This window comes from Olea europaea, chromosome 13 (assembly GCF_002742605.1).
Source record: "Olea europaea var. sylvestris chromosome 13, O_europaea_v1, whole genome shotgun sequence".
In the NCBI taxonomy this organism is placed as follows: Eukaryota; Viridiplantae; Streptophyta; class Magnoliopsida; order Lamiales; family Oleaceae; genus Olea; species Olea europaea.
Genome location: NC_036249.1, coordinates 23,057,672 through 23,112,887, shown reverse-complemented (window position 1 = coordinate 23,112,887; position 55,216 = coordinate 23,057,672). Strand labels below are relative to the sequence as shown.

Here is a 55,216-nt window from a genome sequence, read left to right as displayed (position 1 = left end):
CCCTTTTTTTCCCCTTTTCCCCCCCTTTTCCCCCTCCCCTCCCCCAGCTACCCAAGCATGCAGCAGATCCATGCAAATTCATCTATATTACACATATAGGCATGGGCGGATCCAAAGACGGGCTGGGCCGTGCTACAACTCGTCCCTTCAGCCCAAATGTCCATTAAAAAAAAATTAAGTAAATTTTTTTTTATGTGCAATTTTTTTTTATACGTATTAGCCCGTGTTGAATTTTTTCCTGGATCCGCCACTAATATAGGCTGTGTCTTCGAAAAAGTATCACTCATTTGTGGAGTTAAATGACTCAACATTCCCACTTTCAATAATAACTCTTGGTCCAATACTTCTCCTCAAGAATCACGAGTTAGATGTGATATTAGCTTCCAAAAAAGATTAATCTCTGAAGTACATGCACTTAAGATCCTGAGCTACCTAGGACTTGCCATTGTGCAGTATTCGCAATGCTTGTTTTGCCACTAAAGCATGATTAAACAAACTCAAGTCCTGAAAGCCTAGTCCACCTCTCTCATTTGGGCTTACAAATAGCCCCCATTTTTTCCATCCATCTCGAGAACCCCCTCCCCCCCAACAGAAGTGTTGGATGATAGATCTAGAATAATGGACTTTCACCATGTTAGAAATAGGAGAGATATCTGGCAAAATATGAAGTAGAACTCACAACACAAGAACACAAGAAATTGGCAAGGATGAGAATACAATAATTTTTTTGTTTACAGCGTTGCCTAGTTTCAGTAACTTTTTGCACCATGGCGCTCTAGTGGCACTAAATAGCGGCTAGCTAGAGACAATGTGCCTCAAATTACATCTTGATCTGTATTTTGTGTTGGAAAAAATTCCAACTTGGGGGGCCACATATGTACATTTATTAGAATGTGTAGTGCTATTTTAAAGTAAATTTAGTCGATAAAGTTATCCATTGGATTTAATTTTGGATTAATGGGTATTAAATTTTATGGGATTAAAGTGTAGAGACCAGAATGTGTTATTTTGAATTGATGAGGGGCCGATTTGAAATAACTTAAAGTTAATAACTGTCAATTGCAGTTATTTTAATAAATGGTTATGGTCCTCAATTTGAACGTGATTTTTTTTGGTATCTCAGCATCCCCATCAACAGAGACTTTTCAAAAAAATAAAAGAAGGAAAATCACGTATCAATTGGAAGATCAAAACCCAATTAAAGCAGTTAGATTCATGGATTAAGGTATGTTTCCGCACTTTTCATTGTCTCTTTGATTTCAACATGGAATTTATAATTTTATGAAAGGATTTTATGAATATGGTTCCTTTCAATTCGTGCAACAAGTGGTATCAGAGCCATCCATTGTTGAAATCTTTGAGAAATTACAATAATTTGGTATTTTTTGGGTTATTGTTATGGACCTTCCATGATATTTATGTAAAATTTATATTACTGCAAATTTTTTTTTTCTTTTGGAGATCTTCAAATTTAACTATTTTGATTAATTATTGTTGAATTTGAGAATTGTTTGACATATTATTTATGGTTATAGATCTAGATCCAGTAAAAGGGTTTTTCAATTTAAAGTTTTGAAATTTCATTTTTTGGTTTTGGTTTTAAAAAAAAAAAATTGCAACTAGATCTGGCCGGCGGCGGTGTCGCCACCTGCTCTGGCTGCTGCGTTTCGCAGCAGCGTGCAGGGCTGCTGCCAACGGCATCGGCCGCCAGCGCCGTGAATGGTGAGAGAGAGAGAGATGCCTACAGCCGGGAGGATTTTTGGAAGCGGGGGCCTGAGGTGCAATTTTTATAATCTCAGGTCCTTGCTTGCAATTTCTAATTAGGTTTTTTAAATTAAAAATTTAAATTTGAGTCCCTAACCTTTGTTATCCATCCAAGTTGGACCTTAAGGTTATGGGTTTAATAATTCAGCCCCTAGATTTTGGAAAATTATTTAATCTGGGCCATTAAACTTTTGAATTTTGCAATTAAAGCCCCCAAAGTTCATAATTAATTAAAATTGGCCCTTAAAGTTTTAAAAAAAATTCAAATTTTGATCCCTAAAGTTTTAAATTATTAACCCTTAGGTCCCTCAACTTTCTAAAGGCATCTAATTATGCAAAATTAGTGATTCTCTCTCTCAAATTTTGGTACTAAAGACTCCCTTAAGAGGAATAATTAAGATTTAATTATGTGGAACAATAAAATTCAAATATTTTGATAATTTATTCATAATAAATTAAGGTTATCTAGCATTTTGAATAAACTAATAGAAACAATAAGTCGCCAAAGTGACCTTTTTTGTGTAAATTGGTTTATTTGGATGTTTAGATGTTATGTGTGTGTTTCTCCATGCGGGTATTAGCCGGTCCAAAGGAAGGTTAATATTTGGCCGAATTATATATATACTTGTGGTGGTGAATGTGTGACAATTATAAGGTTTCCATATAAATAATAAATCAATCCAAAGATAGATTTATTATTTGACAGGAGTTATTGTCAATGTTCGATCACTACATCGAGAGTACCAATTGCAATTAGTATTACTGTCCAAAGACTTGATATTAATGTTGCACTAGGTATCTTGAGATGGGGCTTACCCATTATTTGAATTTATTGTTCATTAAATATGGATATGAGCATAATTAATTGTTTCTTTCTGTTCTCTCTACAGTTAGTTCATCTGCTACTACAATATCTGCTAATGTCAATTCAATTCCCATACTTAATGGAACAAACTTCAAGTATTGGAAAGAGAACATATTGATTGTTCTTGGCTGTATGGATCTTGACCTTGCACTTCGGGTTGAGGAACTCACTCCTCTTACGGAAGAAAGTTCTCCTGATGAAAGGAGGAACTTTGAGAGGTGGGATCGCTCAAATTTCATGAGTCTAATGATCATTAAGTGCGGCATTTCGGAAGCCTTTATAGGTGCAGTATCTGAAGGGATAACTAATGCCAAGGAGTTCTTTGCCGAAATCGAGAAGCGTTTTGTGAAAAACGATAAGGCTGAAACAAGCACGCTTTTGCAAAGCTTGATTTCAATGAAGCACAAGGGCAAGGGAAACATAAGGGAATACATCATGGAGATGTCTTATATTGCTTCAAAACTTAAAGGTCTAAAGCTCGAGCTATTTGATGACTTGCTCATTCATTTGGTATTGATCTCGCTTCCTGTACAGTTCAGTCAATTTAAGGTCAGTTATAACTGCCAGAAGGAGAAATGGTCTTTAAATGAGCGCATTTCATATTGTGTGCAAGAGGAAGAAAGGTTGAAGCAAGAAAGAACTGAAAGTGCTCACTTGGCAAGCACTTCTAAGGATAAGGGCAAGAAAAAGAAGAAGGAATATGAAGCTGATCCTAAGGGTCTAGCACAAAAGAAACTAAAGGAAGACAAAGATACTTGTTTCTTTTGCAATCAGTCTGGACATATGAAGAAGGACTGTGCCAAATATCATGCATGGCGTGCAAAGAAAGGTACGATTCTTACTTTGGTCTATTCTGAGAATAATTTAGCTTCAGTACCTAGAAACACTTGGTGGATAGATTCTGGTGCTACTACTCACATTAGTGCTTCTATGTAGGGCCGCCTGAGCTATCGAAAGCCAAGTGATGGTGAAAGATACATTTATGTTGGTGATGACAAATCGGTGGAAGTTGATGTAATAGGCACTTCTAGGTTATTATTAGGAACTGGTAATTATTTGGATTTGGAAGACACTTTCGTTGTACCGTCTTTTATACAGAATTTAATTTCTGTTTCTTCTTTGGACAAATCTGGATATTGTTGTTCATTTGGAAACAATCAGTTTAGTCTTTCTTTAAATTCCAATATTATTGGTACTAGTTCATTATCTGCATATGATAACTTGTATTTGCTTGATATTATTGCATCATATAATGAGACCTTGTATGTGAATTCACGTGGTACTAAACGTAAATTAAACAAAGAAAATTCTGCAACATTATGGCACAAGCGCTTAGGTCACATCTCAAAAGCTAGAGTTGAACGACTTGTGTCAGATGGTATTTTGGATTCCCCTGACTTCACGGATTTTGATGTCCATATCGAGTGTATCAAGGGAAAACAGACCAAAACAAGGAGATTAGGTGCTAAAAAAAACTTCAGACGTCTTAGAATTGATACACACAGATATTTGTGGACCATTCTCTATAGCTTCTTGGAATGGCCAACAATATTTTATATCATTCATAGACGATTACTCACGTTATAGGTACTTATATCTCATACATGAAAAGTCTGAGTCACTGGACGTGTTCAAAGTTTTTAAAACTGAGGTTGAGAATCAACTCAACAAAAGGATAAAAAGCGTCAGGTCTGACCCTGGTGGTGAGTACTACGGCAGATATGACGGTTCAGGTGAACAACATCCGGGACCATTTGCTAAATACCTAGAGGAATGTGGAATCGTCCCACAATACACCATGCCAGGATCGCTTAGCATGAATGGTGTAGCTGAAAGACAAAACAGAACTCTTTAGCACATGGTAAGGAGTATGATTAGTCATTCCACCTTACCAAAATCACTCTAGGGAGAAGCATTAAAGACTGTAGCTTATATTTTGAACAGAGTGCCAACTAAGACTACCACTAAAACACCTTATGAACTTTGGACAGGCAGAAAGCCTAGTCTAAAGCATTTTCACATTTGGGGATGTCCAGCTGAGGCTAGACCTTATAGGCCACATGAAAATAAATTGGACTCCAAAACAGTTAGCAACTATTTTATTGGTTATTCTGAGCGATCCAGGGGCTATAAATTTTATGATCCCACACTTAAGTCAATTTTTGAAACGGGAACTGCAACATTTTTTGAGGATGTTGAGTTTGGGGGAGAAATAAGGTTAGAGACATTGCCTTTGAGGAAGAAGTTGAGGAAGGATCGATTTCGATTCCTACTATTGCTTTTGACAATGTACAAGTTTCTATACTTGTTGTTGATCAAGAAGCATATCCAGAACCTCAACAAGACAATGTTGAAGTACCTCCCATCCAAAATGAGGTAATTATTCCAGAAATACAAACTCAACAACCTCAAGAACCAATACCATTAAGGAGATCCACGAGAGAGAGGAAAAGTACTATTTCGAATGATTTCATAGTATTTCTCCAAGAATATGAGGAAAATAATGGAATGGTGGGAGATGATCCAATCAATTTCCATCAGGCCATGCAGGGTTCTAACTCTCAAAAGTGGATTGATGCCATGAATGAGGAGTATAAGTCTATGCAAGACAATAAAGTTTGGGATCTTGTCCCGTTACCTGAAGGCGTGAAGCCCATTGGTTATAAATGGATTTTTAAAACCAAGAGGGATTCAAATGGTAATGTGGAAAAATATAATGCTCGTCTTGTGGCTAAAGGCTTTACCCAAAACGAAGGTATTGATTTCAAAGAGACTTTCTCTCCAGTTTCAACGAAAGACTCTTTCAGGACAATTATGACACTTGTTGCACACTTTGACCTTGAGTTACATCAGATGGATGTCAAGACGGCGTTTCTCAATGACGACATTGATGAGACAATCTATATGGTGCAACCAGAAAACTTTGTGTCAGGAGACTTGAAGAACATGGTTTGCAAATTAAAGAAATCCATCTATGGGCTCAAGCAAGCTTCCCGTCAATGGTATCACAAATTTCATCAGGTCATTATCTCATTTGGTTTTGAGGTAAATGTCGTTGATGATTGTGTGTATCACAAGTTTAGTGGGAGTAAGCATATTTTCCTGGTTTTGTATGTTGATGACATACTGCTTACCACTAACGATATAGGCATGTTGCACGAAACCAAGAGATTTTTATCAAAGAATTTTGAGATGAAAGATTTTGGTGACGTCTCTTTTGTATTAGGGGTTCAGATACATCGGGATCATTTTCGAGGTATTCTTGGATTGTCACAAAAAAGCTATATCGATAAAGTACTTAAGAGGTTTGGCATGCAAGACTGTAAACCAGGTGACATCCCTGTCGCTAAGGGAGACAAATTTAGTCTCAAACAGTGCCCGCAAAATGACCTTGAAGCTAAGGAAATGCAGAAGATTTCCTATGCATCAGCTATTGGGAGTCTAATGTATGCTCAAGTATGTACACGCCCAGACATAGCATTCATTATTGGAATGCTAGACAGATATTTAAGCAACCCTGGGATGGATCATTGGAAGACAGTTAAAAGGGTTATGAGGTATCTAAAGAGAACAAAGGATTATATGCTCACATATAGCAGATCGGATCAGTTAGAGATCATAGGGTACTCCGATTCTGATTTTGATGGATGCCAAGATAGTAGAAGATCCATATCAGGTTATATTTATCTGTTAGCTAGAGGAGCTATTTCCTGGAAGAGTGCCAAACAGACACTCATAGCTTCTTCTACCATAGCAGCAGAGTTTGTAGCATGCTATGAGGCATCTAATCATGGAATATGGCTACGAAATTTTGTCACTGGGCTGCGCATTCTGAATGGCATAGAAAGACCACTAAAGTTGTATTCTGACAACAACTCAGCAGTTCTATATTCTAACAACAACAGGAGCTCATCTAAGTCAAAACATATTGACATTAAATTCCTAGTTGTGAAGGAAAGAGTACAGAGTGGACAGATTTCTATAGAGCACATTGGAACAAACTCCATGATTGCGGATCCGCTTACTAAGGGATTACCACCCAAGGTCTTTCATGAGCACACTGCTCATAAGGGTGTTGTACTTCTTGAAGATATCATGTTTTAGTGGGAGTTTGTATTCTTATTGCTTTATATATGTTTAGTTCTTTGGACACATTTGTGTATTTGGATATTTTCTGTACAGAAATAAAGTATTCAGTTCATTCCACTCTGTTATTATGTTCAGTATTGATCTCACTTAAGAAATAAGGTTGGACCAGTTGGAAATAGACATGTTCGGATCACATAACATGTAATTTTCATGCTACACTCCCATAATTGATCTATGTCATTTGGTTGTATGGGTGTACATGACCATTGATAGATTTAGTCACGCTAAATGTGATGAAAATCGCTTTGATCCTATATCGATGTAACTAATGGACGAGATTGTTTGGAAATACCCTTAATAACGATAGCACAATTTTGAGCTCATAAGTCTGTTCACATTTATAATGTAACATGTTTGGTCCAGTGGGAGATTGTTGGAAAAAAATCCAACTTGGGGGGCCACACATGTACATTTATTAGAATGTGTAGTGCTATTTTAAAGTAAATTTAGTCAATAAAGTGATCCATTGGATTTAATTTTGGACTAATGAGTATTAAATTTTATGGGATTAAAGTGTAGAGACCAGAAGGTGTTATTTTGAATTGATGAGGGGCCGATTTGAAATAACTTAAAGTTAATAATTGCCAATTGCAGTTATTTTAATAAATGGTTATGGTCCCCAATTTGAACGTGATTTTTTTTTGTTATCTCTGCATCTCCATCAACAAAGACTTTTCAAGAAAACAAAGGAAGGAAAATTACGTATCAATTGGAAGATCAAAACCCAATTAAAGCAGTCAGATTCATGGATCAATGTATGTTTCCGCACTTTTCATTGTTTCTTTGATTTCAACATGAAATTTATGATTTTATGAAAGGATTTTATGAATATGGTTCCTTTCAATCCGTGCAACATTTTGACCTCTTTAAGATCCTTTCAACCAATCCACCAATCTCTAACAAAATTTAGGTCAAAGTTCAACACACAAAAATTTCTTGACCTCTGGCAGAAAACAAACTTCCATTAGAGCACCTTTTTCCATAACCTTTTCTAGAGAATTGACATGTTTTCAATTATTCTTGCCTACAGTTAAAGGTAATCCAATATAGCGATTCATGAGGCCCAGAGTCCCTGAGTTGTAGTAGGTCTTGGGTCATAGTTCTATAATCTATCATGATATTCAAACCGAAGACAATTAACGATTTCTCGAAATAAATGGATTAACCATAAGCCACCTCATAGGTATTTAATATTTTCATAATTGTATTACAATCCAAGGCATATGCATGAACAAAAATGATGGCATCATAAACAAATAGGAGGTGGCTAACACGGGTGACTAGGCCCTCAAACATTGTTCCATAATTCTCCTCTTCCGCAGCTAGTTATAGAAGAGATAAGAGAAGGCTTCCACAAAAAAATGGATAGGTACGGAGACAGTGGACAGCCCTGCCGAAGACCCCGTTGCCAGATAAATCGTCTTATAGGACAACCTTTATTATTGAAAGTGAATGATGCAGATGAAATGCAATTCAGAATATGCATGTTACACAATTCATCTTAAAAATGCACAATACACCAAATTAAGCCTAAATATTAGTGAATAAATACCGGATTAACAAATACGTGATGGACATATACTCAATTTGCAACTTGTCGGATTAACATATACAATATATGCAACTTGCAACATATCGTATGTGCAAATTACTGTATATGTAGCAGCTTACCGTATATGTAACTTAGACACCAGATTTGTAACTTAGATATCGGAATTGCACATATCGGCTTAGCATATACCGTAGATATTATCCAAAATATACAGCATATTAAATTACAATAAATTGAACAAATTAATCTAGTTAACCAAAATAGAGCAGATTAAATTCCAATAAACAGAAAGAGTGAATTAATTAGCCAAAAGCAAGAAAAATTATAGCCGAGGCCATTGTAAACACAGTTTCCTTAAAACAAATTTGCCCCCTCATCGTAAGTACTTGACGTTTGATTAGGACGTGTGTCTTCCAGGACATAACGGAGTAACAGTAGAATTTGAGCACCTCAAATACTACTTTGCCGAATAGCACTTGTGTCTGAACAATATCACAAAAATACTTCCAGACAGACAGGGACTATGTGACTATGCAGTATGCAAACCAAAATTCATGTAGAAACCGTGTCCTGTAAATTATGTAGAAATTGTATGTTGTATTGTTTTTCTCTTATGTAGAATTGTTAGAAATCGGTATGCTTATATAGACTTAACCCCATGAATGTCATTAACTCGTATTGCAATGACAATAAATATAGGAGTTTCAACAGTTTTGAAATTTAAATGGTCAGTTGGAAGAAAAAAATTAGCAAAACGTACGCTCTTTTAAGGGGCCAATTTTCATGTCCGAAACTTATTTCGATTCGATTTGCCCCTTGTGCCTCCATGTAAAGAGAGCCTCTATGCTTTTGCGCTTATAATGTGGAGAGATACATGTTGTCCACAACTATTTTAATTTTTTTATTTCATTTCTTTCCTCATGATGATGTAAATTATCGAGATCTTTTTATTTTGAATATTTCAAGCACTTGTCCTATGTGGCGACGAGGGGTGAAAAAGTAAAAGAGAGGAATGAGATTTCTCTTGCTTTCGGCATAACGAACCCCTAATGGGAGGCTCAAACATCATTTAAGCCCCGTTTGATTGTACGAAATTTTCCATGGAACTTGGAATTCAAATTCCAACTTCCATTTTTGGCCTGTTTTATTGACAAAATTTTCCAGGGAAAGCGTGATTTTCCACCTTTTATTTTCCCAGGGTGCATTTAGTTTTTAGTTTTCCACCTTTTTTTTTTGTTTTTTTTTAATTGTTGACAATGGAAACAAATTTTAGGAACAATTGTAAAAGAGAATATCCCTGAATTAACAATTTTCATGTAAAACAAAGTCAAACAAATACCAAAATATAGATAATTTTTTTCTCTTTTTTTTTTCCTTTTTTTTTTATTGGTAATGGAAACAAATTCTAAAAACAATGGTAAAAGTGGATATCCCTTGAATTGACAATTTTCATATAAAACAAAGCCAAACGAATACCAAAAACACTTTTACTTCAACATTTTTCATGTTGAAATTTATATTAATCAAACACAATAATTTACAATTCTCAAAAAAATAATTTTTAGGTAATTCAATTTCCCTAAATTCATTTTCTTTCCATTCAAATTTCATCTTCGCAATCAAACATACCCTTAGAATTTAAAAATAATTTCTATCCAAAGTTGTCAAAATCGAACTGGGTAGTAGAAATAAGTTCTATCCGATGTTGTCAGTCCAACCGACAACCCAGTTAATTAATCAGTTCAATTATGACTTAAAACCTATACTACTAATCAGGAAAAACTGGCTAAAAAAATCCAACCATTGCATCGATTTCTCCAGTTTGATCGGTTAATTTTTTAATTAAAAATAAAACACTTACGCCCAATGTTAAAAATTTGAAAACCCATAACTTGTTATTTCTACTATTCACTGGCCAATTTAAAAGCTTCTTTCTTTCACATTTTTCTGTCCTGATTTCGATGTCTGATTATTTAACATTACAAATAGAACACCTGCAAGCCTTTTAACAACCTTTTGGGAATCTTTAGGCTCCATTTGAGCCACATTATTATATAAATGAAAAAGAAAAATATGATCGTTACGAGCCCCACACAAGAGATAAATTTTCAAATATGATGACTTGATATGATGGATAACAGTCATATTTTTTATTTTAATGAGTAAATAATGGGAAACAAACGGAGCTTAAGAAATGAAGTGTTATTTTCAATTGAAACGGTAAATAAGAAAATTTGTTCATCAAAATAAATTATTTCTTTTCTTTAATTGCACGGTTAATATAAAAATTTGACTTTTCAGAAAAATAAAATCTAAATAGATGCTAAAATGCTATATAAATTATATGCTGAAAATTTAACTATGCCGTCCGTCTCATTTTTGTTGAGATTAGAAGTTGATAAATGTAATCAAGTTTAAAAGTCCTTTATCTACATTTATTAATTAATATTAAAAATTTTAACTCATTTTTTCTTAAATTTTTGGGGTACTTTATTTATTTATATATTATAATCGATCCGACACTAGTTCAATTCGATCCAACCTTTTGACTCTTTGCATTTTTCGAATCGACGTCTGGATCAATTTTCAAAACATCGATCATATCTTTATACTCTAAAAGTATGTGCCCTCTAAATGGAGACCATCTTTCTGATTTGCTCATTTTCAACGATTTTCATCCTTAGAATCGTATCTCACCAACCTTCACACATGTCATTATAATATGATAATGGCTTGTCCTTCCGAGACATCAATGCAAGATGGAACATCTATATGAGACTTATTAATCTCTTATATGTCAGTAAATGCATCTTGTAATTGAATGATATTTTGAACTACTACTTCATATTGTCAATTGCGGGGATATAGATTACAAATATGATGCATTTCGTTTATTATCTCCAGCCACTTAGTTTCTTTCTCTAATGCTAAAAGATTTGGGATGTGAACTCATTAGCATTATCAAAATGAAATTATCTTAATTCTAAAATCTGGAAATTGTCATCGTAATTGAATTGTTTAATACGTCTAGATATGTTTTGGATTCAATGCCAACTTTAATGGTCTAATGACCAATTTGCTCTAAGAACAAGCTTCACATTAAAATTCAATGAACGGAAGAATCTTTTTGTTCTTCGATTAATTTAATTCAAATTCTCAATAATTTTCATATAGGCTCTGTTTGTTTCTCATTCTTTGGCCAAAAAAATGAAAAATATGACTGTTATCCAACACATCAAGTCACTATATTTGACTTCATTTCTATTGTGTGAGTTTCGTAACGACTATTTTTTCATTCTCATTCTTATCAGAATAGGAATGAAGGGGGCATAATTATTGATCCCAATGATATAATGGGTCACATCAAATGATAATATGTTCCAGGATATTGAAATTTTGGTTCTATTCATCTTTTTACAATTTACTAATAATTATATAGTATATAGGTTAAAAGAAGGAGTAACATAATAGTGACTCTTCTAGAACTTTCAATAAAGATTTTGATAACTCAATATTATATTTGTGTTAGTTTTCATCATTCGTATTTTTTCTCATTCAGAGAGATGATAAATGCAATTAGATACTTTAACATACGACAAGTACTCATGATAATTGAGACAATGGAATTATTCTATATTGGTACTTTCTAAGCTACAAATTTCATTAAACTTTGTGACATTAATTAGTAATTGAACTAGATATTTATAATATAAATGAACAATGAGCAGTTTAATATCTTCATGCTATGCAAAAATATTTATATACCATGATGAGAAATTAGTATGGCAAAATGACATGTGAATACATAATGTTTCTATGGAATTAGATGTGGTCCCACAAAAGGAATAGTTAAAAAGTGGGTAATAAATTGCGGATTGATAAAAAAATTAGTTTAATAACATAAATTATAATTTAAACTTTGCAAAAACATGTTAAGTATGTTCATATGCATGGTTTCATAAAGGAAGCCATTAAGTAATCCAGTCTTGAAGAGAATAAGGAAAATGAATGAATTTTCTACCATCTATAAAAACTTAATTATGTTAATAATCAAAGAGGACATTAAATAAAAATATCAATGCAAAATGTGATATTTACACATAATTTGTAAACTATAATGTGTAAATCTGTAAACTATAATTGGTAATGGTTCATGAATGATCCCAATAAAAGATATCGCATCCGTCTATAGTTGGTAAGAATACGTAGGGTTGTAAAATGCCAACTTCTCTATTTGATAGTTTTATTAAATATTAGTCTTCGTCTCGTGCGTTGCATGAGTATTGTATTTATTATATTATTATTAGTGTGAAATCTATAGAATTTAGAAAAAGTTTTTGAAGATTTTGAAAATGAGAAATATTTGTGTCACAAACTAAATGATTTAACAAATTCGAGGAAGAAAAAAAAGAATTGCAGATAAAAATAGAAAAAAAATTACATGGCAAAAATAAAAAGAAACAAAAAAAAAGTTATTATAAAGTTTTTAAATTAAATTGAAATAATTAAAATAAAAAATAAATACTATTTAAAATTGAAAAAAATTAAGCTTTATCGTAAAACAAAAAGAATTAAAAAGAAATTTTTTAAATCGAAAAAAATTAAAATAGAAATAAGAAGTACACATTAAACTTTAGGGAATAGAGAAAAGAAGAAATGTTCATTATTTTGTTTTTATTATATTTTTTTAAAATTTTTTAAAATTTCTTTTTTCTTCATATTAAATTTTCTTCATATTTATAAATAATTCTTTGTTCAATTTAAAATTCTTTTTAATTCTTTTTGTTTTACGATAAAACGAAATTTTTTCAATTTTAATTAAATATTATTTATTTTTAAATTTTAATTATTTCAAGTTAATTTAAAAATTTTATAATAACATTTTTCTTTGTTTCTTTTTACTGTCTCCCTATTCTCAAAAAGAAAAATGAAAGGAAAAAAAAATATTGATGAGTCTTAAATCTTCGTGTACGGAGACATGTGCCTCCGGAGACTTCCTGTTACAAGTCTCCGCGCAAAGAGACTTGTCTTCGTGTACGCACGGAGCAGGTCTCCATGCCATGCAGGGAGGCTTGTTGTGTGTCAGAAAGAACTGGAGACCTGAGGCATGTTCTCGCAATACTTACTGTTTAAAGTAAAGAAGAAGAAGAATAAGAGACTTGTAATATATTACGAAAGAAGAGAGGAGAAGAAAGAAAATTGTTGCATAATATAGAATCAACACCTTTGATTTTGATGAAAATATTACCTTCAAAATTTCTTAACAAAATTGCTCATACTATCAATGCCCAAGCTCAAACGGTATGTTGTGGTGACTTAGATGACCATGACTATGAGACTCCTAAGAATCAAAGGAAAGAAGAAATTTTGTGTTTCATATATACTCTTTATGTTTGGTCATTCCGTGAGCAATAATTAGTCTCTCTGTCTGTCGCAAACTGAAAGTCTTGGTTAGACTCGGCACAATAATTAAGTTATGAGTGGAAAAGTGGAGTGTTCTGTGTAGTTCTCCATTTACTTTCTTGATGATTAGCATAAACCAAGACATGTGACTGTGTTATTGCCAGTTCGACTTAGAATGTACAAGAAACACAGATATAAATATTATATCAAGGGTATATTAGATAATTAGTGAAATGAAATGTCCACTTATTGGTAATTGAAACCAAATGTTTATTGTTGCCAAAGAAATGAAGACATTATATGCGAAATGCAGGAAAAAAATAATAGGAACAACTTAGAAAAGTACTCTTGGTCCAATGACTAAGCAAATCTTTTGACAGTTCATGGATTCCAATATGATTTAAAGAATCTTAATTTCATGGAACTCATAGAACTGTAATTCTCTTTGTCTTGGGTTCACATATTATTCCTTTCCAGCCATACGGATCGGGATGCTCTGGTCTCCACTGTAGCAAAATACCGTCTGAACTAACGATAACTGTCCTAAAGTTAATTAGAGCTTGGCCTGCAAATCACAAAGCAAAGCAATTTTCAAATCTAAAAATTCCTACTTCAAAGATAATGCTAACATGATAAACCAGCCTACAAGAATTGAGCATTCTCATTACTTTGCTATTTCGTGTAGGCTGTGCAACTACATTATAACAATGATATTTCAAGATGTTGTGTGACCTTCCATTGTGCCAAATGTTAAAAAGAATTGAACAAAAATTGTATGAATGCTAAGATTTGACGAGGCTGTAGTGACTGGACGCTTAATCTACTTCAAGGGAAGACAAGTTTAACAAATAAACACAATAGAATGTCGCTCATATATCATAACGATTACATAACTGAAATATATTATTTGGTCAAAGTTAAAAAGAATCAGTGTGAAAATATTTAGGTCTACTTTGTCAATCACATGGTTACTTGTGCCAATTGAAAATGGGAGTTGAGTTAAAAACTTATATCGTGATATTTGATATAGTGCAAATGAAAATAGGAGTTGAATATAAGATATTGAACATCGTGCCAAATGAATACTAGACTTGAACAAAAATAAACCAAAATACCGTTAAGATTGAGAGCCTTGATTTCTTTTGAGAGAATATAAGAAATAAAATTCGATGACACAAACATTTCTTATTTTCAAAAACTTCAAATATTTTTTCTAAATTTTACACATCCCATACTAATAATAACATCCGTTTTTATGAAATTTTAGTCAAATTTAATTGGAAACGTGCCAATCCAATTGATAAAGAAAAAAAACTGAATAATTTAATAAATTAAACAACAACAAAAAACGACAGGCAAAAATAAAAAGAAACAAAAAAATTATTATAAATTTTTTTTTTTTTTTTTTAAAAAAAAAAAAATTTTTTTAAAAAAAAAAAAAAAAAAAAAAAAAAAAAAAAAAAGTGAGAACTCTCCATCCCACATTTGAATGTGTGTGGATGGAGAGTTTTGGACGCACACATGGATGGACCGTGCACGGAGAGGTTTATTTTTTCCTCTCCGTGCACGGATATTTTTTTCTTTTTTCCCTTTTTTATTTATTTTATGTACATTATAAATAAATTTTTTTCAATGTAAAATTCTTTTTAATTCTTTTCTCATGATAAATAATTTTTTTTATTTAAAATTCTTTTTAATTCTTTTCATTTTATGATAAAATGCAATTTTTTCAATTTTAATTAAATAATATTTATTTTTAATTTTAATCATTTCAATTTAATTTAAAAACTTTATAATCACTTTTTTGTGTTTCTTTTCATTTTTGCCTCTAATTTTGTTGTTGTTTAATTTGTTAAATTATTCAATTTGTTTCCTTAATCAGTTGGATTAAATGAGGTGAAGTGGTGTGTGAAAATGGAGAAATATTACAGTGGAGGTAATGGTTGCAGTAAAGTGGTGTGTGAAAATAGAGAAATGATTGAAGACAAAACAACGTTGTTTTTGCTCCCACAATTAAAAAAAAAAAATACTACAATGAGAGAAAGTGGAACGATTCACTATTGATTTCTACAGTAACTTCACATTCTCATTCTTATATAATATGAATAATATAATTTGCAAAGTATTATCACAAGTAAAGCAATGACGTAATTGTAACTATTAGAAATTTAGGCTATGTTTGATTCTCATTTTTCTCTTTTCTTTTCAACCACACATTTTTCATTAAAATAATATTACACGTACTTTTCTTTATTTTTCAATCACACATTTTTCATTAATCCACTATTCTAAAATTAACTTTTTCATAAAAATGGGGCTCAAATACCCTCTTAATATGTAAAAGTCTTCACAAAGAATAAAATAGTTGAATGTATATAAATATAAAATGTGGTTCTCCATAAACGCAAGAATTAATTTATAATATTGACAAGTACAAAACTGTGATTAATTCATAAATAGCGATGAAGTATTTTTTAGACTACTTGTGCATAATGAGTTATGCTTCGTACAGAATAATAAAAAAATATTTTTATAAGATACCGATTTAAATAAAATAATGGTATGAGTGATTAAGGGAAAATTGCAGCAACGGTCTCTAACCTTCACAACTTTTGTAGATTTTACCTTAACCTTTAATTTGTGCGAATGTCCCTAACATTTCAAAAATATGCATCTAGAGTACAAATGAATGAAATCCATCCACCTTTTTATTAGTTGACAAGAAAACTGATTTTGACCATATTATTAATTATTTGTATAAGGGTAAAATGGTAATTATATATTTTTCCGTACAAAAAAACTTAAAAAATTAAATAAAAAATAAAGAATAAACAAAAAAGAATTGAAACCATCTTCCCAACTCCACATCCCACTTGCCTCCAACCCTTGAAAATCAAACCAACAAAAAACTCACCCATCGTTGATTGACAACCATTGCTGCCACCACATGACGCCACATCACAATCCAAAACCCATCTCAAGAAATCCCCAAACAACTTCTCAAAACGCTTGAGGTCCCACCAAGTTAGACATTTCTTCAATTCATTTTCAGATTGTTTCTTGCACTTGATTTACTCCTCGACTTCGTTGGAGCAGCCAGAAGTTGGTTTGTGGGGTCGATATGGGGTTTTGGAGAAAGCTGAAATGTAAGTTGACAAATTTTGAAAGGTGGGTTCAGACTTCGAGGTAGAAATCTTGTTTGCAAAAACCACCAGTATGATCCGTCAGAGGTAATGCCGGACTGCAACAAAAGATCCATCCCAATGATAGGTGGTTTGAGGGTAGTTGTCAAATTTGAAACAAAATCTTGGGAGATTTTAATACCCATCTAAGTGTAAAATTTTGGGTACAATAGGGATGTAGATGGATTGGTTGAAATGGGCTTGGATCAGAGTTGAAAATTTATGACAAATCAATAAATTGAAACGTTTTTAAATCTTTTAAATGTTATTGTACTTGGCCAAATGAGCACTCTTTTTGGTGTCGTCGTATGTATCGACAGTGGGTGGTGTCGACGACGATGTCGACAATGGGTAACGACGGTGCTGATTTATTTCCAGAGCTGGCGTGGGTATGGGGATAGGAAATGAGTTGGTGGAGGAGACAGAGAGAAAGAGTCCTTTTTTCTATTTACTTTATTATTTATTTTATATTAAAACTGTAAATATACTGTGGGAAATTTACATAAATGTCAATAAAATTGAAAATGCATAAAAAAATTTCATTTGCACCAATTTCTTCCAAAAATGTCACTTTTTTTATGCAAAATGTCCACTTAACCTTTTATGATACCTTTTTAGGAGTAATAAATGCTCGATTTAAATGCAATTAATGGTGTGATGTGATAATTTATTTTATATATTTTACACGTTTAAGATATGATTATTATATTGTATAATATGAATTATTTTTTAAAAAAATGGGTGCAAAAAAAAAAAACACACAAAACATGTATGAACACAAACCCTACATTCTTCTTCTTCTTCATCTTCATTCCATCATCAACAAGAGAAAACTATTGATTGATCTCAAATGTGAGCTACTTGATATTGTTTATATTTTCATCTCATAGTTTACTATTTTAGACATTTAATAAAACATGGTTATATTTAATTGAACTTTTTAAATCTCTTATTCATTAATGTGTTTTATTTTCGATATATTTTTCAAAGGGAAAAATTTCAATATTTAGAAAACTCCAATTTGATGGTGTTAAATGTTGATATATGGAATGTGCAAAATTCTCACATTTGCAATCTTAACATTTTAGGTATGAGTCATCATTTGATATTCATCGTGTTGCATGAGGGAAAGTTTGTTCAACCTCCAATGTAATACAAGTTTCTTAAACAACCGCTCAATGTCGTTATTGACGTTGTATGTCCAATGTTCTCCCTACTGCGTTGTACATTATCAAATTATATTATAGTTTTGTTCTCATTATCGTTGGCGGCCATTATTGCTTCTTATGTTGTCATTATCGAACTCTACTACCGTTGAAAATAATTCAACCACACTATTCAAAAACTACTATCACTATCCATTAAAAAATCTAATTTTCATCCACACAAAACACATTGTTTGTAAGTTGTAAATAGTTGACTCAATTGACGCATAAATGATAAACACTACTAATGTTAAATCGTATTACTATGGAGAAAAGGAGGAGGACAATTACAAAATTAGATTGAATTATTTAGTACAATATTAGAGGTGGAGTGCTTTTTTGTACTTTTTTAAAAAAAATCAATAATTTAACATTTTCGTTATCTTTATTCCTTTTTATCATGTTTATAACTTATTGATTTCATTGGAGTATACATATCTTGCATAAATGTATTTTCAACTCACGGTGTTCCCCGGCACATTCTCAACTTATATCGTCATTATTATTACCACATCATTCGCAGACAGGTAATATATGTTCAATTTCACAAGTAAAATACGGATCTATAGACAATATATTACATGACAGCCCGATAGTTCATCTTTCGTTCCCAACAGATTGTTTCTGTCATCCTCAACACTTGGTCATGACAAATTGTATGAATAATTTTCGACAGTTCATTACATTTGAGTAAAGTACACTAAAAATTTCAGCATAACAAATATTCGAATACACATCATTATGTACATACATTATCACGTGAATCTCTGACAGAAATTAGAGACCATAAATATAGCCTACACATAAGTATAATAGTTGCAAAATCAACAAATTTAGCTATGTTATCATTGAATTTCACCTAGGAGCACATGACATCTAAGCAATGGTTACAGCAAACTAAAATATTTGTACGCATCACTAATTGAAACTGTAAAATATTTTAAAACTATTGTGAAACAAATACATTCAAAAGAACTATCACGTCATTAACTACTTAAAACAATTGTTATGTTATCTTTGAGAATATGTAACTATTTCCCTAGTTAACTCCTACAATGTATCTGATATGTTGTTTAATTTAACGTTGGTTGACTTTCTATCTACTCCCCCTTGTGAATGGAGTCCTATAGTTCACAAATATAACTTAATTATGATCAAAGAGTTTGGATTATGACTTAATTCTATGTAATTATGTTTTGTAGGACTATATTGATGAATGTGGTGAAATTCAAGAAAAAAAGAAACGAAAAAGAACCAAAGGAAGAAAATTCAAAGTATGAGGACTAAGTTGCAACATTTCAATAGTTGATTCGGACCACAAAATGAAGATTAAAGATGTTACGGGTTCAATTGGATGCAATTAAAAGTTAAAGGGTTGAAAATGCAAGAGAAAGGGCTTAAAAGAATCAAAAATCGACTTCAGGGGCTAAAATGCAATATATGGAAGAAATTTTGTGTGGGTGACATGCCATTTATAAATACCGACCGATCGCCCAACATGACTTTTTAATTATCGAGAACAAATTCTTGGCCTGAGCCACTGCTCGAGTTCGCCCAGGCCAATCGCGGCGAAAAAATCTGATTTCCTTTTCTGATTGAAATTCTTATGGAAATAAATCTTGGGGAATATTTTAAAGTCCTAGGGACGTCCAAAAACATACACCACGCATTTTAACACATTCATAAGGGTTTTTAGAGAGGAGAACAAGACAAGAACGAGAAGATTGACATCAAGACGCAAGGATTCAATTCAAGATTTAAAGCGGTAATATCTTTTCTTTATTATTTAGTTTGTTTTCTTCTTCCCACCATGTTAGGCTAAATATTTTTATGTGCTAGGAGATCGACGAACCTTGTAATGTGATTTTTAATTCCTTGTTTCATATTTTTTATATTACAACACGTTTGATTATTTTGAATGATTTATATACATTTAATTTCTTTTGCAATTAAAGGCTCGTAATTGTGTGAGTTTGTGTGACTTATTTCTTGCATTCGAGAGAAGGGAAATATGTTCGACGAGGTATAAATCATCGTAAAGTCCGATAGAGGATAGAGATATACCGCTATGTTCTGCGTGAATCTTTAAGTGCTAATAAAACTACATGCATTCTTATATATTTGCACCCGTCATAGAGATAGGCTGGTGGTATATGATAGTAGGTTTAGCATTACTCAAGAGAGAATGTTGGATAGACTTAGGAGCATTGATTCTTCAAAATTTCATCGTGTTGTCAATTTGTGAAATTAGGATTAAATTGAACATTACTTGGGAATTCACGATTCTAGTACACTATACAATCATTGAATACATTAAATCAAGTTTTCAACATTTAATAGTATTTTAGTTCATTAAAGCATCTATTTGAATTTTGTTCATTACACGCATAAATAATTGCGTAATTAGCTTAGGTTAGGGAGTAATTAGGATATAAAATCACTTGTTAAAATATAGGTTCGGTTAAGGCCTGGATAAATAAAATTGAACTAAATCAATCTCTGCGGGACGATATTCGGACTCAATTTATCCACTTCATTACTTGTTAACGAACCGTACACTTACGGTGGTTTAAATGGAAAGAATAATTTCGTGAACACTAGTCAATGCAGCAGGCACTCGAACACGTGTCGATCGTTGCATATTTATGTTAACATTATCGTCACCTTGAACGGGTATGATTGATGCCAATGGTACATCAGTGTATACTTCTATGCAAAAGTGGTTTAAGTTGTATTAGGTACTAAAATTTAGGCCCTGTTTGAGCCTCATTCTTACCTCATTAAAATGAAAAATATGATTGTTATCCACCACATCAAACCATCATTTTTGAATTTTCATGTCTTGTGTGGAGCCCATAACGGCTCTATTTTTCATTCTCATTCTACAATAATGTGGCTCAAACGGGGTTCTTAATAATGGAAGAAAATAACAGATTTTACCAAAATTTGAAGTATAACATCGAAATGATACATTTATCTTTAACTAAACATATTTAACGTAAAACATAAGAATTTGACATTGTATAACTACCCAACTCCGGAACTTACCGTTTGCCACAAGCATAGGGAACTTCGTGACTGTCCAGTCATGTACCTTTCTGTTCGACACCTTCATACGAAATAATCAAGTTTTAAATGCCAAGGTTAAGAAATCAAAACATTCTAATATTTGTTTTTTAAAGCTGAAAAGTAGCAACACAAACCAATTACCTCTTTTACTCATCTAGACAATGGCTCTTTCGGTAGTTTGGACTGCCAACTTTCAGGTCAGTATTTTCATATGAAACAACCATGTTTGAAATCATGAAGATAAAAACTTCAAACAGTGGGACAAATGCATTTTTAAATTAAAGTGATAATACGTATCAATCTCCTCATTTATCTAACTAGTCGATGGACCCTCCTATAGTCCAGGCAAGCACCTTTTGGGTTGGTGACTTCTCTATCTAGAATGACAGTTTATCTCTACAGATGGACTCATAACTATTATGTCTAACATTCATGAAGTAATAATGGTGCTCAAATGAAATGTTATACATTTCAACCCCTAAAATCAAGGGTAGAAGACAAACTTAACAAAATTTGGCTTCTACAATCAACTGTCGAGAATTTCAGAACCTAACTGTTGACAGATGATTTCGCTACTGTCAGAATGGACATTATATTTCACATTCATATTGGTTTTCTAAGACATGAAGGGCCAAGTTATGACAAACATGATATGTGTTATACTTATAGCTTTCAATAGCATTACTTTTCATATACTCAGCCATAGATTTTATATATAAATGCAAAAACATTTTCAAGAATGAAAATAGAATGATCCAACATTTCAAACAACATTCAAATAACTCGAAATAATCATATAAAAACACATTTAACCGAACTTATTTGTGCATGTTGATCAGAATATACCAAATTCAATCTTAGCTCATTTCACAAACTCAAAAATTAAACTCAAACTCAATTTGCCTAATAATGACCAATAACCATTATTTACATAAAAGAAAAATGAAAAACATAATTGTAAGAAATAAATTCATAGATAAATTATATAAACCAAAATGTTAACATTTTCATAGCACTAGAAAAATAGACAATAAAAAAGAGAGATATGTTGTACCAATTCAGGACCAAAATTGTGAAGAATTAAAAAACAAATACCCCTAAATTTGAAAAAAATCAGAAGAGAAGATAGCAACAAATGCAAAAAGAAAGAAAAAATAAAACCTCAAGAAATTAATGGTGATCTTTGTCAATGGTGGACTGATTAACAGTCATCTAACTTTAAGCCTGGACAAAAATGGAGGACTTTAGCATCGCTGACAACCTTGAGCAAGAGGAAATTGAGCTGTTTAGATTTAGGGAACGAGAGAAAATGACAGGATTTTTACCTTTTAGGGAATGAGAGAGACTGAAAGGATATATATAGTGAAGTGAGAGCATTTGATGTGATATTTTAAAATTTTTTGTACTATTTTTTCATCTAGTCAAATCATTTTTTAATGAAAAACATGTAGGATATTTGAATTATCTAGATGAACAAAAATGTCCAAAATTTTCCAAAATTAACAATTTTGCAAACACTTAAAAAATGTGACTTTTTTTTGTAAATGCAAAGCCAAAAATTGACTATTTTGGTAATTTTCACATATACTATTTTACATTTTAAAAAATTGGTCAAAATCATTTTTCTGTCAACTAATGGAGAAGTAGATGAATTACATTCATTGGACTCTATATGTATATTTTTGAAAGGTTAGGAACCTCCGTTAATACAAATTAAAGGTTAATGTAAAGTCTGCAAAAATTTAAAAGGTTAAGGATCGTTGCTGCAATTTTTCCCAATCTAAATTCAGCCTTTGTTTGAGTTACATTATTTTTATAAGAATGTATTTTTGAATATGTATCGATAGGAAATATGTGGTTAAAAAATAAAATAAAAATTTAAATTTGTGTGTAATATTATTTTATTAAAAAATATACTATTAAAATGATATCAAATCATTGTTTAAAAGTATATATATGTATATATTTTTTTGGAAAGGAAGTGACTCAAACGGGGCTTTAAATAATTCCTTTGTGGGGTCAGCTCGTATGTCGGCAAAACACGCTTTTCGGACCCTTTATAATAGGTAACTTTTTTAAAGCAAAAATGGCTTTATAATTCCCCTACAGTTAGTTCGCCTGCAGTTCCTCAATTAATTAATATATATATATATATATATATATATGCTTTCATACGATTTTTATCCACTTCAAAAATCTATGTCAGCTGACTCAGCTCTGATGTCGGCATCATATCTTTCGGACCCTTGAATGATTTCCTACAGCTGTTTTTCGTACAGTTCCACAACTAGTCAAGTATATTCATGACGATTTTTCGCCCTTTCAACTTACGGTACAGTAGATTAATCAAGCATGCAATGGTATGCATTTCAGTGTAAACCAGTTCCCAATACCCAATTGGATTTTTGGCTGTCCATTTCTTGATTACGACGAATTAGTAATTACAATTATTAGGAAAATTTAAGAACAGATTACAGGATTCTAATTAATCCTACAATTAATCACTCTTCCCAACCCCACTCACCCCGGAATCCAACGAACTCAAAAACCCACACACCACACACAAAATCTAAATCAGTATTGAAAAACACGCCAGTGAATTACGAGTTGAAGTTGGATCTGTTTACTACTTGAATAACAATGGGATTCGTAGTGGGTTTAGTCATTGGAGTGATTTTCGGGCTGGGTTTAGTTGTTGTTTTTGTTCGATCGGAAAATGCTCGATCCAAGCAACGCTCCGACCTTGTAAGTTGTAAATTATTTACTAGTCGTGTATGGAACATGAAATCCTTTATAGAACTGAGATTTTTTTATTTTATTATAAAAAATTTTTTGGTGGAAATTCAAAGGCTACTACAATTGCGTCGTTTGCTAGAATGACAGTGGAAGATTCTAGAAAATTACTATCACCGGAGTATTACCCTTCATGGGTTGTGTTCTCCCAGCGCCAGAAGGTTAGATTTTTATTTTTATTTTTATTTTTTTGTTCCCACTTTGTAAACTGTACATAGAACCTGCATGTAAATGTGTGAAGCAATGTAGTCAATCATTTATCTATTTTTTTATGCATTTTCAGTTGACTTGGCTTAATCTTCACCTCGAAAAGATATGGCCATATGTCAGTGAGGTATAATTTTCAGTTTATGTTTTGTATAAAAGAGTTTTTTAGTATTTTTTGATCTGTTGTGGTAAATTTTCTTAATTGAGTTTGAAGGCAGCGTCTGAGCTCATAAAGGCGAATGTAGAACCAATCTTGGAGCAATATAGACCAATGATATTGGCTTCTTTGACATTCTCCAAGTTAACGCTTGGAACTGTAGCGCCTCAATTCACAGGTTGGATTTTCGAGCATTTAATTTGATATAAAATTTTCGGTCAAGACCATTAGTTAAGCTGCCAGATTCATTCTCCTCTTTCCTTTCTTTGTAGAAACAGGGAAAAAAAAATCTTTTTTTTTTTTTTTTTTTTTTTGACATTTTATCTAACATTCTTTCAAGGTAATGTGCACATTTACCCTAGATGACATCATCATCTTATGGTTGTGGGCATTCACACAAGGAAAGATGGAGCTTGAAAGAAAGAAAGTAGAAAATTGATCGGCTGATTAAAAATTTGGTGGACAGTTCAGCCATCATTTTAGTGCCTAAAATTAGGCACACTCTCAGTTGGCATAACTAAAGTCAATAGGGTGTATGGAACCCATATATTGATGGAAGAAAATTCCAGGCTTTGAAAGGGGAGTTAATTGCCAAATATTTACACTTTACAGGGTACTAGGCATTGAGATATAGAGACAGTCCACAAGTTAGAATTTCGTACTCGTATAAAAGCTGACCATGTGGAATTCAAGGTGTTGTATGATGGATGTGTCAAGATGGATTTATCACCTCAACAATTAAAAAGTGATAATGAGATTAACCATATCAAGCTATTTTCTGGTAAAGCAAAAGGATTTCTAGTGCTTGCATTATGTCGTATCCTGAAGGACAGCAGACAGTTGATGAAATACGGGATGCTAACTTATGTTTGCCATATGAGCTAATCTAAGAATTTATCTTACTAATTGGAAGGTATTTGGATTTGGACACAGTGATTCTTCTATCTTTTATTTCTTTTTTTATTGGCCTCAGCAGTATCTTCCCTAAGGAGCTGTGTCAATAGGAATGTGTATGAGATTGCTTCTTTTATGACTATTGAAATGAAAAGATTAATGCCATTACTAATTTGTAGAGTTGTTCAGGAGTTTCCATTATTGAAGATGGTACCGAAGGTATCACCATGGAGTTAGAGATGCAGTGGGATGGAAACCCAAGTATAATTCTCGATATTAAAACTTATCTTGGTGTTGCTCTCCCTGTCCAGGTAACTTGTAGTGTCTTTATTCCCTTTTTCTTTTTTCTTTTCTTGAACTCGTGCGTTCCATCTTGTGACTAATCATTTCCTTGGTTGCTTGATCTTCCCTTAGATGAATGTATACATAATTACACGCATATTAATGCATGCAATATGTTTAGTGCATATGTGGATTCACTTAAAGTTTAAGTTTTGTCAAACTTTCATTTAACTACGAACATTTTATAAGACCCACAACTACTCACAACTACCACTTACTTATTATTCACACTTTTGGTAGGACTCACGAAAAATCCACCACTCCTTTTTCATCTACTTATTAGTTAAGTCAATTCAAACATGCACTTAAATTTAACTGTATGCCACTATTAGGCTGAATTTTATATTAGTGTCAGCAAGGAATAAATAACTTAAGCATGTAACATATTTTTGATTTTTATTAATTCGTGCCAACTTCTGAGTTCTGACTTAAAGAACCTTCCAAATCTTAGGGTCGATGTAGTGTTGTACTATGCATGAGATGCACTGCTGCACTGATAATAGTCATCCACCTATTATTCTCCATCAAGCCAATCTCCTAGTTCTCTTCTTCTCTTGTATACTCTAACTTATCCGAGTTAATTAGCATTTGTGTAAATTTTCTACTCGTACAATAGCGTTTATGTCTTGTGTATATAGACATATGTACCCATTTATTATTTGTGTAAACCCCAGTGGTCTCTTCTTCTCTTTCATATACTAACTCGGTATCAGAACGTCTTGCCTGACTACCATGGATTCTGGTGTCAAGAGTGATTCTTCTTCCGGTGGAGCTGATGCTGGTAGCAAGCTGTCTACGATATGGTCTGTGTTGCTCCGATTGCTCCTCCGACCATTCTTCCTACGCTTCTACTTGTTCCGATTAATCTAGGTGTATGAACTATAATATTTGGAGATCGCAAGTGTTCCAACATTTATGATTTGGAAGGATTTGTGACCCGATCTGTCCTCAGAAGTTCATTATGTCCAGATCTAGTGACAACGGTGAAAGTGTGATGCTACTCAACACCAATTATATGTTCTGGCTGAGGACAGATCAACCTCTTATGAGTTTGTTGCTTGGATATGTCTCTGAATCTATGTTCGGACATGTCAGCTGTGCCACCACCAGTCAGGTTTGGCAAAGGTTTGGGTGACTGTTCGTTTCTCAATCGAAGATTCATTTACTCCATCTTTGTGCTGCTCTTCTATCCACAAAGAAAGAAGATTCATCGATTGGGGATTACTTCCTCAAGATGAAGGAGATCTTCCATACTCTGCAATTTACTGGTAATCCTATAACAGATAAGGATCTATTGATGTATATCTTCAATGGCTTTGGTTCTGAGTCTGATGCTGTAGTTGTGAATCTCACATCGCATACTGAGTTGGTAACCTTGCAACAGCTCAATATATGCTGCAGCCATGAGATTAGGATGGAAAAACTGTGCTATCTCTAATGTTGACAAAAATGCTATTTATTTCCAATAACCTATTAGGTGAGATAGGCTAGGCTAGAAATATGATGAGAGTGATGAAGAGAAAAATTGTATATTCTTCTTATTGATTTACAACCCACGACCTCTACTTATAGTACAAGAACGGAAAGAATAAAAGGAAAATAATAAATCTACAATCTAGAGGATTGATTACAATATTTCAACTATGGAAATAAAAATAAATCATTTTTAAAAATAAACCAACTCCAATTATTTCTAATCTTGGTCCGATCATCTTGAGATTTCAACACTCCCCCTCAAGTTGAATCATAAATGTTGATCAAATCCAACTTGAAGATGAAATCATCGAATCTTTGTTTGGGTAGTCCTTTGGTGAAGATATTTGCAGTTTGTGCTTGTGTGGGAACATAGGTTATACAGATAGTTCTATCCTTGACCTTTTCTTTAATAAAGTGTCAGTCCACCTCCACATGTTTAGTTCTATCATGCTGAATTGGGTTAAGGAAATGTTAATCGCTGCTTTATTATCACAATAAAGTTTGATTGACAACTTCATTGTGACGTGTAATTCTTCCAAAAGTTTCTTCAACCACAGTCCTTCACACATTCTTTGTGCATCAGCTCTGAACTCAGCTTCAGCACTACTTCTGACAACTACATTCTGTTTCTTGCTTTTCCAAGTTACTAGATTTCTCCATACAAAGGTACAGTAACCTGTAGTAGACCTCCTGTCATCTATCGATCCTGCCCAATTTGCATCTATGAAAATCTCAACTTCTTTCCTTTCACCCTGTTTGAATAGTAGTCCTCTTCTCGGGGAGCCTTTGAGGTATCTGAGTATCTTATAGACAGCTTCTAGATGATTTTCTTTTGGAGCATGCATATGTTGGCTTACTAGACTGACTGCAAATGCGATGCTAGGTCTGGTGTTTGACAAGTAAATTAATTTTCCAACCAATCTTTGATATCTATCAATTTCTATCGGATTATCTCCATCTTTAATTTTATTTCCCACATCAAGCGGTGTGTCACTTGATTTACATCCTAGCATGCCAGTCTCGGTTAGAAGATCAATAGCATATTTTCGTTGTGATGTACTGATGCCTTGTCTTGATCTGGCAACTTCTATTCCTAGGAAATATCGCATTGGTCCCTAATCTTTTACTTCAAATTTAGTGGCAAGACTCTTCTTTAACCTTTCCATCTCTATTATATTGTCTCTTGTCAAAATAATATCATCCACAAATACAATGAAATTCGTTTTAGTGCCATCTTCAAATAGTCGAAGGAACATAGTGTGATTTGATTGTCCTTGATGATATCTTTGATTTTTTAAAAACTTTCGCAAATTTGTTAAATCTTACTCTCGGTGACAGTTTGAGCCCATATAAAGACTTTTTTAGTTTGCATGCCCATTTTTCTTCATTAACCTTACAAAAGCCCGGTGGTAATGTCATGAATACTTCTTCCTCTAATTTCCCATTCAAGAATGCATTTTTAACATCCAGTTATTGCAGGGGCCAATCTAAATTTGCTGCTAGTGATAGAAGTACTCGAACTGTATTCAACTTTGTCACTGGTGCAAATGTTTCTGTATAGTCAATTCCATAGGTTTGTGTATAGCCTTTTGCAACCAATCGAGCTTTATACCGTTCTATTATTCCATCACCTTTGTATTTCACATTGAAAACCCATTTGCAGCCAACGGGTTTCTTCCCTTTTGGTAAGTCTATCACTACCTAAGTTTCGAAATCCAGTAGATAAAGTATTATAGAACATGAATTTCGAAATAGAATGTAGAGTACATGACCTTGTTTGTTTTCTGAGGGCAATGGGCTGAGGATCTGGAGCTACCATCGGTTCTAACTCTTTTGGTGCTTTAGAGGTGAGATTCTTCCTGTATTTGACTTTGGCTTTCTTGAATAAACTAGTATCTCCTTATCTTGTTGTTTTTCTACATCTCCCCTTGATTCAAGTGTCCTGTCAATGACATACTAGAATCGGATGGTATAATAAGTAGGATAGGTTCAGAGGGGGCAAGACTGAGATTGAGATCAAAGAACCGATCTTCATGTACGGTCTCCCCCTGAAGAGAGGTGTTCTCAAAGTATATGGAGTGTTTTCAAAAAAAGTGACGTCAAGGCTTACAAAGATTTTTTTCGTGGAAGGGTCATAGCATTTGTTGCCCTTTTGCATAGGAGAGTACCCAATCAAAACACATTTAATGGCTCGAAGTTCAAGTTTGCTTTTGTGTTGAAGTAAACATGAAGGAATGCAGTGCACCCAAATACTCTTAAGGTTAAATCGGAAGTGAGACGAGAAGCTGGGAAGTAATTCTGAAATTTTTGGAGAGGTGTTTCGAAATTTATAGCACGACCAGGCATCCGGTTGATTAGATAGGTAGATATGAGAATGACATCTCCCCAGAATAGTTTAGGCATATTTGTTCTAAACATTAAGTCTCGAGCAACTTCTAGGAGATGTCTATTTTTACGTTCGGCAATCCCATTTTGTTGGGGAGTATTGACATAAGAACTTTAATGAATTAACCCATGTTGTCGGAGAAAGTCGCCCAGGATGTGATTGAAGTATTCATTGCTATTGTCGGCACATAAAATTTGAATTTGTGTTTGAAATTGGCTTTGAATCATGGAATGGAAGTTTATAAACACTGTACAGACATTGGATTTTTCTTTTAGTAAGTAGACCCAACAGATTCGATTGTGATCGTCAATAAATGTGGTAAACCACTTTGTGTGGGTACGGTTTGGAACTCGTGAAGGCCCCCATACATCGTTATGAATCATGGTGAAAGGTCTAGATGGTTTGTATATAGATGTTGGGAAAGATGTGCGCTGATGTTTCGCAAGTTCACATGCTTCACATTGAAAATTAGCGGACTTTTTATTCAAAAAAAATAGAAGGGAGTACACGTTTCATATATTGAATGTGAGGATGTCCAATTCTAAAATACCATAACATAATTTCACATCTCTAAGGACAGACGCAGAATCACAAATTTTAACTTGACACTGTTTACTCTCATCAGCTTGTTCAAAGTAGCAGAGTCCTTCACTTTCCTTAGCACTGTCCATCATCTTCCCCGATGATAGGTCCTGAAAGATACAATGAGATGGAAAAAATTTAGCAGAGCAATTGGAAGTTTTTGTTAACAGGCCTATAGATAGCAAATTACACGATAAATTTGGGACATGAAGAACTGATTCTGAAGTTATAAAATCAAAAAATTTAGTACTCCCTTTTCCTGCTACCATCGATAGGGAACCATTAACAATTTTAACTTTGAGATTACCCGCACATGTGGAATATGAAGAAAATAGGTGGTAGGAATCAGTCATGTGATCAGAAGCTCCGGAGTCAATGATCCAAGTTGCATTAGACTGTGTGATGGATTTTAAGGTTCTCAAGAAGTTACCTCTATGAGCCAGTGAGCTTAACGAATTATTTGTGGAGGTTTGACTTGGTGGGTGAAAACTGGATAACAATTTGTAGAGCTACTCCATTTGTTCAGGATTGAAAGTGCTAATCGACTCCTTGGATTTTTCTGCTTGATATCCACGAATTTTGTTTAGTTTTGATTTCCAATTCACCGATTTTCTGTGCAAATCCCAGTACATGTCTTCTTTATGTTCCAGTTTACGGCAATGTTCACACCAGGGCCGTCCTTTTTGTTCTCTTGGGCATTTGCTACTCCTTTTGAATAGAGGCCCATGATTTCAGGCCCGCCTCCTGAATTTTTACCCAATTCATTAAAATTTTGAGGCCCACTCTTTTTGAATCCAAGCCCGTTATTTAATAGCCCAAGATGGGAAGACCTAATCCATTTTGACGCTGAGGCTGAGCTCTCCGTCCCGATTCCAGTTGAGTCCGATCACTGGCAGCTTCCAACATGATTTTTTGCCGGTTTTCTTTGCGTCGGGCCTCTGCAAAAACTTCCCTCATTGACGGCAAAGGCTTCGGACCGAGAATTCGTTCCCTAACGTCATCAAGATCTCGATTCAACCCTGCCAAAAACTCGAACACCTGCTCCTTTTCCAGTTTTTTCTTAAACCATGCGCTGTCTCCTGAACATTCCCACTCCTCTTTAGAGCACAAGTCAAGTTCTTGCCACAAACCTGCCATCTCAAGGTAGTATTCTGTGACATCTCGTTCCCCTTGTCTTGTTTGCCAAAGTTTGGTTTTGATTTCAAAGATTTGGAACGAATTTTTGGAATTTGAGTATGTCTCTTTTACTGCATCCCACACGTCCTTCGCTGTTGGTCGGAAAAGATAGGTCTTCCCAATGGATGGTTTCATCGAGTTGATTGACCAAGCAGTCACCATCTCGTTCCCCTTGTTTTGTTTGCCAAAGTTTGATTTTGATTTCAAAGATTTGGGACTAATTTTTGAAATTTGAGTATGTCTCTTTTACTGCATCCCACACGTCCTTCGCCGTTGACAGGAAAAGATAGGTCTTCCTAATGGATGGTTTCATCGAGTTGACTGACCAAGCAGTCACCATGAAATTTTCTGACCTCCATTTTTTAAGAAGGGCCGTGTTGGTTGAGGCTGGCTTTGTCGTTTCACCGGTGAGGTAACCCAATTTCCCTTTTCCATCAATTATTAGTTTGATTGACTGAGCCCATTCACGGAAATTCTTCCCATTCGATTTTTCAACTGTTAGTTGGGAGGATGAATTTTCTGCCGATTTTATGGCAGAAGCAGTTTCAGAATCGCCATTGAAATAATCAGAGGAGGTGGATCCTCTGCTGTTGGCGGTGGTTTCTAACATGATTAGGACAATTTCATGGCTTTGATACCATGAAGAGAAAAACTGTATATTTCTTCTTACTGATTTACAACCCACGACCTCTACTTATAGTACAAGAAATGAAAGAATAAAAGGAAAATAATAAATCTACAATCTAGAAGATTGATTACAATATTTCAACTATGGAAATAAAAATAAATCATTTCTAAAAATAAACCAACTCCAATTATTCCTAATCTTGGTCCGATCATCTCGAGATTTCAACAAGTGAGTTCCCATTAGAAATTGATCAGGAAGGATTTTTGGTTCTTGCTTGGGTGTAGGAGATTCAAAAGAATTAGTGGGATTTACAGCTCAATTTAAAGACCCAAAATCACGTAGCTTATGAGAACTAATTAGTCCTTTTTACTTTCTGTAATTGGAATGGCATTGTAGTTTGTTAACTAAAATTTATATAGAAAGACTATCTGGATACAACTTTATGTTCTAAGGAATTTGAGAATATATCTTCTGGATGCCCTATTACTGGAATATTGGCTAGAGGGTACCATAGAAGAGGAAAGGGTCATGTAGAAGCACTGGCAAGACGCTAACATGAAGGTTAAATGCTATAAGCTGGTACACGAGCTATGAGATATAATTCAATGTGAGGAAATTTGTTGCATGCATTTATGCTGCTTTATTTACAAGTACTTCAGTAAGATATGAGATTGCCAAGAACCTCTTTAGGATGGGGACTACAGAGAGATCAGAATGATTATGTGCTAGAGATGATTGTCTACTTGATTAGTTGGAAGCTTTCGATGTTGACATGGATACAAGATTGTACCTGTCATATCCCTCTCCCTAAACCCTAAACCGCACTATTTAAGCTTCTAACATCTGCATTTTTTCCTTTGATATTTTGGTTTAACAAAAAAAATAACTGTAACTATCTCAACATGTTTCCGGGATTTTTCTATAATAAAGTGTGTTATAGCTTTGTTAATAGGAATTATTTTAACCTATCTTTTTTTCTCTTTATAGGTGAAAAATATTGGATTTACTGGGGTTTTCAGATTGATTTTCAGACCGCTAGTTGATGAATTGCCTTGTTTTGGAGCTGTATGCTTCTCATTGAGACAAAAGGTGCTGTATTTTCTATTATGAGATTCTTCAAGCAAAAAGTTAGTTGCATATATGCTACAAGGAGAAATTCTAGTTTGAAATGCAGCTATACAGTAATATCTCTTGGATACACTGCATACTCCTTAATATTTGATCAGAAATGACTTTGTTGGTTGTAGAGCAATTTTATGACCACTCATGTTGCTGCATATGTAAGTTAACAAGTTTGCTTTCGGGCATGAATAAATAAATCAAGATGCTAACTATTTCATTCTTTTGACTTTCAGAAAAAGCTGGATTTTAAGCTTAAAGTTATTGGTGGTGATATATCAACTATACCTGGCCTTTATGATGCCATTGAGGTCCGTAATATCTTTTTTTTATGAATACCATATGATTATTAGAATATATTCTGTGTGGATGGAGATTGTATCAGCCCTGAATGCCTTAAACTAGTGCGATCATGTGAACCTTAACTGTTATGGGTTTTGAGCCTATTATGGAGATTGTATTAGCTCATTGTTGCAAGAAACAATGGAAGTAACATTTAAGAAAATTGCATCTGTGGGATAAATGTGATCAGGTTGGTCATCGTTGAATTGAGATATTTATCAATTCTATATAATGATCATGTATCAATCTTTACACTGTGAGATATGTTATCCTAGTACTAGAGTTTCAGTAAAAAGTGTTGCAAGTAATGCTTTTTGTCTCCTAAAAAATATGTTTTCCTTATACTGAAGCTTAAATAATAAGTGTTACATTTAGCATATTATATTATTATGTTTTTTATTTGGAAAAAAACTTACAATTGTGTATATATATATTTATAAACTTGGAGTATACAGTATTAATGTATTTTTATATACTACAACAAGGGGTTATGATTAGCTTATAAGGTGAAAGAGTAATACAAAGAATGAAGAGAGATTAAACAAAATGTTAAAGTAACAATTTACTTTTTGCTTTAATAAGTAAGTAATATTATTACAATATTGTATTGGGTGAATTATATTTCAATATAATTTCAATAGATATATTAAATCACTTGTGTTTTTCGGCATAGAACTTCCACAAACATTTTTTTTTTAGCCAGGAACATAGAGAAATGGCGCACAAGGATTCATGTAGAATGACCCAAATTAACTGGGAATAAGGCTTAGAACATGTTTGGGTGCTTACTTATTTCCTTATAGGGAGAGAGAAAACGTACTAGTCTCTGTACTTTTTCTCTCTCCTTACAATTAAAAAAAGCAAGCATCCAAACATGTGAGCTGTTTAATTCAGTATAAGAAATTTAATAACCTGTATAATTCATATTTTATGGGAGTTAGGTTGCCTATATTGTTGTTTGAAGTTTAATAAAATTATCCTGTATTGCTGTTTCACAGAGCATGATAAGGGATGCTGTTGAAGATTCTATTACATGGCCAGTTCGGAAAATTATACCTATCTTGCCTGGAGATTATAGGTAAGACAATTGTAAGAATTCAGTGTGTTGCCCCTTTTTTGTTATGTTCATAACAAACAACTAAGCTCAATCCCAATAAATTTGAGGTTGATTACTTAAGAGCGTGTTTGATATGGATTAAAATTTGATTTTAATCTAAGTCAAAGTCAAACAATCAATATTAACAACATCTTTCATGATCCCACAACTTTTCAACCACACATTTCAAAAACTTTGTCACAATCTACTAAAAAATCTAATTTTAATCCCTACTAAACACCCTATAAATCTTTTTTTACCACTATGTTCAATCATCACTGCATCCATAGATATGTCTTGTTAAATTTAGTCTACTTTTTCTAACTAAATCTAATGTCTGTACAACATAAACAAGTAAGACAATGTGAAGGTTAAGCTGCTTGAGAGGAGATGTGTAGATGTCATTTGATCTTTTTGGGCGAGATCCCTTTTTAAGCAGATCCCTTTTTAAATAATGGGGATTTAGTGCCTTTCTGATCTTGAACGCTTGCTGATTATTTCTAACTTAACTCAATTATTAACTTTTGGTATCCAAAACTCTCTTCAACTACAAGTGAGTTTCCAATAATAGATCATAGTAACAATAACAATGTTGATAGTAATAAAAATGACCAGCACAACTATAAGATTGAACGCAACAAAAATAAAAATGATATTCTTATCCATGGATTTTTGGTTGTTCATCTGTGGATTTGAACTAAATCCTGAATCTGCTGGGTCATGGTAGTTTTTATTAATGTTCATTGTTTTTTTCAGTGACCTTGAGCTCAAGCCTGTAGGAACTTTGGAGGTGAAACTTGTGCAAGCAAAGGAGTTGACTAACAAAGATATGATTGGGAAATCTGATCCTTATGCTGTGATATATGTGCGACCCTTGCGCGATAGGATGAAGAAAAGTAGGACTATTGTAAGTTGTTATTCTGGTTCCTTTAAAGAGTTCACTACCATCCTTTCTATCTATTCATAATCAAGTTACTTCCCTTTATTCTCTTCCCCCAGAACAACCAGTTGAATCCAGTCTGGAATGAACATTTTGAATTTGTAATTGAAGATGCATCAACACAGCACTTGGTAATAAAAATCTATGATGATGAAGGGGTTCAGTCATCTGAACTAATTGGATGTGCTCAACTTCAGATAAGTGATCTCGAGCCAGGTAAAGTGAAGGACGTGTGGCTGAAATTGGTGAAGGATTTGGAAATTCAGAGGGACAATAAAAATAGGGGGCAGGTAAAATATCCCTTTCTCATTACTTCAATTATTATATTTTTCTAGAAATATTACTACTATTTCATAACTTGGGGGGAAATCTATTCCTGCTTTGGAGTAGTTATCATGTATGTGAGGGTGGCTAAGAAAATTGTTAACTTAAACTTGTCATTTTTATTCAATGAATGGTGCATGGAAACACCTTAAAAGTTCTCATCTGAAATCGCACAAACTTTCTGGACGGTGAATAGATTATGACTACGTCTACCATAATCAAGAAAAACACTTTCTGTTTAATGATCTTAAAAGTCCTACCCTTCAAAATTATTAGGTAGTTAAATAAAATTAAAAAAACATTTAGTGATGTGGTGATCAATATTTTTTATTTTTCATTTTTTTGTTAAGTTGATTTTGTTATGATTGTATTCTCATGATTGGCTCTGTAACTTGGATTGAATATGCGAATCTCTATTTAGGTCTCCTGTTAATATCGTGTATTGTGCTTGGTTGGATAAAATTATACTGAGATTATAATGAATTAGGTGTCCCTCGAAATGTGTGGATAATAAGTAGGCAGCAATTGTGATTTATATTTAAAGTTTGACATTGACTTGAAATTAAAAGGATATTATAATTTTAGATCTACAAGTCGATTGTCCATTTATTCTTCCTATCAAACAAAGATAAGTGGTTGTGCTTCTCATCATTTTGCTAGTAGTCTTCCAAACTGCTACAAGAACCTTCCAACTGATAGGCATTTATGTGGAATTTTCGTAATTCGTTCATATTCATATACACAACTAGTCATTTTAGCATGTAAACTGATATTTTGTGGACAAAATGGACTATTTCAGGAAAGTAAAATCATTTACATGGCATCTCAGTTTTGCTAGTGTTTGGATCAACATGATGCCTGACATAATAATAGAATAGTCATCCTTTTTTTAAGCTCCATTAAGACATTTAATGTCCTAAACTCCCATTTGATTGAGATATTCCTAAGAAATTCAACCCTCTTAGTCTGGACCAAGAATAATCAATCCTTTTAAACTTTTAGATGATGTGGTTTAACATGTATTGAAGTAGGTAGAAGTAATGAGTTCAAGTCTTGCCGCTCCCCATTCGTAAAAATTGTGCTCGTCCGGCTACACGTGATCGGGTGTATTGAAGACTAAATCTAATTAAATAAACGTGTCTCTCTATCAGCTTAAGCTCTTACTAGTGTCAGAATTGTGAAGTAAAATGAGAAATAATTGCTTCAAATTCTATTACATTATATAGAAATATATACTTATAAGATATTTTATCAAAAAATATGAAAAAATAATAATTCTGAATTGACATGAACCTCTGTTTTTTCTTTCTTTATATCATGACTTTTTCAGGTGCAGTTGGAGCTTCTTTATGTCCCTAATGGCATGGAAAATGGATTTGCCAACCCCTTTGTGCAGAATTTTTCAATGACTTCCTTGGAGAAGGTTCTTAAAAGTGGTAATGAAGGAAAAGAATTAGTTGAAAATGGTAGTGAAATCAAAAGAAGGGAGGTAATTGTGAGAGGGGTACTTTCTGTCACTGTGATATCAGCTGAAGAGTTGGCACCTGCAGACCTAATGGGAAAAGCTGACCCCTACGTGGTACTTATTATGAAGAAAACTGAATCAAAAAACAAAACCAGGGTATATTTCTCCTTAATTTTACTGTTGACTGGAATATCTCGCATCTACCATGAAATTGGTCCTCTTTTTATCCCATATGAACCCTTGCATTTCATGCATGAGTTATTTCACTTTGGTTACTGTGTTTTTATTGTATGTTTGCTTTCGATAGATAGTAATATGCTCTTTTGAATCAACATGTCAATTACTTGATTTTTATGTCTTCTTATTTTTACAGGTTATGAATGACAGTTTGAATCCTGTCTGGAATCAGACCTTTGACTTTGTTGTTGAGGATGGATTACATGATATGTTAATCATAGAAGTCTGGGACCATGACACATTTGGGAAGGTATTTTTCATTTCTTTCCTGTAAATTTGATGTTTCCAAATTAATTTTGAGGTGGTGAGTTATATGGATCAAGATGGATAAGAAGTAAATGGACATTAGGCAGCACCAGCTCTTTGTGCTTGCAAACCTTAGTGTACATCATAACTCTCCTATAACGAATGAGGAGATCTATATTTGAAAAAGGATCTGAATATTTTTCTAACACAAAGAAGAGGCCAGAAAACGATAAAATTACTAAGTAAAGAAAATTGCAGTGATTGAAAGAAATGGACATTAAATGACATGAATGGGAATTTTTTCACCTCTATTAGTAATTTTAAATTGTATTTGAGAAGCACCATGAGAGTGCAACCACTCTGCTAAAGGATTTAAAGAGTATTCACATCTATGAAGGAATGGCAATAGGGCGGGTATTGGGGTGACATTCCCATCATTCATCTCGTCGGGTATTTTTTGTCACTTTGCCCTGTTCTCATGCCCTGTTAAAGCCAGACGAGACGCCCTACTGCTGTTTATCGCCTTATTTTTTACGCCTATAGTTAGTAAATATTATCATTTTATTATTATTATTATTTTTATTTTTTTGGGGCTTAAGAACAACCCAAGTTCTTTTTAAAAATGATGATAAGTCTTTTCATTTTGTTTGATAAAAAACTTAAATTTGAATTTAACTTTAAATGGACAGGTAGTGGGCAGGGTGGGGATCATGTTTCTCGTACACTCCCCGTACTCTCTTTAGGGCAACGACTCGCTCTGCCTTGTTTACCCAATTAGGTAGGTCATCCCCGCTCCATTCAGGACAAGGGTCGTGGATATCGGATTGAACAGAATTTTTTGCCATCCCTTCATCTACTCATTAATCTATTAGATCATCATACACATTTAAGCCCATGATTGGGCTCCATTTTAATTTTAATGCAATTTTCTCTTTTTTCTTTTCAATCATACGTTTTTTAATAAAATAATATTACAAGTAAACCCAAAGCTTTTCAACCACACATTTTTTAAAACATCACCATTCCAAAATACATTTTTCCCTAAAACCTCATATGGAACCCAAACAAGGGCTAAATTTATGGCTAATGAAACTAAACTCTCATATTTAGCTATTTAGCTGTTTTCCTACTTCCAAGTTTGCAAACATAGCTACTAGGCATTTTAACTTTAGATCATAGGCATACTTTTCAATCTACACCGATGGACTTGGTTGATTTTATTTTTTATTTTTTTTTTTGTGAAAAACCTAATTAATACTAGCAATTGAAACAGTAATAGCTTATTATATTGTTGGTCTCATTAATATTACAGTTAGGGACTTCTTGAAGAGCCAAATGGTAAGATTTTTGATGCATTACAATTGGTGAGTGATGAGGATCTGCATCATTTTATCATAATACATTTAAGTTGGTGAAGAGTCCTCAAAAGAGTGAGACTTTCGTGTGGATTTAATCGTTCTACCCTTTTAACAAATGAGTTATTTTACTTCTATTTCTTCCCATCTCAATATCGACTGCAAGCATGGACTCCTTATAGATATGGATGGTATCCTAATATCTATCTAAAATGAGCCGCCCTGCTACTTGTATATACACCTCCTATCGGTATACTTTAGCCTGTTTGACCAATTACTAATTTTTTCTGCCAAACAAGTTCGAGGTATTTCAGATTTTACATTTTTCGTTTTTGAATTTTCAGCACAAAATCTTTCTTTTTCTGACACCAAGTCTTTACTTGCAAAATAAGCGAGTTTTCTTTTTAGCATGGTCAAACATGCTGTTACAAATTAATTCTTTCTTTGACTGCAGGATTACATGGGAAGATGCATTTTGACACTGACAAGGGTTATATTAGAAGGCGAATATAAAGATACCTTCCCGCTAGACGGTGCCAAAACAGGAACGCTCAACTTGCATCTCAAGTGGAATCCGCAGCCCATTTACAGAGTCACCTAGTGCCCATCCAATGGACAATAGTTAATACTATTGGGTCATGTGAATTGAATTCTGAGCTCTATATAAGTAGTGTACGGAGGACGTACCAAAACTCTACCCAGCAACATTGGTTACCAAGCATTGAGACAGTATATTGTAGATTAAATCTTTGTGTATGTAAAGATCGTATATAACTCCAGCTGTGTGTAGAGATGGTGTAAAAATCTGCAGAAATGTCACTATGGTTGGGGAAGAAAATTGAATGCAAGGTGGAGATTTGGCGGGAATTGTTGTATGAGAAGGTGTTAAACTTAGTGTATCCTAGGCCAAGCAAGAATTTTTTAACTTCGGTGCCGTTTGTTTGTCTATATTGTGATTTTAAGCCTTGTTTGACAATCGTTATTTTGAAAAAACCACCCCTCAAAGCCAATGAGATGAGTACCCGACTGTAAACTTCAGGGCTACGTGAGATTAGTCGAGGTGCGCATAAATTGGTCCGAACACTCACGATCATTTAAAAAAAAATTTATTTCGAAAAAAAAAAGTTTTGAATAATGATTTTTAGGAAAATGTATGGTTAAAAAGTAGGAAAAAGTTTTGGGTTTATATATAGAATATTTTATTGAGTAAATGTGCGGTTGAAAATGAGTGTAAAAAAAAGTGTTTCAAAATAATAATTGTTAAACGATGGCTTAATAATGCTTAATAACTATTCGACTGGTGTGAGTGGCGGGCCCGAATATAGACGAGATAGGTGATTGTTTAAGGCCCTGTTGTGATGAGGGCCTTCAATTATGTAAAATTAAATAGTTAGTTGAAGAAAAACGAAAATTATGTGTGTGAAATTCTTTAAAATAGAATTATCATATGTAAGCACAAAAATCTTTTTAAAAAAAATAAATATAAATGGCATAAACTTATTTCTTACATTTATTTATCACATAAATATATCACAAACATTACTTTTTCTCTATATGATTAATTTGATCCTTTTATCTCCCAAACATTCCTCTTTTTCTTAACAAAACAAAATGTCTTTTTCTCCTCATAGTTCATGTCCAATAGTCATCTACCATAATTTTTTTAACCAAAATTTTTTTAACCTAAGAATAAATAAATTATCGCCGCTTAAATTAAAATTTTGACGATTCAATTTAGCAGATTGGTCTCGTCTCACTGTCATTGTTACAGTCTTATATGTTTCTTTCTTTCTTCCTTATCTTCAAAATATATACTATGGAGTATATATGCTGTGATTATTATTGTTTTGCTCTAATATTATGTAATAGCCTTTTTAGACGTTTGTTGAAAGTACTTTGAATTTAATAATTCTTTATTTGTGTTCATACTTCTTATTTGTAAGTTAATTTCTTATAAATTAATATAAAATTAGAAACTCATTTGTATTCGGTCGTTATCTTCATTATTTTGTTACACTATCATTTGCAGTCAACATTATCTAATTTTGTATATAAATCACTCAAATAAACGCATGCATTTTTATTTGAAACAGTTGTAGTGAAAAAATGATTAAAGAAACAACATACCCCTTTGCCATTGCATTATAATTCTATTTGCCAAACTTCACTTATAATTTATATTGAATGCTGAAATTTGACATTTTATTTTTTTCTTCGAATTTGGGGACTTAGTTGTCTGTATTAAATCTTCATAATTATATTAAAACTCTTTGTAGAAAGGCTCAAAACATCAAAGCCCATATTTGAAGTTCGCATAAGGCTCCCAAAATATCAAGGCTGGTCCTAACTGGTGTAACTAGCAGTTTCTGAAGTTGCAATGCTTCATGGATGCGAATCTATCATCACATTCATCATTTTGTAGGAACGTATAAGAGGGCAAATATATCACAAAGTTGGCCTTTAATTCATCACATTCCTTGGTGTTCATAGGTTTATTATGCTAAAACACATATAACAAGCACACCTTCCATTAAGCTCGAACCAAAACAAGTCCGAACTTGCTATACGTTTAATTTCTTGCTAATCGGACCGAAAGGTGTCCCATCATCTTTTGACATCAACAATTTCTATAGTTGAAGAGTACCCCCAAAAAGTGTCATGTTCACTTTTAGCTACAGTATTTGACCTCGATGCATTTGTCACTTGTCAAATTAATGATATGTAATTGGTGGATCAGGTCGTAGGTTTGCAACCTAACTTAAGAGACATGTATGATCTTCGTATTGCCACTGTGTATCGAGATTGTGGGTCATTAGCACGGATATGGTCCCTCTATGTTCCACATCGGAGCCTTGAGGACAACAAGTGTCTCGCTAGTCTGCGCCTAACCCAAGCAATGACCAAAGTATGTTGGGGTTCGTCGTGCTGCCATGGTGCTAGACAGCTGTTGCACAATTCCCAATTATTCGCCATGCGGCGACCATCCAACAGGTGTCTGGTTTGTCAAACGAGTAGACACCCCTTGCCTGAGTTGCTATTTCAACCACGATCCTTAGAGGCCAGATCTTTAAATTTGGACTTTGCTCCACCATTTTCCTTTCATTTTTATCTAAGCGTCCCATTTTGTATCATTTTCGAGGAGAATCTAGCGAGTTAACCACGGTGAAGTTTTGTAGTTAGTTTGCGACAAGAGCGAGCCTCAGTTATGCCTAAGGTAACTTGTTTTTACAGTTGTGACTTGACATTGATTTTCTTCCCCTCTCTCTTTATCTCTATTTTCTTTTATATCATTCCTGGTGAGGATGAGTTCGAAAAAGAATGTTCCCAGTGCATATCATGGGCTAGAGTTCGGGATGAGGAGGGACGAAATTTCTGCGATGGAGGCTGAGAGGTCAAAAGGTAAAGAGACTGAGCCAAAATCAAATTTCTACTAGTTAGCATTTGCATCAAGGTTGTCGAGGTCGAACCAAAGCATAAGATACCTCGATAATTGAAGCAACATCTAATAGCAAGCATGCAAGACCCTAACACTTTGATTAAAGATAATTTAAAGCCTCATTCAAACGGCGAAAATAAAGGCCTTACATGGTCTCGGACATAGACGTCATTTTAAGTATGCATTTTGATATGCTCATGTCAACATAATATTCCGTGCAAACCTATGAGCGTACATAACAAGTGTCCTAATACCAAAAATTTAACAATGATATTAGAACTTGAACTTAATCTCACGACTTTTAGCGTAATGATTAGTATGTCCACTCTAAAAAAAAAAAAATTAAAAATCCCTAAAATTGTCTATAAAAGGTTATTAAAAACAAGAAAATGGTTGAAAATCAAAAGCTTAAAATTTTAAAGAAAGAACAAATTTAAAGATTCAATATTCTACTCCAAAAATCCGTCTTGGATCAAGGCAAAAAGTAGGGTTTACACTCTTGGAAATCTTAGCATTCTCAAAACTCACCCAATGAACCCAAAAAATTGGGTAAAACCCCGCCAAAGTTCTGGTTAGGAAAACTCTACTAAAAAATGTTCCGATTTTTTGATGTCAACAACCTTGCCGACTAATGATGACTTGATGTTTGATATTTATTTCATTTATGATATTTGATCCAAAGGTGCTACTTTGTGCTCATTTTTCTATTTTGTTTATCCATATAAGAGTTTATTATTGAGCATAATGTCATTTTCTATTATTACTTAGGTTTGAAAATTATTGTATAATATAATGAATTTTTGAGTTGGTAGAACTAGGTTGTAATTGATGCGAAACATACATATTTTAAACATCAATCACTTAGCCTATGTGCAAGAATAGTTTGTAGGTTTGTTAACTTTATAGAAGTTGAATATGTGTTGATTTCATACGTAAATTAAATGTTTGGAGTGATTTTAATAGGTGAAACTAGGATTGACCATATGCTAGTGGTCTAATTCCCACTATTCGTCCTAAAATGCATTGCACTAGCCATGACAAAAAAAAGAGGAAAAAAAAAAACATCCTCATTGCGAAGCTACCTCTTAGAAATCCTAATGTGGACACCAAAAAAATTCAAAAACAAAAAAAAACTAATATAATAACAAAAGAATGCAAGTTTCAAATAGGAATAAAAGCATGTTTATGAAATAGAAGATGCATTGGGAGGACTGTGTATTGGATACTAAATATGAAAATTAAAGATAACATGTAGGTTTGACTTAATTAAAATATGATGGCTAGGGCACTGAAAATAGAATCTTAGTGTGACTATGTAATTACTTCTATTAATTTGATCCAATCGGACATGAGAGGTAAGTAATAAGTGTACTATGGACAACCTTTATAAATAACTGTTGGTCCCAAACATTATTATTTCGTAATTTTAGAAACAATTTTTAATAAGAAAACTCAAAAAATTGCAAAAATGTAAATTGCGAAAAAGAAAAATAAGAGAAGATATGTTTTGCTCCAAAAGGAGCCCGGATGTTCAGTTCAAAGAACCTAATCACCCGTTGAGCCTCAGTCAAGAGTATGCTCGAGATTCCACTAAGTATCAAAAAGAAATCGTACAAATGTTCGAAGAAATCAGAGATTTCTTCGTTTATCTCGCCTCCTTTCACACAACTTCTCTCTCAAACAAGATCATACAGATCACTCAACATTTCTTTACAGAATGAAAGATTACAATACAAAGAATTTCAGATTTTCAGAGAGAATGAAAACCACGAAGAAGAAAACCTCACACAGAGAGAAAGAGAGTACACGAGAAAAATCTAGAGAGTAACTAAACCGTTCAACCGCAAAAGACTAAAGGACCAAGGTAGATATCCGTTCAAGTGAATAATTGATCCAAGGGTTGGGGCTGTGCCACGTGTACGGCACAGCCCAACCCTCATAGGAGGCAAAAACATTTTTTCGACAAAAACACGTTTTTATAAAATAGGTTTGGGCCTGACTTATTTTGCAAAAAACACGGTCCAAAGAAATTTGAGGCAGCCCAATTTTCAACATTCTCCACCTTGCTGAACAATTTCTTTGTTTCACCAAGTGGATTCAAGCTTCACTTGACTTCATTCGCTCTTAGAACCTGTAAAGAAGAAAAATATGAAGTTAGTTTATTTTTCAACAAAAGAAATTTTGAATATCACTTGAACAATATTTTAAGTGATGTTCAGAATCTTCAAACAGTTCATAAATTTACTTAATGTCAAAATTTTTGTTCCCAAGTCAGAACGATTAAATTCTGTAGGGATTTTAACAAGACTAATCACACCCTCTTCAACCATATTCCTTACAAAATGGAATTTTATATCAACATGCTTTGTTCTATCATGATAAACTGGGTTTTTACTTAAATGAATGGCACTTTGGTTATCAGTATGAACAGCAACAGATTCATTTTCAAAACCAATTTCATTTAGTAATCCTCTTAACCATATGCTTTCTTTTACAGCATCACATGCTGCTATATACTCAGCCTCAGTAGAGGACAATGCAACCAATTTTTACAACTGAGATTTCCAACTAATACAACTATTACACAAAGTAAATATGTAGGAGGATGTGGATCTCCTTCTGTCAAGGTCACCAGCAAAATCCGAATCTGTATAACCCTTTAAGATTACAGCTTCATTTGTCCTCTTAAATTTTAGTCCTAGGTTAATTGAGCCTTTCAAGTACCTAAACATCCACTTTATTGTTAACCAGTGAGTTTCCCCAGGGTTTGCCATAAACCTACTCAAAATACTAATTCCATGAGCTAGGTCAAGTCTGGTGCAAACCATAAGATACATGATAGATCCTACAGTATTAGCGTTGGGCACCTTTTCCATTCTTTTTATTTCATCTTCAGATTTAGGTGATTGATCACTGATGAGTTTAAAGTGATTTCCAATAGGTAAAGAAACAGGTTTACACTCACACATAGCAAATCTTTCAAGTATTTTCTGTATATAAGAAGATTGTTTTAAAATTAGAGTGCAACTAGACCTATCTCTTTTTATTTCCATACCAAGAATTCTTCTTGCAGAACCGAGGTCTTTCATTTCAAATTCAGATTTCAGTTTTGACTTAACGGACTCAATTTCAAATTTATCATAATAGGCAAGCATCATATCATCCACATATAACAACAGATAAATGGATTCGGGTCCACCGACCCTTTGAAAAATAAACAAGAATCATAACTACTTTTCACAAAACCTAGGGTTTGAACATAGGAATTAAACTTTATATACCACTACCTGGGGGCTTGCTTTAGCCCATAAAGAGACTTTTTCAGAAGGGAGACCTTTTCAATTTTTGATTTTACTTCATAGCCCTTAGGTTGATTCATGTATATGACTTCATCAAGGTCACCATAAAGGAAGGCAGTTTTAACATCAAGTTGTTCTAGTTCCCAATCAAAATGGGCAGTTAAAGCAAATAGAATTCTAATTGAAATATATTTGGCATCAGGAGAAAAAATTTCATTATAATCAACTCCTTCCTTTTGGGTGAACCCTTTAGCCACCAATCTGGTTTTATATCTCTTATTTTCTGTTTTAGAATCTCCTTCTTTAATTTTGAAAATTCATTTGCAGTCAACAACCTTTTTATCTTTAGGTTTGTTGACAAGAACCCATGTTTTATTCTTTATAAAAGAATCCATTTCCTCATTCATGGCTTCTTTCCAAAACTTAGAATCAGGACAATTTATTGCATCTTCAAAATCATTTGGTTCAGAATTCAAGGAGTCCAGAACAGAAAATAGGGTAACAAAGTCATCATTTCTGAATCTGGTTGAGGGTATTATGTTCCTTCTTTCTCTGTCTCTTGTTAATTGATAATCTACTAATAAAAGATTAACAGATTCAGTTTCAGATTCAGAATCATTATGGTTATTTTCACCATTAGATCGAGTAGACTCCACCTCAATCAAATCATGTTGATCTATATCAGTTTCAGTTTGATCTTCCACTAAGGTTTCTCTCACAGGTACATGTTCATCAGATTTAAGATTAGTAGGGATATTACAGGGAAATATATTTTCATTGAAGATAACATTCCTGCTCAATATAACCTTGTAGCCATGTTGCTCTTTAACCCAAAGTCTATAACCCTTAATCTCCTCTCCATAATCCAGAAAAACACATTTCAAGGATCTAGGTTCTAATTTTCCTTCATTTTGATGTGAATAGGCAGCACAGCCAAACACCTTAAGTTTACTGTAATCTGACATTTTTCTTGACCACAATTTTTCAGGAATACTAAAATCAACAGCACTTGATGGACATCTATTTATCAAATAAGTTGCAGTTTTTAGGGCTTCTCCCCAAAACAATTTTGGAAGACCAGAGCTGTGAAGCATACACCTGACTCTTTCTAGTAGAGTTCTATTCATTCTTTCAGCAACTCCATTTTGCTGGAGTGTAAGTCACAGTTCTTTGTCTTAAGATTCCAAATTCTTTACAAAAAGAATTAAATTCAAAATTACTGAACTCAAGTCTATTATCTGTTTTTAGTGCTCTGATTTTCTTATTTGTTTGATTTTCAGTCATCAACTTCCAATGTTTAAAAGCTTGAAAGGTGTCAGATTTTTGTCTTAAGAGAAAAGTCCATATTTTCCTTGAAAAGTCATCTACTATTAGTAGATAAAATCTAAATCCACTTAGAGTATTCACAGGAGCTGGTCCCCAAAGGTCAGCATGTATATAATCTAAGATGGAGGTGGATTTGTGAAGTCCAGTTTTGAAAGGGATTTTTGTTTGTTTTCCAATTATGCAGTCTTCACAAAAATCTAACTTTCCAATGTTATCATTTCCAAAACATCCAAGTTTATTTAAGGAAATTAACCCCTTTTCAGAAATGTGGCCAAGCCTTCTATGCCAGATTAAGAATTTGGTTAAGGAAGAGTCTAAAGCAGTAGCACTGTGACCTACTAAAGGTTCAGCACAGATGGTATAGATACCATTTATCTTAGGAGAGGAGATTATATTTCTGTTTTCAAGATTTAGTCTTAAAAGACCTTTATGAATCATTATGTTATAATTATCATCTAATTCTCTCAAGGAGATTAGATTCCTTTTGAGTTCAGGAATATATCTAGTGTTTGTCAGTTCAAGGAAACAATTGTTGCTTAACACTAATTTCAGTTTCCCTATTCCTTTAATTTGACAACTCATGTCATTTCCCATTTGAATCTTTCCCCCATCAAGTTCAACAAATTCAGAAAACCAATCTCTAATGGGGCACATATAAAAGGTACAGCCAGAATCAAGAACCCATTCTTTTGGATCCCTTCTGGTTGTAGTAACAAGAACAACTCCTTGTATTTTAGGGTCATGGTTGCAGGCAATGGCTGCAGAGCCATCAGCATTGTTCTTGCCCTTTATGTCAGAAATTTTCTTAAAACAATCCTTTATTAAATGTCCTGTCTTTCCACAGTAATAGCATTTTCTAACTTGATTTCTGTTCTTCACTTGAAACTTATTCTTATCTTTAAATTTCTGATTCACAAATTTCCCTTTCTTAGAAGAAATGTAGATACACTGATTTATCTTTTTATCTCGTAATGGTTCTTCTTTGATGTGAAACCCCTCACCACCCTTATAGTTTCTGGAGTCAACTTGTAGTTCAAGTTCTTTATTTATCAAGGAAGTTATTATGATATCAACAGTAAGGTCATCTCTGCCATATTCTAGGGCATTCCTAATATCCCTATATTTCTCACTCAGAGAATTTAGCAGGCCAACAACCTGTTGTTGTTGAGAAAGCTCTTCGTCACAATTTGCCAGATCTTGAGTCAATTTAGTGTATTTGTCAATGTTCTCTTCTAAGCTACTTGAAGGATCAAACCTAAAGTTGTAGAAGTGTCTTAAGAGATAGCATTTGTTTGGCATGGTTCTAGTTAGATATAGGGATTCTAACTTAGTCCATAATCCTGCAGCAGTAGTGGTTTCTTCGACCTTTCTAATGACACTGTCAGATAGATGCAGAAAAATGGTACTCCAGGCAATCTCAGATAGTTCTTTTCTCCTATAGACACTAATTTCAGCAGCCCAGGTGCCATCAAGGGCACCTGCACACCTCTGTTGCAATAACAAGGCTCTCATTTTCTGGCGCCAGAGACTGAAGTCTCCAGTACCAGTCCAAGTTTCAACTTCAAATTTATGAGAGGTTGACATATTGACAAATTATTCACAAAATCACAGCAACACAGCACACAGAGTATTGTAGTTTCAATTAACAGATTTCCAATAGAAAGAATGTGATAAGTAGGTAAGCTAGCAGAGATATGTATAAAAGAATATTATCATGCAGAGCTACAGAAAAACCAATTACAGTTGACAATAATAAGGAATTCACGTATTTAACAGCCTAAGGAGTGATAATCCTTATTTCCACTACTCCCTCAGATTCCTAGACCCTCATAGGAGATCTGAACAAAGGAAAGTAATGGAGGATTACTGACTTTAATGACTGGTTCCAGAAATAATCAAGGTATCAATTACAAATATGAGGGGTTTTAGAAAAATACCACGGTCTCAAAAATTTTAATTTCAGAACACAAACACCAATCAGAGATTATTCGGAATGTGATCAGAATGTCAATGCAGGTTCAAGAACCCTCCGAGTTGTGGTGACTCAGTATGAACTCAGCAATATGTCAGTGACTCGGTATGAACTTAGGGTGGGTAAACTCAACTCGCCAAACTCAGTACGAGTTGTACCGAGTTACTCAAACTCAGTACTAGAAACAGCAAATCAAAAAAGGTTAGTACTGAGTTATGAATTTTTGCAACAAAACGTTTCAACGGCAGCAACAGTCAATGTTAGATCTTGCAAGATCTGACCAATTATTTTGAAATAACCAAGTTTTACGAATAATGCCTCAAGTCGGACATAGATCGAGAGTGTTTAAAAGTTTCTTCGAACAAGAAACAAAAAAAAACTTTCAGATTTTTGGCAGATCGGTAAGTTGAAAAACAATTTCAAGAAATAGAATGTAAAGAAAATTTTAGAAACAAGCTCTAATACCATTTGTTGGTCTCAAACATTATTATTTCGTAATTTTAGAAAAAATTTTTAATAAGAAAACTAAAAAAACTGCAGAAATGTAAATCGCGAAAAAGAAAAATAAGAGAAGATATGTTTTGCTCCAAAAGGAGCCCGGATGTTCAGTTCAAAGAACCTAATCACCCATTGAGCCTCAGTCAAGAGCATGCTCGAGATTCCACTAAGTATCACAAAGAAATCGTACAAATGTTCGAAGAAATCAGAGATTTCTTCGTTTTATCTAGCCTCCTTTCACACAACTTCTCTCTCAAACAAGATCACACAGATCACTCAACATTTCTTTACAGAATGAAAGATTACAATACAAAAAGAATTTCAGATTTTCAGAGAGAATGAAAACCACGAAGAAGAAAACCTCACACAGAGAGAAAGAGAGTACACGAGAAAAATCTAGAGAGTAACTAAACCGTTCAACTGCAGAAGACTAAATGACCAAGGTAGATATCCGTTCAAGTGAATAATTGATCCAATGGTTGGGGCTGTGCCACGTGTACGGCACAGCCCAGCCCTCATAGGAGGCAAAAACGTTTTTTCCACAAAAACACGTTTTTATAAAATAGGTTTGGGCCTGACTTATTTTGTAAAAAACTTGGTCCAAAGAAATTTGAGGCAGCCCAATTTTCAACAATAATATCTCGGGTAAGAGTATAAAGATCAAGTGTGGGGGTTGTATGTATCTCCTGAGAGTGAAATGATGAAAATTTACCATTGAGGGTCGAGATGGCAACTTCAAAATGTAAATGAGTGTGTACAAAATAACTCGAACCATTAGAACTAAATCGAAGAGGTCAATTTGATTAGGTTCTGAGTATGTCTTCAAATGGTTTTGATTTTTGAAATCTGGCTGTTTCTAGTTTCGATTTTAGATCTAGACCAAGAATCGAGAACAAGTTCAAACTTATTTACGTGGTGTATATTTTTAATATTTCATCCTCACCAAATTAAGTAATTAACCCGTTTCATTTTTCTTCACTAAACTTTTAACTCATTTGATTCTCACATCTTCCATTAAGGAATAATCAACACTCTTGACTCTTACTTTTGAATTAATTATTTATAAAGTTTGGTTTCGGAACCAAACCATATCAGAATTATCCAGTTTGTTTCAAATATTAGAAATAGAAATGAATGGTTCCAGTCTAAAAAAATGATTGATTGTCGGTTTGGTTCGATCAATCGGTTTGGTTCGATTACGATTCTCCTCAAAATCGAACCAAACAGAACCAAACATTCCTTTGCATTCAGTGGATTGTCATTGACTCTGCTCAAATACCAATTTCAAAAAAGATTGAGAAAGGATAAATTACTATCAATAATTCTAAGTGTATATGGGTTTTCTCTATACACCACATTGAAAGAGATTAAATGTTGGGATTGCAGTGATGGATAACATGGTCATCGTACCCAACTCGCATCAATTTTTATTTTTCATTTTATTTCATATTTTTAAGTTTAAATCATATTTGAAAAAAAAAATAGTAAACAGGACAAAATTATTGAGACTTGTGGTTAATAATTTCATCATTATTCGATGTCAAATTTATCCTTTAACATGAAAAAAAAAAGATTTATTTTGCTTGCCTTTCGAAAATCTTGTGTCTTGTGCTCCAACCTTACACATGAAAACAATCCATTTCCTTGCCTAACCCATTATAAAAAGAAATTATTTTTGACATCGATTCCATCAGTCTCTGCCTACCTCCTCTCACTCGTGAATCTTCCAATTTCTTGCCCAACTTGTTCCGAGAAGAATTCATGTCCAACCTCGACCCCACCCTTTTGTGCTTGCCTTTTGAAAATCTCTAATCTTATGCTCTATCTTTTCTCCCAAAAATCTCCCCATTCCTTACCTGACATGTCCCATCGCCATCACTTAGTTGTTGCTTACTGTAGGGTATTTTTACCCAAAATCGAGATCAACACAACAACACAAACGCAAAGTGCAAGAAAAATAAAAGAACATAGAAAAATGTTCACCCAATTCGGCCCAAATGACTTAATCTGGGGGGTTCAGGGTCAGCACAATCCACTAGTGCAATTCTACCCCCAAAGAAAGTAAAGTACATAGAACCAAGTAAAACAACCAGATCAATCATCAATCCAAACGTATCTCAAATCTAGACACAGAAAGTCTCCTTACTCAAGAATAGCCACTAACTCAAAACTACAACAGATCACCTATCAAACAGGCCTATCAATTATTGTAGCACCATGAATTTACAAGAATCACATAGGAGTAATGCGCTCCAAATTCAAAAGCCAAGAAGAAAGAAGAAGAAAAATCTTCAAAGAAGAGAGAAAATCGAGAGACCAAAAGGCATTAAACTGAGCAGTCTTTCTTCCCATTGAATACACTAGAAGCCAAGAGATAGTAGTCTTGGTAGATCTCCATCGTTCAAGTGATTGAACAGTTCGTACAAGGCCAAAAGAAACACAAATCCAAGTAATAAAAAGGGACAAATCAGAAACTGCCACGTAACATCCACTAACTTAAGTACCAAAATGTCCAGAATAGCCTCACATAAGTTGCAATTTGGAGAAACACATTTTCTCCATCAATCTTCACCTTGGTTCTCAAAATTGCACCCATTCTCTCAGTTGCCGAATTGCACATTTGTGGAAAGACTGACCATCATCATTGTCCAAGGTATCTACAAAGAAAATTACCTAGTATCAATATTGAGAAGTGATAGACAAGTTCTAAATTTACTTACAGGCAGAATTTTAGTGCCCATATCGGATGGTTAACGTCAGTGTGAATTTTCCCAATGACCATTTCACTTGAAGAGAGTTTTTCTCTTATAAAAGGGTGCTTCACCTCAATGTGTTTAGACCTTTTATGATAGACAGGGTTCTTACTTAACAATAAAGTACTTTGACTATCAGTAAATATAACAGGTGAAGCCATATACATTTTTTAACACATTCAGTAATAGCCACATATTCAGCTTTAGTACTGGATAAAGTGACAATGGGTTAAAGATGAGACTTCGAGGTGATACAATTATCACCAAGTGTAGAGAAATAAGCAGTGGTAGATTTTCTTTGATCCTTATCTCTAGCAAAATCAGAATTCACGTATCCCTTAAGGGTTAATGGTTTTGATCCCTTTTTGAACACTGAAACTACCCTTGGTGTCCCAACTATATGCCGTAATAACCATTTTAACCCAAACCAATGTGGTTTCTCAAGGTTAGCCATAAACCTGCTTAAAAAACTAATTGAATATGCTAGATTAGGTCTAGTTGTGTTCATAGAAAACATTACTGATCCTATTGCATGTAAGGAATATTTTTCATGTCTCTAACTTCAGATTCAGTTTTAGGACATTGGGCCTAGGAGAGATTTATGTGAGCGACAAGTGGAACGTCAATAGACTTTGCCTCTTTCATGCCAAGTTTTGATATCACTTTATGTAGGTAAGATTCTTGAGTTATTGTTAACCTGTCTTCTTGTCTATTTCTAGTTCTCACCATTCCCAGTATTTTCTTGCATTCCCTAAGTCTTTCATTTCAAATTCTGATTTTAGGAGGTTTTTCATTCTCATTATTTCAACCTTACTTGAGCTGGCCAGCAGCATATCATCTATATACAAGAGTAGATACATCTCGTTGCTAGGTTTAGAGTTGTATTAATATAAGCAATGATCATACTCACTTCTCCTAAAACCAATTTTCACAACTATGTGTCAAACCAGACATACCACTATCTTGGACTTTGTTTGAGCCCATATAGGGATTTTTTCAATTTACAAATGTAGTCAGATTTTCCCTTTTCCTCAAAATCTTGAGGTTGACACATATAAATTCATCATCCAATTTCCCATGCAAAAAGGCGGTTTTGACATCTAATTGTTCAAGTTTCCAATTAAACTGAATAACTAGAGCAAGCATTAGCCTTATAGTTTTATATTTGATTACCGGTAAAAAAAATTCATCGTAATCAATTCCCTCCCTTTGGTTGAATCCCTTGGCCACTAACCTTGCCTTATACCTCAAAGGGTCAGTGGGAGAGATGCCTTCTTTGAGTTTATAGATCCACTTGCATTGGACCACTCTCTGATTCTTTGGTTTCTTAACAAGTTTCCATGTTTTATTGTCAATCAAAAATTTCATTTCTTCTCTCATAGCCTCTCTCCAATTCTGAGACGTAGAACTATTAATAGCTTCTTCATAAGATAAGGGTTCAGCATATTCTAAATTTTCACCAGTGATAAGGGCAAAGTCAGTCAGAGTATCAGTTTCATATTTGGGATTAGGCTTGATCTGTCTCCTTTCCCTGTCTCTCACTAATTGATAATCTTGGGTACTGATTTCATTTACAGGATTATCATGTGTTACAATTTCAGTTTCAGTTTCAGTTTGGGATGGTGTAACTTCACCTCTAACTATGTTATATGCCCCTTTATTAGGCTATTCATGTCTAGGTTCAGTTATTTCAGTAGAATTGTGACTCAATCTTGCCAACTTTACCTCATTCTGTGAAGTGCTATTTTCAATTGCATCTTGTTTATCCCTTTTATTCTTCAAGCATGGCATTTTAGATTCATAAAACACTACATTTCTACTGTTAACGATCTTAATACCCTTCTCACCTAGTACCCATAACATGTAACCTTTAACTCCTTTAGGGTATCCCAGTATAACACATTTGGTAACCCTGGGGTCTAACTTCCCTTCAACCTGATGTGCATATGCAGAGCATCCGAAGACCTTGATGTTTGACAGATTAGGTGGTTTTCCAGTCCACAGTTCTTAAGGGGTTTTAAACTTTATAGAACTGCACAGGGTGACCTGTTTATAAGATAGGCTGTGGTGCATAAAGCTTCTGCCTAAAATCCTTTTGCTAAACCAGAACTTATCAGCATACATCTAACTTTATGCCTTACCTTAAGCCTTTAATGGCTCTAATACTAGATTTGTAGGGTATTCTTTTTTACCTAAAATCGAGATCAACACAAACAACACAAATGCAAAGTACAAGAAAAATAAAGGAACACAGAAAAATGTTCACCCAATTCGGCCCAAATGGCTTAATCTGGAGGGCTCAGGGTCAGCCCAATTCACTAGTGCAATTCTACTTCCCAAAGAGAGTAAAGTACATAGAACCAAAGAAAACAACTAGATCAATCATCGATCCAAACGTATCTCAGATCTTGACATAGAAAGTCTCCTTCCTCAAGAATGGCCACTAACTCAAAACTACAACAGATCACCTACCAAACCTACCTATCAGTTACTATAACACAATGAATTTACAAGAATCACACAGGAGTAATACGCTCCAGATTCAAAAGCCAAGAAGAAAGAAGAAGAAAAATCTTCAAAAAAGAGAGAGAAAATCGAGAGACCAAAAGGCAGTAAACTGAGGAGACTTTCTTCCCACTGAATACACTAGAAGCCAAGAGATAATAGTGTTGGTAGATCTCCACCGTTCAAGTGATCTAACGATCCATACAAGGCCAAAAGAAACACAAATCCAAGTAACAAAAAGGGACGAATTAGAAGCTGCCACGTAAAATCTACAACTTAAGTGCCAAAATGTCTAGAAGAGCCTCACATAAGTTGCAATTTGGAGAAACACGTTTTCTCCATCACTTACTAAACGCATTAAGTCCTGTCTAATAAAAATTCTATCGAACTCATATTTTTTCAAAATCTTTGTAAATAACGCATTCTTCAAAATAATAATAATAATAATAATAATAATAATAATAATAATAATA

The 55,216-nt window shown here is 33.7% G+C and overlaps 1 protein-coding gene across 2 annotated transcripts; it reads left to right on the top strand.

The window, feature by feature from the left end:
- The first annotated feature begins 23,443 nt into the window (after positions 1 to 23,443).
- On the top strand, positions 23,444 to 39,902 carry LOC111407922 (synaptotagmin-5-like). Of its 2 annotated transcripts, XM_023037638.1 has the most exons (14): positions 23,444 to 23,934; positions 24,039 to 24,143; positions 24,266 to 24,316; positions 24,404 to 24,524; positions 25,430 to 25,551; positions 32,818 to 32,919; positions 33,078 to 33,110; positions 33,186 to 33,260; positions 34,290 to 34,369; positions 35,144 to 35,294; positions 35,387 to 35,617; positions 36,982 to 37,272; positions 37,490 to 37,603; positions 39,409 to 39,902. In XM_023037638.1, the coding sequence occupies exons 1-14, from the start codon at positions 23,830 to 23,832 to the stop codon at positions 39,553 to 39,555; spliced, it is 1,728 nt and encodes a 575-aa protein (XP_022893406.1). In that variant the 5' UTR covers positions 23,444 to 23,829; the 3' UTR covers positions 39,556 to 39,902. The 2 variants fall into 2 exon arrangements, with proteins under 2 accessions (XP_022893406.1, XP_022893407.1); XM_023037639.1 differs by lacking the exon at positions 33,078 to 33,110 and having other exon boundaries at positions 23,448 to 23,934.
- Positions 39,903 to 55,216: the final 15,314 nt, after the last annotated feature.

What these genes read in the sequence shown, in the direction of transcription:
- LOC111407922 (XM_023037638.1), top strand. Translation starts at nt 23,830, where the DNA reads ATGGGATTCGTAGTGGGTTTAGTCATTGGAGTGATTTTCGGGCTGGGT. An exon ending in CCAAGCAACGCTCCGACCTT is followed by an intron (nt 23,935 to 24,038) that starts GTAAGTTGTAAA and finishes GGAAATTCAAAG; the next exon opens with GCTACTACAATTGCGTCGTT. An exon ending in ACCATGACACATTTGGGAAG is followed by an intron (nt 37,604 to 39,408) that starts GTATTTTTCATT and finishes CTTTGACTGCAG; the next exon opens with GATTACATGGGAAGATGCAT.